The 72,089-nt window shown below is 40.7% G+C and overlaps 2 long non-coding RNA genes across 2 annotated transcripts; one reads left to right on the forward strand and one right to left on the reverse strand.

The window, feature by feature from the left end:
- Positions 1-5,988: 5,988 nt before the first annotated feature.
- Positions 5,989-23,002, reverse strand: LOC135362302 (uncharacterized). Its single transcript, XR_010406829.1, has 3 exons — positions 22,912-23,002; positions 22,523-22,653; positions 5,989-6,303 (listed from the first exon to the last, which is right to left on the reverse strand). It is a non-coding gene; the product is annotated as an uncharacterized LOC135362302 (long non-coding RNA).
- Positions 22,901-37,940, forward strand: LOC135362301 (uncharacterized). The gene is made up of 3 exons (XR_010406828.1): positions 22,901-23,038; positions 23,906-24,017; positions 36,004-37,940. It is a non-coding gene; the product is annotated as an uncharacterized LOC135362301 (long non-coding RNA).
- Positions 37,941-72,089: the final 34,149 nt, after the last annotated feature.

Below are 72,089 nucleotides of genomic sequence, written 5' to 3' on the forward strand. Positions count from 1 at the left end.
CTCATTATCTGGGTTTGCCGTTATTATTGTGTGAGTTGAAACAGATTTCATGACAACTCTGAAAAACCAGGGTGGGCTAAATTTAGCTTTAATTAGGCATCATCGTAGCCCCGTGATTATTCCCTCATTTCGTTCAGATTCTAACTGGAATGCTGAGCGAGGGTTTGGCAATGGCTTTTGTGAAATTTTCGCAGAATTATCCCCCACATTTCTTGTGATCGTGGTAATTGTTTTGTGCCACAAATGGTTTTTGCCGATAGAGCTTTAATCCCGTTTTCTAACCCGGAGTTCGTTAGGGGTAGTCAAGCTATATGCCACAGCTAGACAGCTGGTCTGGGGGGAGAACCCTGGACAAAATATCAGGGCATCTCTGCCTACTACTGACCGTCCCGTACGTAGCTCCCCCAGTGGAGACTGGGCACTGCCTACTCCAGTTCGGGTGTGCCCAGCACCTCCAAATAGAGGGATCGCCACGAATGAGGCTCAAAGTGGAATTTTTCCAGACCTTGGCTGACCCCTCCCTGGCCTGGAGACAGCCGAGTGTCGCGGTTAAGGGGTGGGTTCTGAAGCCAGAATGCCAAGTTCAAATCTCCGCTTGACTTTTTACCAGCCCTTCAACTCGGGGGAATTTACCTTCTTTGAACCTTGGCTTCCTCACGTGTCAGACGGAAGTGTGGTGTTACTGCTTCCCAGCGTCATCGTCCGTCCGCACTGAGCTAACAGGGAGCATTTAGAACAGTGCCTGGCCCAGGATAGGACTCGTAACTGCTTGTTACCACTACTACTTCTGGTACTGCAGGCCTCTTGGGGAACGGCACCCCAGGGCTGTGTTAGCCAGTTGCAGTAAGGCAGGGCCAGGCTGTGATTAGGGGCACAGTTTCATTCCCTGGCAGAGGAACTCACAGGAACTAGACAGAATGTAATCTGTCATGGACAGCTGTTGATTTTGCCTGCCAGACATACTTACCCTCTCCTGGATTTTCCTCTGTAGGGAACTGGATGAGTCAGGATCTAGCTGGCAACATAGATACCGTTCCAGGTATGTCAAATAGAGTGAACTGTATTCTGGGAACTAGTTCTGCAGTTGGTGGCAGGGATGGAAGGCCAAACGGATGGTAGGGCTGCCCAGGGGGTTAGCAACAGTAGGATCTCTGTTCCCCTGACACATAGGGTGGGAGCCCGAGGGAGGAGGCCGAGTCCAGGGCCATCTGGTGGAAGCTAGACCTATGGTGGGTCTGCCCAGCTGGAGCTGACCCTGAAGGGAGGGGCTCCGTGGGGAGACACAGCCATTGTCTGTGACACCCCCTGAAGCAGAGGGCAAGGTAGATAAATACCTTGGCTTCTGGTCTCTTCCTCTCCTCTCATCTTCTGTCAGGGCCTCCAGTCAGAATCCACCCAAGCACCAGCAAGGCCATCAAACAGAGTTCTCTGTGCTGCTGAGCAGAGATCTGACAGCCCGTAGGCAAATGTCTGGCCCAGGAATGATCTCTCCTCCCACCACCCCACTCTTATGGTTCCTGCGCAGCTTGACCTTTGGCTCTGAGGGTGCTCGTGTGACCCAGGCTTCACCAATCAGCATTTGCCCCTCCACTAGCTAGAGTGACCCAAGTTGGTCCAATGAGAGTCACCTCTGGGATTCTGGGGAGAGAGGAACCTTCTTTCTGATCGGGTTTCCAGCCATATGAAGTGTAAACACCGAGTTGCTGCTAATGGTCATGTTGTTGCCATAGAGAAAGGTATGGCTTAGGATGAAGCCAGCATAAGGGAAAGCAGAACAAGGAGAATGGAAAGATTACCAGCAACTACGAATACCTGGATGCAGCCATCGCTGTGCCTGGACCTCTCAGCTGTGTGCACCAACCATCATTTCTATGCTTCCTTTTTTTTTTTTTTCCGGTTAAGTCAGTTTCTGCCACTTTCAGCCAAATGCGTTCTAACTCACACACAGTAGACCTGAGACAGATCTGGGGTACTCAGAGATTACTACAATAAAATCTGTGAACACTCAGAGGGATGTCTGTCTGTGGGATCAGTCATGGGGTTGGACATTTTTGTATAAGTCAGAAACCCAGCAATTAGAAGAAGGGCCCTCCCAGGGTCAGACGCCCTACTTCTCATGCAGAACCTAGCTATAATAAACTTCCTACAAATCCCTCAGCTGCATTTTTTTCTCTTCCTTATCTCCAGCTGTCACACTTGCTAGTCCTTCAATATTGAGAACACTGACTTTCTTTCATCCTTAAAAATTAGTTTTCTGGTGAAGCCTTCTTATATGTCAGATACTGTGATAATGAGCTTATGTATATAGGAACGTATATAAATACAGGATCTAGATATGAATATACATTAGTGTCTTCATATGCATATATGTATATATCACCTATTTATTTTTTTTAAAGATTTTACTTGTTTATTTATTTTAGAGAGTGTGAGTGGGGGGAGGGGCAGAGGGAGAGAGAATCTCAAGCAGACTCCGCACTGAGCATGGAGCCCAACACTAAGGCTCAATGTGGGGCTCGACCTCACAACCTTGAGATCATGACTTGAGCTTAAACCAAGAGTCCGACGCTTAACTGACTGCGCCACCCAGGCGCCTTTCCTCTCCTATTTAATCTTTACCTTTGCAGACGGTAACTTAAGAGGTAAGAATTGTTATTATTCCTATTTGCATTCTCAAAATGTGGAAACTGAGGCTGAGATGGGTTGATGACTTTGCCTAGGACTTGAACCTGGGCCATCAGATCCCATATCCCACCATTCTAACCATGAAGCCTTCCTCTTCTCCCAGTACCCTTATCTATCCATCTGGTTTCAGCTCACATCTACACTTCAGTTAGGTTTAGTCCCGTTGCTGTGTAATTCCCGAGCCCCCGGTTCTTCTTCCTCATAGTTGTCAAAGGTATTGCACACCAGACCATGGGCCCTGACAAGCGTATCTTGCATCTGCCTTGGGCTCTGCCTGTCCTCAATGTCTAGCACATCACAGACTTTCAGTGGCCATTTCCATAACTAAAGGAATAATGACTGTTGAACCACAGGTGTTGATTTGAAGGAATTCTTTTCATTCAGGATTAATCTGAAAATTGAATGAGAAGTGACCACTCTAAAATAAGGATCAAGGACTTGGGCTGTGAAGGAGCCAAGGACTGCTGTAGGAAGGAATCAGATACAGTTTGATCCAGTTCCAGAGTCTGAGAAATGGGAATTCCAGGCCTGCTAGCCAGATAAGGAGAGACTGTTGGGCAAGGGGAGTCTTCCATACTCCCAAATCATACCATGTGTATCTGTCCTGCTTACCCCACAACAAAGATTCTCTCTTCACCTGCCTTCTCCAGCAGGCTGTGAGCTTTCAAGAGCAGGAATTCTGTTTTTTGGCTGTTTCCTAGCCCTCAGCCTGGGGTCTGGCACCCTGTGGACCGTTCCTGGATGCTGCTTGGTTAGTTGTTGATGCAATGTTCCCCTCCAAGTCTACCTTCATCACTGTCCCAGGCTGAGGTATGGACAAGGCCCATGCTATACCCTGAGTGGCTGTCTGCCCGCTGTTCAAGGGACCAGTGCATTGGTGTTTCACAAATTCCTCATGCTTCCTTATTATTTCTGGTAATGTTATCTGCTGGCAGATGCTGCTCTTCATTACTCAAAGTCTGTGATGATTGGCTTAAATGTATTCCTGTAGGCATTGTAGGCACATTCACTCATTTATTCAGGCATTCATCATTCAGCAAATATTTACTGAACCTGGAAATGTATCAAGTACAAGGAGACACGTGGTAGGTTCATGACCATTGATGGTTGGGTAAAGGGGTGGATAAAACAAACATGAATCTTGCTCTCAAAGAGCTGAGTTGAAAATACAGGAGCTCCTATTTCTTTTTTATTTTTTTTAAGATTTTATTTATTTATTTGACAGAAATGTAGCGAGAGAGGGAACACAAGCAGGGGGAGTGGGAGAGGGAGAAGCAGGCCTCCCGCGGAGCAGGGAGCCCGATGCGGGGCTTGATCCCAGGCCCCTCAGATCATGACCTGAGCCGAAGGCAGACGCTTAACGACTGAGCCACCCAGGTGCCCCAGGAGCTCCTATTTCTTAGGCACCTACTTTGTGCCAGACGTGTGTTAAATACTCTTTACCATCGCCATAAAATGTAGGTAATCAATGAAGCAACGAAGGATCTGTATGTTAAAGCTAGTTGCTCAAGATCGCATAGCTGGTAAGAAGCAGAATGGGGGTTCCTTTCCCAATTTCTGAGAAACCAAAGCCTTGTTCTTCCCTCTATGTTGTACTATCCCCAAAATAAGGACGAGATAGAAGGTGGGCTGTGACCTTTGGCAGTCAAAGTGCCATAGAAGGTCAGGGCAGCTACTTTTAGCCATGGGACTCCTGACCACTTCTGGAATGTGGAAGCCATCCACGTGGGCGTCTGTAATGCCCAACGCCTAATCTGGATGGGAACTGAAAATTCACTGGAACCTCAGGTACTTGTGAACCCCAACATGAAATCCCAGGTATTTGGAATCAACTTTCCATTTCTATAAGATGGTCCACGTGTGGCACAAACAGCCTTTGGGGTTTTTCCATTTTGCCTTGCTTGGCTCCAAACATCTGTGTAGCTGTGTTCCATATGGAATGGGATTCTGGGAGCAGGCAGAAGTTAATCCTTTTTGCCTGTTTGTTTCAAAGTTAGAAACTGTAACTTTTAAGATTTCCAATGAATGATGTCTAAGGTAGAGATTTTCTTGGGAACAAAGCCCCCTTTGTTCTAGGAGGTCCCCTGTGGTGGGCAGTGCTAGTCAAGACTAGTGAGCCCATCCCTAAGTCTGGGGAGTGACCCAAAGGCAAACTATCTAGCCTGTCTGTGTTCCGTTGAGTCTTGTAAAGTGAGACCACATCAGAGCTGTGTGAGAGAATTCCTTTCTTCCTAAAGCTAGATTGAAAAAACTTATCTGAGCTATTTATATGATCCTCAGAAAGATTGTGAGTGTTGGCCAAGACAAGTTTCCTTCACATCAGCTTAGGAGAAAATATGGATTGGGCTTAGTAGAGAGCTACCCACTGGATGATGGTTTCACACACAGAGTGAGCAACCTTAGCTGGAGAACCTAGACCAGTCCACTTCAGTGGTTTTGTCTTGGCCATGTGAGTAGGACCATAGAGTGTGTGGAGCAGGGTACGTGTGAGTTGTGGTGGGCTTCCTTTCATACAGATGGATGTTACCACTGTCAATCATCCTGGGAACCTAACAGGCACCCTGGGAACTATAGTAGGCTCAAGCATCCTTTTCTCCCCTTTAAGGGAGACCTTCACTCGTCAGGTGGCTTCAGTTGATTCCTGACCTGTGGGGGTCTCCTAGGAAGCCGTTAAAATCCCTGAGGATTAATTCAGGACCACAGGCTCTGGAAGTAACAAATCTTGGAGCAGATGTGAGTTATCCTCTGTGGAGTATCTCTGTGATTTCCAAGTCTTTAGTAAATTCTCGTTAGAAAAGAAAAAGTAGAAGTTCCACGTCTACTTGTTGGCATCATCCAGGTTTTACATTCTTTCATTTACTAGCTGTGTGCCTGTCAGCTTACTTCACCTCTCTAAGCCTGTGATTCTTTATTTGTAAAGTGGGTAACAATAACACCTAATCCATAGAATTACTGCATACTAACTGAAAATGTTAGAAGTAAATCAGAATCTCACTGCGTTTTTGATGTCTCCATGAGTGATTTCCCAGAGGCCAGTTGGCTGTAAACTAAAGAGAATTATCATTAGACATTCAAAGCAACATACTTATACTTTTTGTAAAAAAAAAAAAAAAAAAAAAAATACCTTTCCCCAGAGAAGTTCCAATTAGTTGTTGATAGGATAGAGTATTTTCTTTCTTTCTTTTTCTTTTTTTAGCAAGGATTTTGAAAAGCATTAATGCTTCTTAATGAGATCATCATGACAAAGGTGCTATAAAAGAAATGGCGGGGGGGTGAGGAATGAACCTACAAGGATAACATCACTTTGGTTAAACTTATTTATTATTAAGCATATTTAAAAAGAAAAATGGATAGTAATTGAATTCAATTTATAACACTTAATGGAATCATTTTCATTAAATGGGAAGGAATTCATATTTTGAAACATGCTGTTCATAGGCATCGGTGAGGAGGAAATTCCATTGCTTCGGGAGCCAGAGAAAGCTGAACAGCGGTTCCCCTCAACAAACAAGGAATTGTCCTGGAGTCTGGTCTTCCTTATCCCACCAGGTCCAATTTTTCAGCTCCTCTGCTAATTGTTTCTACTGGCAGTTTTCAAAGGAATCAACAGGAAGAGTCCTGCAAAGTGAAATTGGGCATTCGGTTATAAAATCTGGTGTGAAGTCATTCTGGTGCACTATTGGGAGAAGGTCAGAACAGCTCGTAACTTCGTGAGCCATTAACGAAGCTTAGATTCCAAACACACAGGCATATTTCTTGACTAAGCCCAATGTTACAGGTGATTTTCTGGCTGCTTTCAGTTCTGTGCCTATACTCTTTTTTGTTTTTTGAAAAAAAATGTATTATACTTTCTACATTTCTCCATCACTTCATTAGCACTCCAAGGAACATCTAAGACATGTGAATTCGTATTTTGAAGAAAGGAAAGTGTCTAAAACTGTATATAAATTTAATTTTTGTCTTTGCTTTGCTTTTTGGGTTTTTTAAAATTCAGTTTATTTAAACTAAAAAAAAAAAAATGAAAACAGTTCACTCATTTCTCCTCCCTTCCCCCCACCTCTGGAAATCACCAATCTGTTCTCCATAACTGTGAGCTTAGTTACAATATATATATGTTTTGTATATATATATTTTTAGACTCCACATATAAGAGAGGTCATGCGGTATTTGTCTTTCTCCGAGTTATTTCACTTGGCATCATGCTGTTGAAGTCCATCTGTTATCGCAAATGGCAAGATTTCATTCTTTGTATTGGCTGAATAATACTCCATTGTATAAATATATGCCATGTCTTCTTTATCCATTCATCCATTGCTGAATACTTAGGTTGTTTCCATATCTTGGCTATTGTAAATAATGCCTCAATGAATATATATCCTTTTGAATTAATGTTTTCATTTTCTTCAGATAAATACCCAGAAGTGGAATTGCTGCATCATATGATAGTTCTGTATTTAATTTTTTCAGGAACCTCCATACTGTTTTCCACAGTGGTGGCACCCATTGACATTCCCACCAACAATGCACAAGGGTTCCCTTTTCTCTACATCCTCACCAATACTTGGTTTTTCTTGTCTTTTTGAGGATAGCCATTCTCACGGTATGAGTTGATATCTCATTATGGTTTTGATTTGCATTTCTCTGACTATTAGTGGTGTTGAGCATCTTTTCATGTACCTGTCAGCTGTCTGTATGTCTTCTTTGTGAGTATGTCTATTTAGACCTGCCCAGTTTTTAATCAGATTGTTTGTTGTTTCGCTATTGAGTTGTGTGATTTTATATATATATTTTGGATATTAATTAGCACATTATCAGATACATGATTTGCAAATATTTTCTCTCATTTAGTAGGTTGCCTTTTCATTTTGTTGATGGTTTCCTTTGCTGTGCAGAAGCTTTTCAGTTTGATGTAGTCCCCCTTGTTTAGTTTTGTGGTTGTTGACTTTGCTTTTGGTGTGAGCTTCAAAAAAGTTAACACCAACACCTATGTCAAGGAGCTTATCACCTAAGAGTTTTACAGTTTCAGGTCTTATGTTCAAGTCTTTAATCCATTTTGAGTTAATTTTTGTATATGATGTAAGATATTGGTCCAGTTTCATTCTTTTGCATATAGCTATCCAATTTTCCCAGCACTATTAGTTGAAGAGACTATTCTAGCCTAAGTGTATATTCTTGCCTCTCTTGTCATACATTCATTGATCATATATGCATGGATTTATTTCTGGGCTCTATATTCATTTCATTTCTCGTATGTCTATTTTTATGCCAATACCCTACTGTTTTAATTACCATATTTTTGTAATATAGTTTGAAATCAGGGAGCATGGTGCCTCCAGGTTTGTTCTTCTCTCTCAAAATTGCTTTGGCTATTCAGGATCTTTTATGATTACATAAATATTTTAGAATTTTTTGTTCTATTTCTGTGAAAAATGCCTTAGGAATTTTGATAGAAATTTCACTGAATCTGTATATTGCTTTAGGTAACATAGACAATTTAACAATATTAATTCTTCCGATTCATGATCATGGAATATCTTTCTATTTGTGTCTTCTTCAATTTCTTTCATTAATGTCTCGTAGTTCTCAATATATGTCTTTTACCTCTTTAGTTAAATTTATTCCTAGGTAATTAAATGTGAGACCAGAAACCATAAAAACCCTAGAAGAGAACACAGGCAGTAACCTCTTTGACATCGGCCATAGCAACTTCTTTCTAGATATGTCTCCTGAGGCATGGGAAACAAAATAAAAAATAAACTATTGGGACTACATCAAAATAAAAACCTTCTGCACAGTGACGGAAACCATAAACACAACTACAAGGCAACCCTATGGAAGGGGAGAAGATATTTGCAAATGACATATCTGATAAAGGGTTAGTATTGAAAATGTAAAGAACTTATAAAACTCAACACACCCAAAAAGAATAATCCAATTAAAAAATAGGCAGAAAAAAAATAAAAAATGAAAAATAAAAAATAGGCAGAAGACATGAATACTTTTCCAAAAAAGACATCCAGATGGCCCACAGACACATGAAAAGATGCTCAACATCACTTATCATCAGGGAAATGCAAATCAAAACTACAATGCGATATCATACTCACATCTGTCAGAATGGCTAAAATCAACAACACAAGAAACACAAGGTGTTGACAAGGGTGGAGAAAGGGGAACCCTCCTGCACTGTTGTTGGGAATGCAAACTGATGCAGCCACCCTGGAAAACAGTATGGAGGTTCCTCACTAAGTTAAAAATAGAGCTACCCTACAATCTAGCAATTGCACTACTAAGTATTTACTCAAAGAATGCAAAAATACTAATTCGAAGGGATACATGTACCTTGTTGTTTATACCAGTATTATCTACAATAGCCAAATTATGGAAACAGCCCAAGTGTCCACCAATTGATGAATGGATAAAGAATATGTAATTTATATATATATAATATATATATATATTATATATATATAATATATATAACTCAACCATAAAAAAAAGATGAAATCCTGCCATTTGCAATGACATGGATAGAGCTAGAGAGTATTATGCTAAGTGAAATAAGTCAGGAAAAGATGAATACCATATTATTTCACTCATGTGGAATTTAAGAAACAAAATAAATAAATCATTTCTGATTTTATTTATAAAAGGAGAGTCCACTCTCTTTTTTTCTTGGTCAATCTACCTAAAGGTTTGTCAATTTTATCTCTCAGAGAGCCAGCTCTTAGTTTCATTGATCTCTTATATTATCTGTTTAACCCCTATTTCATTTCTTTCTGCTCCAATATTTATTTCCTTTTTTCTACTAACTTTTGGCTTCATTTGTTCTTATTTTTTTAGTTCCTTGAGGTGTAAATTTAGGTTGTTTATTTGAAACTTTTCTTGTTTTTTGTTTTTTTTTTTTTTTTTTAAGTAGGTTCCACACCCAGCACGGAGCCCCACGCGGGGCTTGAACTCATAACCGTGAGGTCAAGACCTGAACTGATATGAAGAGTCAGACACTTTACTGACTAAGCCACCCAGGGGCCCAAGTCTTTTCTTGTTTCTTGATATAGGCATTTATTGCTATGAACGTCCCTCTCAAATCTGCTTTTGCTGCATCCTGTAATTTTGGAATATTACATTTCCATTTTCATTTATCTCAAGGTATTTTTTTTATTTCTCTTTTGATTTCTTCTTTGACTTCTTGGTTCTTCAGTAGCATGTTGCTTAATTTCCTAAGTGCTCTACTTTTAATTATTTCTAAATCACAAACAATATGTAAGCCATTTGGAGCTTGGATTCTGGACTCAAATTGCTAAGGTCAAAATCCCAGATCTACCACTTACTATATGACCAGCTCCCTTAAAGTTCTTGAGCCCTCAACTCATTTTTAAGTCTTTTTTTTTTTTTTGTAGTTTTTAATTTTATTATATTATGTTAGTCACCATACAATACATCATTAGTTTTTGATGTAGTGATCCACGATCCATTGTTTTCGTATAACACCCAGTGCTCCATGCAGTACGTGCCCTCCTTAATACCCATCACTGGGCTAACCAATCCCCCCTCCCCCCTCCCCTCTAGAACCCTGTTTGTTTCTCAGGTCCATAGTCTCTTATGGTTCATTTCTCCCTCCAATTCCCCCCCCATTTTTCCCTTCCTTCTCCTAATGTCCTCCATGCTATTCCTTATGTTCCACAAATAAGTGAAACCATATGATAATTGACTTTCTCTGCTTGACTTATTTCACTTAGCATAATCTCCTCCAGTCCCATCGATGTTGATGTAAAAGTTGGGTATTCATCTTTTCTGATGGCTGAGTAATATTCCATTATATATATGGACCACATCTTCTTTATCCATTCATCTGTTGAAGGGCATCTCAGCTCTTTCCACAGTTTGGCTATTGCGGACATTGCTGCTATGAACATTGGGGTGCATATGGCCCTTCTTTTCACTACATCTGCGTATTTGGGGTAAATACCCAGTAGTGCAATTGCTGGGTCATAGGGTAGCTCTATTTTTAAATTTTTGAGGAACCTCCACACTGTTTTCCAAAGTGGCTGTACCAGCTTGCATTCCCACCAACAGTGTAAGAGGGTTCCCCTTTCTCCACAACCTCTCCAACATTTGTTGTTTCTTTCCCTGTCCATTTTGGCCATTCTAACTGGTGTAAGGTGGTATCTCAGTGTGGTTTTGATTTGGATTTCCCTGATGGCTAATGATGATGAACATTTTTTCATGTGTCTGTTAGCCATTTGTATGTCTTCTTCAGAGAAGTGTCTGTTCATCGCTTCTGCCCACTTTTTGACTTGATTATTTGTTTTTTGGGTGTTGAGTTTGAGAAGTTCTTTATAGATCTTGGATACCAGCCCTTTATCTGTAGTGTCATTTGCAAATATCTTCTCCCATTCTGTGGGTTGCCTCTTTGTTTTGTTGACTGTTTCCTTTGCTGTGCAGAAGCTTTTTATCTTGATGAAGTCCCAAAAGTTCATTTTTGCTTTTGTTTCACTAGCTTTTGGAGATGTATCTTGAAAGAAGTTGCTGTAGCCGATGTCAAAGAGGTTACTGCCTATGTTCTCCTCTAGGATTTGGATGGATTCCTGTCTCACATTGAGGTCTTTCATCCACTTTGAGTTTATCTTTGTGAGTGGTGTTAGAGAATGGTCGAGTTTCATTCTTCTGCATGTGGCTGTCCAATTTTCCCAGCACCATTTATTGAAGAGACTTTTTTCCATTGCATGTTTTTTCCTGCTTTGTCAAAGATTATTTGACCATAGAGTTGAGGGTCCATATCTAGGTTCTCTGTTCTGTTCCATTGGTCTGTATGTCTGTTTTTGTGCCAGTACCATGCTGTCTTGGTGATCACTGATTTGTAATATAGCTTGAAATTGGGCAACGTGATGCCCCCAGCTTTGTTTTTCTTTTTCAACATCTTCTTGGCGATTCGGGGTCTTTTCTGATTCCATATAAATTTTAGGATTGTTTGTTCCAGCACTTTGAAAAATGTCATTGGAATTTAGATTGGGATGGCATTGAAGGTATAGATTGCTCTGGGTAGCATAGACATTTTAACAATGTTTATTCTTCCGATCCATGAGCATGGAATATTTTTCCATCTTTTTGTGTCTTCTTCAATTTCTTTCATGAGTGTTTTGTAGTTCCTAGAGTATAGATCCTTTACCTCTTTGGTTAGGTTTATTCCGAGGTATCTTATGGTTTTTGGTGCTATTGTAAATGGAATCGTTTCTTTAATTTCTCTTTCTACAGTTGCGTTGTTAGTGTATAAGAAAGCAACTGATTTCTGTGCATTGATTTTGTATCCTGCCACATTACTGAATTGCTGGATGAATTCTAGTAATTTGGGGGTGGAGTCTTTTGGGTTTTCCACATAAAGTATCATGTCGTCTGCGAAAAGAGAGAGTTTGACTTCTTCTTTGCCAATTTGAATACCTTTTATTTCTTTTTGTTGTCTGATTGCTGTTGCTAGGACTTCTAGTACTATGTTGAACAACAGTGGTGAGAGTGGGCACCCTTGACATGTTCCTGATCTTAAGGGAAAGGCTCTCAGCTTTTCCCCATTGAGGATGATATTCGCTGTGGGTTTTTCATAGATGGATTTTATGAGCTTGAGGAATGTTCCCTCTATCCCTATACTCTGGAGAGTTTTAATCAGGAAAGGATGTTGTATTTTGTCAAATGCTTTTTCTGCATCAATTGAGAGGACCATATGGTTCTTCTTCCTCCTCTTATTAATGTGTTCTGTCACATTGATTGATTTGCGAATGTTGAACCACCCTTGCATTCCGGGGATTAATCCCACTTGGTCGTGGTGGATGATCCTTTTAATGTATTATTGGATCCTATTAGCTAGGATTTTGTTGAGGATTTTGGAATCCATATTCATCAGGGATATCAGTCTGAAATTCTCCTTTCTGATGGGGTCTTTGCCTGGTTTGGGGATTAAGGTAATGCTGGCCTCATAGAATCAGTTTGGAAGTTTTCCTTCTGTTTCTATTTTTTGAAACAGCTTCAGTAGAATAGGTATTATTTCTTCTTTGAATGTTTGGTAGAATTCCCCAGGGAATCCATCAGGCCCTGGACTCTTGTTTTTTGGGAGGTTTTTGATCACTGCTTCAATCTCGTTACTGGTTATTGGCCTATTCAGGTTGTCAATTTCTTCCTGTTTCAGTCTTGGCAGCTTATAGGTTTCCAGGAAGGCCTCCATTTCATCCAGATTGCTCAGTTTATTGGCATATAGTTGATAATAATTTCTAATAATTGCTTCTATTTCCTTGGTGTTAGTCGTGATCTCTCCCCTTTCATTCATAATTTTATTAATTTGGGTCTTTTCTCTCTTCTTTGGATAAGTCTGGCCAGTGGTTTATCAATCTTATTAATTCTTTCAAAGAACCAACTTCTAGTTTCATTGATCTGATCTACTGTGTTTCTGGTTTCTAATTCATTGATTTCTGCTCTAATTTTAATTATTTCTCTTCTAATGCATGGCTTAGGCATTGTTTGTTGCTTTTTCTCTAGTTCTTTAAGGTGTAGAGTTAGTTGGTGAATTTGGGATTTTTCTATTTTTTTGAGTGAGGCTTGGATGGCTATGTATTTCCCCCTTAGGACCGCCTTTGCAGTATCCCATAGGTTTTGGACCGATGTGTTTTCGTTCTCATTGATTTCCATGAATTGTTTAAGTTCTTCTTTGATTTCTTGGTTGACCCAAACACTCTTGAGCAGAGTGGTCTTTAGCTTCCAAGTGTTTGAATTTCTGCCAAATTTTTTCTTGTGATTGAGTTCCAGTTTTAGAGCATTGTGGTCTGAGAATATGCAGGGAATAATCTCAATCTTTTGGTATCGGTTGAGACCTGATTTGTGACCCAGTATATGGTCTATTGTGGAGAAAGTTCCATATGCGCTCGAGAAGAATGAGTATTCTGTTGTTTTAGGGTGGAATGTTCTGTAAATATCTATGAGGTCCATCTGGTCCAATGTATCATTCAAAGCTCTTGTTTCCTTGTTGGTTTTCTGCTTAGATGATCTGTCCATTGCTGAGAGTGGAGTATTGAGGTCTCCTACAATTAATGTATTGTTATCAATATGACTCTTTATTTTGGTTAACAGTTGGCTTATGTAGATGGCTGCTCCCATGTTGGGGGCATAGATATTTACAATTGTTAGATCTTCTTCTTGGATAGACCCTTTAAGAATGATATACTGTCCTTCTGTGTCTCTTATTACAGACTTTAGTTTAAAATCTAATTTGTCTGATATAAGAATTGCTACCCCAGCTTTCTTTTGAGGTCCGCTGGCATGGAAGATGGATCTCCGTCCCTTCACTTTCAGTCTGGATGTATCTTTAGGTTCAAAATGAGTCTCTTGTAGACAGCATATGGTTGGGTCCTGTCTCTTTATCCAATCTGCAACCCTGTGCTGTTTTATGGGAGCGTTTAGGCCATTCACGTTGAGAGTGATTATTGAAAGATATGAATAAATTGTCATCATGTTGCCTGTGAAGACGTTGTTTTTATAGATTGTCCCTGTAAATTTCTGTTGTAGATCACTCTTGGGGGTCTTTCTCCTTTTATAGAACCCCCCTTCATATTTCTTGCAGGGCTGGCTTAGTGGTCACATATTCTTTCAACCTCTGCCAGTCGTGGAAGCTCTGCATCTCTCCATCCATTCTAAATGAAAGCCTTGCCGGATAAAGTATTCTTGGCTGCATGTTCTTCTCATTTAGTACTCTGAATATGTCTCACCAGGCCTTTCTGGCTTGCCAGGTCTCTGTAGATAGGTCTGACGTTATTCTGATGTTCCTCCCTCTGTACGTAAGGAATCTCTTCCCCCTAACTGCCCTTAAGATGGTTTCCTTGGTTCTAAGATTTGCAAGTTTTACTATTACATGCCGGGGTGTTGGCCTGTTTTCCTTGATCTTAGGAGGGGTCCTCTCTCCCTCTAGGACTCGAATGTTTGTTTCATTCCCCAGATTAGGGAAGTTCTCAGCTACGATTTGCTAAAATACATCTTCTAGTCCTCTCTCTCTCTCCACTCCCTCCAGGATTCCAATTATTCTGACATTGGAACGCCTCTTGGTGTCACTTATTTCTCTGATTCTATTTTCATGGATTCTGAGTTGTTTTTCCCTGGCCTCCTTTTTTCCCTTTTTATCTATTATACTGTCTTCCAGATCACTTATTCTCTCTTCTGTCTCAGTTACCCTAGCTGTTAGATTATCTAGATTGAATTGGATCTCATTGATAGCATTTTTAAGTTCTGCCAATTCACCTTTTATTTCTGCCCTTAGAGACTCTATGTTGCCATTAATTGATTTCTCCATTCTAGCCATTGTCTTCACAATTGCTAGCCTGAATTCCAGCTCCGACATCTTGGTTATTTCTGCATCCATTTGTAAATCTGCAGCATAAGTCATAATCTCTGAGTCTTTTCTGTTTTGGGGGCTCCTCCTCCTAGTCATTCTGTTGATGGGTGTTTGAGGGAATGTATAGAGTAGAAATTATTGACCAGAAGCCAAGCAAGATACACCTGTTTTCTTGGGACCTTAGGGTTGCTGGCCTCTTGTTTTTCCAGCCTGTCTTCTGCAGGAGGGGCCTGCCGCGCTGTTACTCAGGCAACCCTGTTTGGGCGGAGTTGCCCTGCACCCCTGTGGCGGGGAATGTGCTCAGCGGGAATCAGTTTTGGGGGCTTTTGTTCTCTGGCGCCTTTCCCTGGCGGCTTTCCGCATCTGTTCCGAGAGTCAGAGCAGAAGAGACCGCTTCCAACCCTCTGCCTCAGAGCAGAGAGACTTCAGTCTGTTCTTCAGTGAGCTCTCCAGGCCACACTGTCTCCGTTTCTGTCCGTGCTGCTATAAACTGCAGCATCCTGGGTTGTGCGCCCCTCCACAGCGCTCCCAGTCCTGCCTCCAGGTCCGGGCACGTCTCTGCCGTTTGTGCTTCTAAAACCGCCAGCCGCTCCCAGTTCGAGGGCATGTGCAAGACTCCTCCGCTCAGGGTTTCCACCCCCGGGGGTTGCAGTTCACCGGTGGGACTCCGGAGCACCGGGTTTCCGTCTAGGAGGCTGCAGTTTGCGTGCACGGGACCGTAGCTCCAGTTTCTGTCCCGGGGCTGCAGTTCGTGTGCGCGCACCCCTCCGGTCTGGTCCTCCACCCCGGGGGCTGCCCTAAAGTCCTTTCCCCACCGCCACCAGTCTGCGAGTCTGTGCCCCGTTTGCAGCACGCGAGGCTGTCGCTCACCGGCGGTGTAGGATCCCCACGGCCCGGCACCCTCCCGCTGCCGTTTATCCTCCGATATCTGCCTGCAGGATCACGGCTCTCCGCTTTGTACCTCAAAACCAACCACCTGCGATATTCTGTTTGTAGAGATCCAGATCTTCTTACATCTCAGGCTGGTTTCGTGGGTGCTCAGAGTGGTCTGGTAGGTATCCAGCTCAATTCCGGGGACCAGTTGAAATAGGGTCCCCTACTCCTCCGCCATCTTTCCCCTCCCCCACCCTCATTTTTAAGTCTTTAAAATGGGAATAAGAAAACGTATCTATGGCTTAAAGTGAGGACTTAGTGAAATAACATGTAAAGTGCCTAGCACAATTCACAAAAATCATTGGTATTATTTTCTTTGTTTTTATTATTATACTTGGAATGACAGAAACCTAATTCAAATTAGTTTTCAAAACCAATAATGATAGCATATACTGGGGACACACCATTCAGTAGGATAAGCATTTCATCTTAATTGTTTCATTTAATTAAAAGGACTTTTCAAAATTGCATTAGTGAGAAACCTAGGTTTGGTTTGGATCCAGGTAAGGCCAGACCCAGGCGTTCGAATGAGGTCCTCAGAAATCTGTCTCTCTCTACCTCTTAATTCTCTCTTCTCTCTTAGCTTTGGTCACAGCCAGATTCTCTCCATGAGACAGCCAGATACTATGAGCAGTTCCACGTGTTCATTCATTCAGCTCCTCTAGCCCACTGCTTCCAGCAACAGTTTTTGTTTAGAAAGATTTGAGTCAGTGTCCCTCCCTGACCAATAACCTTGATGAACCTTCTGATTAACCTGAGCTGGGTCAGTGTGTAATCTTTCTACTCTCGTTTCCGAAAAGCAGGGAGACCGTCACAGAAAACAGAAGTCAAAACTCAGTGGACAACATCTTCAGATGTGGTAGGAGACAGGAAAAACCCCAAACCCAAAGGTAGCAGAACTGGAGTGAAATCAACAATGGTGTAACAGGAAGGAAGGGGGATTCTGAAATGTCCTGCATGCTGCAAACCCACCAAATGGCCAAACACAAGAGAGGGTTGCATACTGAGTGAGAACTGCTGTGAGCAGATTTGAGAGCAAAGAATAAAATGAGGGAGCTGAGAAAGGGAGAAGCACTTGTACATTGCAAATTACATCTCTATAAATGGAATGGCCTGCAAGCAACGTCATCTCTGGATCGATTTAAGCACCCAGATTGTGTACTTCAATACATCCCCAGGGTTTCTTAGAGAAATGGCTGATTCTAGGTCTGGGGCCAGGAGGAGGCAGGGTGAGCTTGAGATAGCTTGTTTGTCAGAAAGCAAGGAAACATCCGAGATTAATAGATTTGCGTCAAAATGACATAGAAGGTGGTCTGAAGGGGCTCCCGGTGGCCATGGTTGGGAAAATTTGGACATCAAAAAGAACAGTGCTTATAGACAAAATATATTTCATGTTTAAATTCATGACTTCATAAAGATACCCAAAAAAGAGAACACCAGAGAAGCATCATTTGAGATGGCCATTAAACAACTCCTTACTTTTTGATTTGTAATTAAAAGAAAAATGAAATATTTGGTAGGCCTTTCCAGTAGGAAACAACTGTATGACAGAATAACCAACTAGCCCATTTGATAAAGAGCTCTACTTTACAAAGGAATGCCAGTTAATAAATGTAGAAGGAATGACAAAAGTGGAAAACATCATTTTGCAAAACCTGAAACCTAATGGCAGTATGGATTTAAGCAAGATTTCTGTGTTAGGCGAGTGTTTGATGGAGGACAAAACATTGCATAGGGCCAGAGCAACGCTATACTGATTCCTTTCTAATTGCGTATCAGTTATTTATTGCCAAGTAACAAACCATTCAAAAAGTCTAGTGGCTAAAAGCAGTAATCATTTATGATTCTTCATTCCTCTGTGGGTTAACTTGGCTGGGCTCTGTGTTCAGCTGGTGACTCACCTGGCACTGATTAATCTCCGAGGACCTCACTCACATGTCTGGCAGTCAACAGGGATGGCTGGATAGCTGAGGCCCTTCTCTACAGACTTTCCCAGGATGACGTAGGCTGGCTTTACTCACATGTCTGGGACCTCAGCTGGAACAGTTGGGGCACTCTCCATGAGGGGTCTCATGTTCCAGTAGGCTAGTCTGAGCTTCTTTACAAGACAATCTCTAGGTTTCAGCCACAGAGCAGGGACACCCATGGGTGCATATTTTCTAGGCCTCCGCTTGCACCATGTTCACTAGTATCCAGTTCATCAGAGAAAGTCACATAGCCACACCCAGATTCAGAGGGTGGAGAAATGGAATCAATCTCTAACTAGCAATCCAGTATAACTTTCTGCAGTGAGGGAAGTGTTCCATATCTGTGCTGTCCAAATGATAGCCACCAGCCACATGTGGCTATCGAGCAGTTCCAATTTAATGAACTGGAATGAATGAATTTAAGCATAAATTTAAATAGCCATGTCTCCATACTGGAGAGTGCAGTTCTTGATACAGAATCACCTATGGTATATTTTAGCCCAAAATCCTTAGCATGAATCCATCGTTCCTTTAGATCTAACTTCATGTTCAAAAGAGATAGAGGGGTATAGGAATCAGTTACATGGTACGACAAGGAAGCAACCAGATACATCTAGAAGGTGAGACATTCCACAGGAAAACTGGCTCTGTGTCTTCAACAAGCCAACGTCATAAAAAAAGGATCATAACAGATTGAAGAGACATAAGGGATATAAAAATCAGATAATGTTTCTTGATAGGATCCCTGTATAGGACCAAACAGTTGTAAGATGTTTTTTTAGCTTAATTAGGGAAATTAGAATATGGTTTAGCTATTCAATGACATAAGAAAATGTACTGAAATGGAAAGGTAAAGATCACTCATTAAAAAAATGTTAATTTTTAGAACAGTATGTAGAGTATAATCTCATGTTGGCAAAGAAAAATACATTCAAATAGGTGTGTGTATAAATGCAAATATATATACAAACATACTATCCAGAAGCACCCGCACTAAGATGTAAGACATGGTAATTCTGGGTGATGGGAAGGTGAAGTTTTGTTTACTTGTTTGCCTGAGTTTATGAATTTTTTTTGTAAATATAAAATGTGCTGCCCTTAGAGTAATAAAGGGGTTATTTTTTTTCTTATTTATTTATTTATTTATTTATTTATTTATTTATTTATTTATTTATTTTTATTGTTACGTTAATCCCCATACATTACATCATTAGTTTTAGATGAAGTGTTCCATGATTCATTGTTTGTGCACAACACCCAGTGCTCCATGCAGAATGTGCCCTCCTCAATACCCACCACCAGGCTAACCCATCCTCCCACCCCCCTCCCCTCTAGAACCCTGTTTGTTTTTCAGAGTCCATCGTCTCTCATGGTTCGTCCACCCCTCCGATTTCCAAAGGGGTTATTTTTAAAAAAGGTAAAGACACTACTAAGTGCCTAGGAGGTACCAAGATAAGCAGCCATTGTACAACATGTGTGTGTGTGCGCGCTGAGGAAATGCTTCATCATGATAACATTGCAAATATTTCCTGCAGACACGGGAAGACTCTAGGGCTCTGCAGCTGCTGGAAATGGCTTAGCTAATCTCAAGGATCTGGTAAATGGATCACTTCCCCCTGGCACCACAGAAACTTGAGCCATCAAGTTAGATTAGACATTCAGCATATCCCATTGACTAGCATGTTCTAGAGTGTTCTAGTATGAATCATTCATGTGGGCTTCTCATTATGTTGCTTGGTTTCCCTCAGAAATAATAGCCCCAGGGACCAAATGCCGTGTAACAGAGAAAGTGAATAAATTGATGCAGGCCCTGCCAGGTGTCAAACAAATAGGAATCTACCACAGGAAAAGTGCTCCATCCATGATTAATGACAATATTTTAAAGTTTTACCAGAAATTGATAATACTGTGCTTTCTTTTCATGTGATTTTCCCTTTAGTGATAGGTACATATTTTAAAGTAGGTCTAATATTAGATATACATTAAACTTTTCTTATTGAAAATGTAATTGCTGAATAGAAAAATCTATAAGTGTCTCATTGTCACCTTTTATGCAATTATTCACCCCGGGTGTTCAACGTAGAAGTTTCAAGAGCATGATGTTTTTCACAGAAAGCATATTCAGGACTACTAAGTAAAAAGTGAATTGATGGCTGCCGATTTTTTTCTTTTACAACTTTTTACATAATTGTCAAATTGTCACTGCCATAATAAAAATCTAGATCGGCACTAGTTTGTTTTGGAATTACATGACTATCTTTTAAAATAAACATGTATTATCATTTCTGAGTTACAAGCGCATTTGGGTAGCTAAATCTTTCTAGCAGTCAACTGAATAATTAAATAGCAAGGCAACAGCTTTTATTATCCCCCAAATCTGCACTTGAACACTTGCGATGGAACAAATGGATACATTTCTCTTTGGGACCCATTAAGGAGAAAGGAGAATTTTAAAACTCTTACAGTCTAGCAAACAGCAGTTGTTCAAGTGTTGAGTTCTATCAAGTAAAACTTAGCAAAATCAAATTCTCTTCGCATTTGTATACTTTATGTCTTTGTTGAAATTACTTATTCTGAGACACAATAGGCTGTCACACCTGTCCCCTAAATTTCTAAAGCATTAAGTCATTGCTCTACCGTCTAACTTCCCTTAGTGCCATATGCATTTTCCTTTAAATTTGGGAGTAAACACAAGTTTTAACAAGTTCACAGAATCATCTCCTTTTCTTTCTTTTTTTTTTATTTATTTATTTGACAGAGATAGAGAGAGAGAACAAGTAGGCAGAGAGGCAGGCAGAGGGAGAGGGAGAAGCAGGCTCCCCGCCGAGCAGGGAGCCCGATGCGGGGCTCGATCCCAGGACCCTGAGATCATGACCTGAGCCGAAGGCAGACGCTTAACCGACTGAGCCACCCAGGCACCCCAATCATCTCCTTTTCTACAGAGCGTCCTACTGCCAGCATTGCTATCAAGTCCCTGAGAACGCTAGTGTTTCTTTATAGTTAATTTGCAAATGATACACAATATGATGCCTTGGTTACAGATAAGGAATGATGATGATTTTGTAGGATTTTGCCCTTCACCTTTCTAGTTACACAGAGCCCTCTCAAATTGCTAGTGCAGGGATCTATCCACAATGTTTATTGAGCAGGGTTGTTTCCATATTATTTCATCTAAATGAGGAGAGTGAAGGATATCACAGGAGGAGAAATGCAAAGCCTTCGGAGCTGGAAAGTATAGGTTGCATATATTCATTTTTTTATATATAAAGAGTGCTTGCAATATGCTAAGCATCATGCTAGGTGTTAGGGATACGTGGGTGAACAATATAGGCTCTCATGTACTTTACACCCTACTGGGAGTAGCAGATATTAAAAATGTAATTAATCAATTAATGAACTATAATCAGGAGAAGTGGTATGAAGGAGAAAACAGATACAACAGGGCACTGACCTTTAGGGTTTAGGGATTGGAGCCTGGGTAAAGGGAAATCAGAAAAAGCTTAACTAAATGCCATTCAAAATGAAGGAAGGAGGAGGAGTTACTAAGTGAAGAAGAGAAAAGTATTACAGACAAGAGGAACTAGCACATGCAAAGGCCCTGAGGTAGAAGGGCATGACAAATTTCACAAACACAATTCAACTGGGTAAATGTGAAGATCTCATTAGCTTTATTAAATAATTCATGAGTTGGGTGGCATCCCATCTAGCAGGCAGAGAGATGCTCAGAAGAGCTGTATGAAATGGGCAGTGTTTATAGGCAGGAGGGTGAGACAAGGAAGTTATTAGCAAAAGAAAAAAAAAGATTGCTTCAGGCAAAGTCACCTTCCTGTAAGGGGAAGGGCAGGGGTCTTATTAGGTGGATTACCTCATCTTTGTCAGGGGCGAGAGGGCCCATGTGATACCTTACTGCATTGGTTCTGACCAGAAGATTCCTGACTAAATGGTTAAGACTACATTTATGGGGGAGGTTGAAACTATGATTAGGTTAGGGATTAAGCCCCTATTTGGTGATCTGGCCTAGCATAAATGAGTCCATTTGGGGCCTGTGGTGTGTGTGGTTTGTTGTTATTGTTTTTAATAGGTTTAAGGATCAAAAGAAGACAAACAGGGCCAACATACAGAGAACAAAGGGAGAATGGCGTGGTATGGCCGGAAGGGGCAGAGGCCAGGGAGATGATACAGATCACACAAAAGGCATCAAGTAGATTTGATTACCTGGGTTAAAGTTGGGTAAAAAGGAAAGATTGTGCCAAATAGTTTGGCTTTAATATAATTAGCAACAGTGCCCCACTTGAGCAAGAGGGAAAAAAAAAAACTTTCTGTTCCTGGTGTTGGAACAGTAGTGCATGGCCAAGGGGGCATCAGTGTGGAACTAGAGACAGGGCTTCCAGCTCAGAGGATGCACAGAGCTCTGCCCAAGGGGCTCGGGAGGGAAAAAGGAAGTGTGGAGCTGAGATTGAGTAGGGAGGTAAGAACCCATACGCTGTGATGAGAGAGTAGATGAGAAGAGTGAGAGAGAGCTGGAAATAAGGCTGAGAATATGAGCCTCTTGCCAATGGCATTGACTCACCGCTCCCTGATGGCAGAGTGTGAGCACGTGTTCCAGCTCCTTGGGGCATGTTCTGCCCTGTCCCCCAGGGGTCACCCATCTTTTATCAGCTTCCTTTCCTTCTCCATCTCACTTACCAGGTCCCTTACTTCCTGAAAATATATCCCAGATAAACCATTTAGTCTTACATTCCTGGTTCAGGAAACAAAAACTTAAGGCAGTATGAGGAGAGAAGAAAATGAAACACACACATACACACACACACACACACGTTTTCAGTTTCAAAGCTTTAGCCGAGTGAAATCTTGGGATACAGCTCTGGATGTCATTTCCACACACATGATTGCCAGCACAGGAGGCTGAGTTTCTTAAAAAGAAACACGGTTGGAAGATATTGGAGATAAACTTACGGTGGCAGAGGGTGCTGTTATAACTAGGAGTGATGAAGAAGTTTGGCTTTGTGGTCTTTATCACAGAAAGCTTTAAGAATGGCTCCTCAGAAATTTGGAAGAGAATTGACACCCTTGAGAAGATTGTGTAAGTACGGCACACGTGATATATGAAAAACTTGTGGGTTTGTGTGTAGTTTTTTTGGTCATTAGTTTGTGGAGTAATATGTTACTTCAGTAAGAGGTCATGCAATTTACTTAAGACAATAGTTAAAAAAAAAAAGACTCTAATTAGTGTGTACTGTATAAGATTCTTTTGAGGATACTTCTACATGTTATTTCCAAAGTTTTTTTCCCCAAATTATTGGCTTAGAAATTAAGCCAATAAGAAAAACGCTACATGTAATACTGCCTTAGACTCATCTAGCCCATTGTTTTTCCAAATATTTCACAACTATTTGCATCACTTTAATCACTTACCAAATATTACTTAGGAAATGCATTATTATCCTCATTGTCTGGAGGAGGAAATTGACACAGAGAAATGTGACTCACCTAGTTACGAGTTACTTTCACAATTAATGATGAAGCTAAGACCACAACCCAGAGCGCTTCACTTCTGGCATTTCTGTAGTTTGAATTTAATTAGAAATTAATATAATTTAATAGGCTTTTGCTGTGGTTGGATATTTGATGATGAATTATAAAGGAAGTGTTCCTGGAGCAAACATTTTGAAATGAAAGGGCAAATTAACATGGGCATGTTAACTGAATGAAAGGGCACGAGAGCTATGTAGACAATGTAGTACAATGTCTGTATTATAGATTTGTCTTTTCTTATATTTCCCATGGTCCAGTAATAGGGAAAGGTCCCACAAAGTGAAGGACTTACCTAACCACAGGATCAAGAGTTCAGTGGGAGACACCATTCTAAACAATTTGGTCTAATGGAGTTCATGCTTATTTTTAAAGATGTTATTGTCAGTGAATTCACGTGACTTCGCTCCTTGTTAAGTTACAGGTAGAGACTGCACCAGGTGGGGTCGTCACACAAAGGAAACTTTATTTGCAGCAAAAAAGGGAGATCAAGGAGGATAATTCCAAAAGCTGGGACTCCCCGAGCAAGGGTGAGTGGGTCCCTTTTATTTTGGGGTGGGGTGAATATAAAGAAAGGGGAGGTTTATCATTGCCCGGAGATGTGGGTATAAGGTTGCGTGCATGTGCATAGGAAACATTCCTATACATGCATCATACGTTATGTTAATGAGATGAGGTTTGTGCTCCCCCTTGGGCAGAGATTTTAACATTACAATGAGGTGGAGGTAACTGTCTGACACTCCGTGGTCCATCTCTCAGGTTGGAGTCAGTGGTCAAGCTCAAACTGGTCTAGGCTGGCTGGAGCTCTTCCCATGATTTGCCTCTAGAAGATAAGGTTAGGGGCGCCTGGGTGGCTCAAGCATCCAACTCTTGGTTTCAGCTCAGGTCATGTTCTCAGGCTTGTGGGATCAAACCCTGTGTCAGGCCCCATGCTCAGTGGGGAGTCTGCTTGAGATTCTCTCTCTTTCTCCCTCTGCCCCTCCCCTTGCTTGTGTGTATGCTCTCTCTCTCTCTCTCTCTCTCTCAAATAAATCATTCAAAATAAATAAACAAATACATAAAATAAAAGGTTAACATTCCTGTGAAGGAGAAGGGGGTTGGTCAGTGGGGGTCTTGCTGGTGACATTATTAAACCTAAATTAGTCAATCTGAAAACAGTATTTTCCAGGGTTTTTTTCCTCTTTCTCATCTTTTGTTGGACAGAGGAGGTTTTTACTTGGGCTCTTGAACCATCAGACATGATCTTGGGCAAGGAATTTTCACACTGCCAGCCTCAGTTTTCCCATCTGGGAAATAAGAATCAGAAAAGGCCCTACCATAAAGGTTTCTGATAAGGATTAAAGAAGACAAGGCAAGCGAAGGACTCAGTACCTAGTTGGCACTCAATGGATGTTAGCTCTCATCATCATTAGTAAACATCCAAGTCAGTGCCTGAAACCGATAGATTAAGGGATCCAAAGCTTGATGTCTGATTCTGCCCGGTTGACATTCTTTCTAAATCCCTTCTTCATTTCCGGGCAGCTTTTAGTTTATCTGAAATCTAAGGGAGAACAAAGGCCTAGAGATGCACCTTGAAGGCCTGACATGTATCCGAGGGGCTTCTACATGTGCAATCCAGCTCACTTTGTCTAAAGGAAAGCTTATAGAAAAAGGAACCAAAAGGAAAAGTGTTCCTGTTTCTCCTTACTTCAGTGAAGATGGTAGTTCCAGTTGGCAAGTAACACCCACGGAGCCGCTCAGCAAGGGTTACAGCTCATGAAAAAATGAAAAAGAACTCAAATTCAAACATTAATGGGGTGATTTTGACTTGGTATTCTTTCAAACATGTAACCACTTTTCTCTTTTTAAATTCAAGGCCAGTCACTTTATTCCCTTAGGCCTTCATTTAGAAATGAGTGGCTCATTAATTATCTTCTTGACTGCAGAATAGATGTTTCATTTCATTTTCACATCGGATGAGTCCACTAAAAGGGGTCTCATTGCTAAAAATCATGGATCACAATTTCTTCTTTGTTTCTCCTCTGTTTGGAATAGCTCAGACCTACCCCCTGCAAAGAAGCATACGGATTCTTCCCAATTGCATTTAGTGTGTTTGTTAATTCTCATAAATTTGGAACCCCGAGATGTTGGGATATAATTTCGTCAGAAATCTCATCTACATCTCTTGCCATAACAGCATGCCAGGATAATCAGACATTGGAGACCCGTCAGATAAAATGGTTTATGAAAAGTATAGATTCCAATCTTTTTTCCACACAGATATTTACAATTGGAAACAACTTTCCAAATAAAAGAAATATGAAATCTGCCTTTGTTCTTGGGTATCAGAGGAAAGCAGATTGTAAATATTCTCTGAACGAACAAAGTTTCAGGCACATTTGTTTGATATGCATATTACACAGACCTGAGCTTTCTCTCTTTTTACTTAGTTTCCAGACTTTCAAAGCTAATTCATCGGGTTGTTTTTTTTAAAAGCTAATTAACAGGATGGCCTCCATGAATGCTGCAAAAGACAGGAAAGAAGTCTCACCTCCCCTCCGCTTCTTACAGCCAACATTAGTTTTTCTGACTTCCAGCATCCTCTTTTAAATGAGGAAATGACGCATTCTCTATGTTAGAGGCATGATTGTTTACCATTTATTTCATTTCTCCCTAAAATGCTTTTGCTCCCTTTTCTATAATCACTATGGGTTTTTAAAGGTCTTTTCTAAACAGAATTGGCGTACTTTTTCTCCTCACTTGAACAAAAACTGTGTCTTCAGCTGTCTTTTGCTTTCTTTTCTTTCCTTTCAAGAGAACCAGTTAAACATTAGCAGCCAAAGGAGAATAATTTATTTACAGGGTATACACCTTTGAATGAATTACCCCCAAATCCCACACAATTATAAAACAGAAACACTTAAATGAGTTCAGTACAATAAAACAGAGTGAACCAATCAAAAAGAATATCCAGACAATGGGTCTAGATTGACTGTTTAAAGTGTGGACCAGGAAACCCATTTCTAAATGGCTTTTGAATATTCAATTAGACAAACCAGTGGTGGTCCAGGGAAGCTTCCCATTACAGGGGTGGGTAATTTTTCAATGGATGATAGATTTGAGGATATTTTTGCATTTGTAAGGAAGCACTCCTTAAAAAAACACAAAATCCCCCCAATGATGAACAAAGAACTCTGGAGAAAATAGAATCTGATTGGGTGTGACCTTGGAAACATGGAATAAATTGAGGACTGATGGAATGAACAAAGAATGGGAATGAAAATAGCAAGACACACCCAAGTCCCAACTGTTATCCCCTAAATTTTCACTCTCCCCATTGGAGGTCTCACTTTCGTCTCTGGGCCATCTGCGAATATCGGGCCAAATCTGCTTGTGTGGTGCCAGATCCCAATGTAGGGCCTCAGAGAAGAAAGGAAGAGGTAGCATAGACTATAGGACTAGAATTCTCCTCTGGGATTTATTTATTTTTTTAAAAAACATTTTATTTATTTGTTAGAGAGAGACAGAGATAGGGACAGAGAGCATGAGTGGGGAGGAAAGGGAGAAGCAGGCTCCCTGCTGAACAGAGAGCCCAAGGCAGGGCTCTATCCCAGGACCCTGGGACCATGACCGAGCAGAAGGCAAATGCTTAACTGACTGGGCCACCCAGGTACCCCTCTCCTCTGGGATTTAAAGACCCATTCTGCCATCACTGCCACACCACTGCCCAGGGCCAAGACACTCCCCAGTCTGGGTCTTAGCTTTCCCACTTGCGAGATGGAAATATTAGTACCCTCCTCATAGAGTGATGCAGGTAAAGCACTCTATAAACTCAGTACAAACATATTACCTCTGATCAATTCATCATAGCCACTCAACCAGCAGAAAGCCTGTGGGTGACTTGGATTTACAGGGTTAGGCAAAAGGAAGTTTGCTAATGTGTGAATACAAGAAATCCTCTTTGGTAATCACTGGAAGATGGTAGCGATGTGACAGAGTGGATAAAGTCAATGAGCTCAATTAATTAGCTTTGCCATATGGTAATAGTTCACGTAAAGGTTTTACATTTTAAAAAACAATATATAGATCAGTGGGAATTTTTCTTACCCCCTGCCCCAAGCAACCAACTAGACCAAGTTTTTTTGGTCATTTTCATTATAAAGGGCCTCGGTTCAACCTTTGTTGAATGTTTGTGTTGATACTAGAGGAAATTTCTTATGACTCTGGAAGTTCTGTTTCATGTTGTTTTCAGTCATTGAGTTTGGCTCTAGGACTGGTTTTTGGTTTCCCAGCCGCTTCCAGAATGACAATACCATCACTTAAAAGCGGCCCCTCCATGGAGGGTGTGCAGGGTTTTCTAAAACACTTAAATACAAGATGCCCAGTTTAATTTAAATTTCAGATCAAACAATGAATAATTTTTTAGCATAAGTATATCCCAAATGCTTTGTGGACCACACTCACACTGAAACATTATGAGTTGTTGATCTAAAATTCAAATTTAGGGGGGCGCCTGGGTGGCTCAGTTGGTTAAGCGACTGCCTTTGGCTCGGGTCATGATCCCGGAGTCCCAGGATCGAGTCCCACGTCAGGCTCCCTGCTCAGCAGGGAGTCTGCTTCTCCCTCTGACCCTCCTCCCTCTCATGCTCTCTGTCTCTCATTCTCTCTCTCGCAAATAAATAAAATCTTAAAAAAAAAAATTAAAATTAAAATTTAGGGGCACCTGGGTGGCTCAGTCGGTTGGGCTTCTGACTCTTGATTTTTGGCTCAGGTCATGATCTCAGGGTTGTGGGATTGGGCCCCATGTTGGGCTCCACACTCAGCAGGCAGTCTGCTTCTCTCCCTTCCTCTCCCTCTCCTACCCCTCCCCCTGCTCCTCATGCTTGCGTGCTCTCTCTCTCTCTCAAATAAATCTTTTTTTTTAAAGATTTTATTTATTCATTTCAGACACATTTATACAGACAGAGAGAGAGAGAGAGAGAGAGCATGAGCAGGGAGCGAGGCAGAGGGAGAGGGAGAAGCGGGCTCCAGGCTGAGCCAGGAGCCCGATGTGGGGCTTGATCCCAGGACCCTGGGATCATGACCTGAGCCAAAGGCAGACACTTAACCATCTGAGCCACCCAGGTGCCCCTCAAATAAATAAATCTTATAAAATAAAATAAAATTCAATTTTAACTGGGTGACCTGGATTTAGTCTGGAAGTCTTACCTCAGGAGTTGGGTGTGGCCTAGAGGGCACTTCTGTATCCTCAGGAAGTTTTATTCCCACCAGAGGCCCAAGCTGCGGGAAAGGGAGAGACCCATGTATTCCTGGAATGGGGACAGAACATGGCTGCCTCGGGGCGCCTGGGTGGCTCAGTCATTAAACGTCTGCCTTTATCTCAGGTCATGATCCCAGGGTCCTGGGATTGAGCCCCACATTGGGCTCCCTACTCAGCAGGAAGCCTGCTTCTCCCTCCCCCACTCCCCCTGCTTGTGTTCCCACTCTCTCTGTGTCTCTCTCTGTCAAATAAATAAAATCTTAAAAAAAAAAAAAAAAAAAGAAATAGAACATGGCTGCCTCAAGGCATGGAATGGGGTTGGTCATGTGGGACTCTGAATCCTGCCTCCTCTGCAAGGAACCACCCAAGCAGGACTGTCTCCTCATCTGAGGACTTACTGTGATTTAGTGCCAATCACAGATCTGGTTAGAGGAAGCTAACTATCTACACGTTAATGTTTCAGACACTTAAACATTTAAAATTGATAAGCAGCAAATAGTCAAACACAATCTCTTCTTTGATGAGGTCAATGTGTGACCACATGAAAGGAAAATTTTCCTTTCAGGTACTAACTTGAGATTGGTTTATTTTATCCCAAACTCTTTGCAATCAAATAAACCTGATTTTTGAGTTGGATAAGTGTGTTCTCTTTTTCTTTCATATTTTTCCTGCTTTTTCTGTCTGTACTAGTCTAATTTTAATTCTTTATTATTTTTAGGATTAGAAGTAGTAAGTACCACATCGCTCACGAATGTGTTGTTCTAATCATTTTTCCGGTAATTCCTATCAAAATCCTTGACAAAATAATAGTTGTTATTTTTGTTATGATTTGTATCTGATACATTTTTATTTGGCTGCCATATAATTTGAACATTTGGTTGCAAATTGAGGCTGTAATGTTATAAACAATGTCATTTCAAAGATGAATTATTAAATGTTATATAGAAAAATGTTTTCAGTGAATTATCAGTTTATTCCATTTGCTAAATATCAATTTAGGATCATAAACATGATTATGCAGAGGAAAGAATTTCAAGAACTCCTCTCAGTGATTCTTTTTTTTTTTTTTAAGATTTTATTTATTTTTTTGACAGAGAGACACAGAGAGCAGGAACACAAGCAGGGGGAGTGGGAGAAGGAGAAGCAGGCTTCCCGCCGAGCAGGGAGCCCGATGCGGGGCTCCATCCCAGGACTCTGGGATCATGACCTGAACCAAAGGCAGATGCTTAACCAACTGAGCCACCCAGGTGCCCCATCCTCTCAGTGATTCTGATTATCTTACAACAAAGCCAGCACAATAGCACTTTGAAAAGAAAATTACAAAAATTACTGGTTATTAAATAGGAATAATTTCATTTTTTATAAAATTTCATATAATGATGATGTCATTTTATTGTCAAAGATGCCATGTAAAAGTACTCCTCGAACATTATGCTGAAGTATTGAGTGGGTATGTGATCCCATTTCAGAGCTATTTTAAGTTCTAGATGTTTTAGTAAAAATGAATAGATATTTAATATTATAAACATCCTACATAGGAACGTATGGTATAGTATAATCCCAACGGCACTTTACCTAGTATTCTAATTCTCCTGGCAAGTTTGCAAGATAGTTACTATTTTTCATTTTATTCATGAAGAAACTGAAGCTCAGACGGGTTGAATATTGTCCAAGAGCCTGGTGTTAGTAAGGGGCAGAGCTAAGATTTGAATCCTGGTCTGGCTGACACCAAACTCATGTACTTTCCCTATACCTGTTGGTGGAAGGAGCATTGGACCAAGATGATTAGTGGTATAAGATTTATAAACTTCCTCCTTTCAAAAAAGAAATAGAGGCAATATAATATAATATAAAAATAAGACAATTAAAAATGAAAACAGAATAGGGACACCTGCGTGGCTCGGTCAGTTGGGCATTGGACTCTTGGTTTTGGCTCAGGTCATGATCTCAGGGTCGTGAGATGGAGCCCCCTGTCAGTGTGGTGTCTGCTTGTCCCCCTCCCTCTGCTCCCTGCCCCACCCCCCACCCTGCTCTTGTGTATGTGCTCTCTTGTGCTCTCTGTCAAACAAACAAACAAACAATAAATAAATAAACAAATGATAAATAAATAAATAAATAAATAAATAAATAAATAAATAAATAAAATATTTTATTTTTTTAAAGGCTTTATTTATTTGACAGTGAGAGAGTGAGCACAAGCAGGGGGAGCAGCAAACAGAGGGAGAGGGAGAAGCAGGCTCCCCACTGAGCAGGGAGCCCAATGAGGGACTCAATCCCAGGACCCTGAGATCATGACCTGAGCCGAAGGCAGACACTGAATGACTGAGCCACCCAAGTGCCCCATATAAAATCTTTTAAAAAAATGAAAACAGAACAAATGATAGTTTACTTTAGGTGAGTCCTAAATTTAGCTATGAGTGTATTAGAAGCCAGTTAAAGAGAAAGTCAAAGCACTTAGTTCTTTTTGTCTTAAAAAGTCAATGAATGAGTTCATTTGCAAGGACAACCTTTTTCCTTTCATGATCTGGTGGAGGAATTTGTGAACTGAGTTCTTTATTAAGAAATGCTAGGTAATTGAACAGATATTGCCTTAATCTTAGGGTTTTATAGAAATCCAGTTAGTTTCATGGAATCCTTGAAGCTGAACTGCCTTTGAGGTTGTAAATTATCATCATTTTTTAATTTATTTTTTATCTATTTTTAAAAAGACCCATTTGTTTAGCATCATGATCAGACTATTACATTTAGCAATCAACAGAATGGGTGCAAAAAAAAAAAAAAAAAAAAAACTCCATTAAAGAACTTTGTTAGAATGCTTTACTCTTTCCACAAAACAGAAACTAAAATAAACTGTTATACAATTAGTCACAAATCCAATCCTCGAGCTTTTTGCCCAAACACACGAGTATTGTCTAGAACCTCACTTCTTTGTAGCAATGAAACCCTGCCCCCGCTGTGCTTGGCTGAGTTCACAAATCTCTTGTAACCTGTAGCTTACCAGTCACTTCTCTGGCTCTCCTCTCCTGCTAAGCCTTGTTTCCTGGCAATAATGAAAACCTTCTGCCACTGCCAGAGCCACGTTGGTTTCGTGGTTTAGCAAAATATTATCCACCACCACCATAGGGGCCAGAGCTTCTGCCTCCAAAATTTCCTCCTTTCATGGGTCCAAAATTTGAAGAGGGGCCAGAGCTTCTGCCTCCAAAATTTCCTCCTTTCATGGGTCAAAAATTTGAAGATGCTCCCATCATTACCAAATCCATGATATCCATCCACACTGCCACCATATCCACCACCACCTTGGTTGTCACCAAAGCCACCTCACCCACTGAAGTGTCCTCCACGACCAAAGTCATCATTCCCACCAAAACCACCTCCACAGCCACCACTACATTTCCCAGAACCACTTCGACCTCTTTGGCTGGATGAAGCACTAGCCATCGCTTGCTGAGATAGGTCTGTCCTTACTTAACAGTTGTGGCCATTCACAGTATGGTATGTTATAAAAGCAAAGCCTCTCTTCTTGCCACTGCCTCAGTCAGTCATGATTTCAGTCACTTCAATTTTCCCATACTGTTCAAAGTAATCTCTTAGATGATGTTCCTCAGTGTCTTCTTTAATGTCACCAGCAAAAATCTTATTCACAGTCAAGTGGGCGCCAAACCAGGTCTTTGAGAATCTTCTTCTGAGACAGCCCTCTTTGGTTCTACAACTCTCCCATCCACCTTGTGTGGCCTTGCATCAATGGCTCCATCCACGCCCTCCACAGTGGCATGTGTGACAAACACAAAGCCTTTGGGGCACTTGTTTTGTGTCCCTCATGACCACACAGTCCGTGAGCATTCCCCATTGCTCAAAATGGCTCCTCAGACTCTCATCCATTGTTTCAAAGCTCACACCTCCGATGAAGAGCTTCCGCAGCTGTTCAGGCTCTTTGGGAGATTCTAATTTAGACATGCTGGCAGTGGAAGGGTGGACTTTAACGAGGCTTCTCAGTGGCATCCACGGGCAGAAAGGCTCAATTGTCATCATTTTAAAAGATAGTTTTTCATATATAGAAATATGATTGATGTGGGTGTTTATTACATAAGCCATTTTTTTATGCTAAGGGATTAACATAAAACATTAAAAAAAAAAAAAAGAACATGGCTGCCTCAAGGCATGGAATGGGGTTGGTCATGTGGGACTCTGAATCCTGCCTCCTCTGCAAGGAACCACCCAAGCAGGACTGTCTCCTCATCTGAGGACTTACTGTGATTTAGTGCCAATCACAGATCTGGTTAGAGGAAGCTAACTATCTACACGTTAATGTTTCAGACACTTAAACATTTAAAATTGATAAGCAGCAAATAGTCAAACACAATCTCTTCTTTGATGAGGTCAATGTGTGACCACATGAAAGGAAAATTTTCCTTTCAGGTAATAATTTGAGATTGGTTTATTTATTTTTATTTTTTATTTTTTTTTAAGATTTTATTTATTTATTTATTTGAGACAGAGAGAATGAGAGAGAGAGAGCACATGAGAGGGGGGAGGGTCAGAGGCAGAAGCAGGCTCCCTGCCAAGCAGGGAGTCCGATGCAGGACTCGATCCAGGGACTCCAGGATCATGACCTGAGCCGAAGGCAGTCGCTTAACCAACTGAGCCACCCAGGCGCCCATGAGATTGGTTTATTTTATCCCAACTCTTTGCAATCAAATAAACCTAATTTTTGAGTTAAATAAGTGAGTTCTTTTTTTCTTTTGTATTTTTCCTGCTTCTTCTGTCTGCACTAGTCTAGTATTATAAATTGTAATTCCTTAAAGACATTCAGACAAAGGTAGACAGTATGATGGAGATAGTGCCATTTGGTGATCTAATACTGGGGTTGGCAAACTTTTCCTCTAAAGGTCCACATAATAAATATTTTAAGCTTTGTGAGCTATGCAGTCTCTCTTAGAACCACACAAGTATGCTGTTGTAGAGAGAAAGCAGTCATAGACGGTACCTGAATGAGTGGGGGTATGTTCCAGTAAAACTTCATTTACAAAAACCGGTGGCAGACCACATTTGGTTTATGGGCCCTTGTTTGCTGATCCTCACTCTCACATAATACAAGATGGAGCTTTAAGACTATGTCTCTTTAGCCTTCTGTCTCACACTACATGTCCAAGTGAGCCTTGTGTCGCAAGTAAGTCAAGGAGGAATTATACAACATGTATGCATATTCTCTATTATGGCTTCATTAAAGTTTGATTCTGTGACCAGACAGCAAGAACCAGAGTTTATGTTATGAAGATGTGGGGCTATAGCACACAGCTGGCCAGACTGTACCCCTCCCAAAAGGCTTTCAGCCATGGGAGCTAAGAGACATGGAAAACCAGCTAATGCTCTGCTGCAGCCACCCAGTGGAAGGGGTGTCTTTTCTGAATTCTTCCATCTAGAGGAGGAGGAGTCTTCTAATGTGTCTGCTGGGAGGGATGTCTTTTTCTAATTCCTATAATGGTGTATGGAGTATGTACTAACAGAGGCCCTGTGGAAACCTAGGAACCTGACTCATATCCTTCCCATTCTTGTGGGCTGCCACTTAAAAAACAATCTTTGCATGGTTCTTTAATAAGAATTAATTTGAAGCCATAGGGTTTGGCACCATAATCCAGGAATAAGACAAATCAGGCCTGAAAAATATTAAGGGTAGCTGTTAACAATTGACTGTTGCAACCAGAACATTGTGAGATTGTGTTTATTCTCTCTGATTTTGGTTTTAGTAAACTGTCATGGACTTTTTAAAATCCTAGCCCTCTGGAACATCTAGGGAAATTATGTAGTTTGCATAATGGGCCATTATTCTCAAGGGGATCAAATGCTGACTTTGGATAACAGTGTAAAGAGTTTCAGATTGTGTATACTTGGTTTCCAATGAGATCCACCATTAAACTGTGATCAGTTGTGTAATCATTTGCTTAAAATTTGCTCCTTCTTCATATGACATCAATGAAAGCTGTGTTGCAATTTGTTAAGAAAAATGCTGGCATCGACTTGTTTTGTTTACTTAATGGGGTTAGTTTTATTATTTTTATTATTAAAAAATCCTCATAGAAATTAAAACAATAGTGAAATATATAAAGGAAAAACTGAAGTCCTCCATGTTTTCTGGCCTTTGTGTAATGCTGAGAAAGAAGGGCCCCAAGTCAGGGTTATAAAAAAATACATTCTTCTACATTTTCTTCTAGTATCATTTTGTTTTGTTTTTGTATTTAAATCTTCAGTGGGATTGGATTCTGTTTTGGGGTATGTTGTGAGGTAGGGATTTGACTTTTCCATCTAAATGAGTAACTAGTTTTCAACCATTGATTGACTACTCCATCATACATTAGTGTGCAGGAGAAGTGCTTTATGTGTACTTCCATTGTGTCATACAGATTATGAAAAAGGTGTTCATCTCAAGGGTGGAGCTTTAATTGAATCAATAAGTTTTACTGCTTCATCAAGAACATTCATAAATGAAACTGGTTTGTTTGTTGTTGTTGTTTTTAACTGAAAATGCCTAATGGGGGTGAATACAATGACCATGCCCACAGCTTGATTTATGTCAAGGTACCAGCAGTTGTACCCACTATTGTCTTTATATCATCAGTGCAAATGTCAGCACGGTGTCAAAGGAGAAAAAGCAGATAGTATTTTAGTATTATTATGACAATAATTTTTGACCTTGCAGACCTTCCCAAAACCCAGCAGGAGAAGAGAAATAGGACTACTGCCATGGTCTACAAGTTCTATGAGAATAAGAATTCTGTCCATCTTTTAGGAACAGTTTCAGAAGAATAGGTATTAATTATTCTTTAAATATTTGGTAGAATTCCCCTGGGAAGCCATCTGGCCCTGGGCTCTTGTTTGTTGGGAGATTTTTGATTACTGCTTCAATTTCCTTGCTGGTTATGGGTCTGTTCAGGTTTTCTATTTCTTCCAGGTTCAGTTTTGTTAGTTTATACGCCTCTAGGAATGCATCCATTTCTTCCAGATTGTCTAATTTATTGGCAATAGCTGCTCATAATATGTTCTTACAATTGTTTGTATTTCTTTGGTGTTGGTTGTTATCTCTTCTCTTTCATTCATGATTTTATTTATTTGGGTCCTTTCTCTTTTCTTTTTGATAAGTCTGGCCAGGGGTTTATCAATCTTATTAATTCTTTCAAAGAACCAACTCCTAGTTTCACTGATCTGTTCTACTGTTCTTTTGGTTTCTATTTCACTGATTTCTGCTCTTATCTTTATTATTTCTCTTCTCCTGCTGGGTTTAGGCATAGTACTAGAAGTCCTAGCCTCAGCACTCAGACAACAAAAAGAAATAAAAGGCATCTGAATCAGCAAAGAAGTCAAACTCTCACTCTTTGCAGATGGTATGATACTTTATGTGGAAAACCCAAAAGACTCCACCCCAAAACTGTTAGAACTCATACAGGAATTCAGTAAAGTGGCAGGATATAAAATCAATGCACAGAAATCAGTTTCATTTCTGTACACCAATGACAAGACAGAAGAAAGAGAAATTAAGGAGTTGATCCCACTCACAATAGCACCCCAAACCATAAGATACCTAGGAATAAATCTAACCAAAGAGGCAAAGAATCTGTATGCAGAAAACTATAGAATACTCATGAAAGAAACTGAGGAAGACACAAAGAAATGGAAAAACATTCCATGTTCATGGATTGGAAGAACAAATATTGTGAAAATGTCTATGCTACCTAGAGCAATCTACACATTTAATGCAATCCCTATCAAAATACCATCAACTTTTTCACAGAAATGGAACAAATAATCCTAAAATTTGTATGAAACCAGAAGAGACCCCGAATAGCCAGAGGAATGTTGAAAAAGAAAAGCAAAGCTGGTGGCATCACAATTCTGGACTTCAAGCTCTATTACAAAGCTGTCATCATCAAGACAGTATGGTACTGCACAAAAACAGGCACACAGATCAATGGAACAGAATAGAGAGCCCAGAAATGGACCCTCAACTCTATGGTCAACTCATCTTCGACAAAGCAGGAAAGAATGTCCAATGGCAAAAAGACAGTCTCTTCAACAAATGGTGTTGGGAAAATTGGACAGCCACATGCAGAAGAATGAAACTGGACCATTTTCTTATACCACACACAAAAATAGACTCAAAATAGATGAAAAACCTAAATGTGAGACAGGAGGCCATCAAAATCCTAAAGGAGAACACAGGCAGCAACCTCTTCGACCTCAGCCGCCGCAACTTCTTCCTAGACACATCACCAAAGGCAAGGGAAGCAAGGGCAAAAATGAACTATTGGGACTTCATCAAGATAAAAAGCTTTTGCACAGCCAAAGAAACGGTCAACAAAACCAAAAGACAACTGACAGAATGGGAGAAGATATTTGCAAATGACATATCAGAAAAAGGGCTAGTATCCAAAATCTATAAAGAACTTATCAAACTCAACACCCAAAGAACAAATGATCCAATCAAGAAATGGGCAGAAGACATGACATTTCTGCAAAGAAGACATCCAAATGGCCAACAGACACATGAAAAAGTGCTCAACATCACTCAACATCAGGGACATACAAATCAAAACCTCAATGAGATACCACCTCACACCAGTCAGAATGGCTAAAATTAACAAGTCAAGAAACGACAGATGTTGGCGAGGATGAGGAAAAAGGGGAACCCTCCTACACTGTTGGTGGGAATGCAAGCTGGTGCAGCCACTCTGGAAAATAGTATGGAGGTTCCTCAAAAAGTTGAAAATAGAGCTACTTTATGACCCAGCAATTGCACACTGGGTGTTCACCCCAAAGATACAAATATAGTGATCCGAAGGGGCACGTGCACCCTAATGCTTATAGCAGCAATGTCCACAATTGTCAAACTATGGAAAGAGCCAAGATGTCCATCAACAGATGAATGGATAAAGAAGACGTGATACACACACACACACACACACACACACTGGAATATTATGTAGCCATCAAAAAATGAAATCTTGCCATTTGCAACAACATGGATGGAACTAGAGGGTATTATACTAAGCGAAATAAGTCCATCAGAGAAAGACAATTATTATATGATCTCACTGATATGTTGAATTTGAGAAACAAGGCAGAGGATCATAGGGGAAGAGAGGATAAAATGAAACAAGACAAAACTGGAGAGGGAGACAAACCATAAGAGACTCTTAATCTCAGGAAACAAACTGAGGGTTGCTGGAGTGGAGGGGGATGGGAGGGATGGGGTGGCTGGGTGATGGACATTGGGGAGGGTATGTGCTATGGTGAGTGCTGTGAATTGTGTAAGACTGATGAATCACAGACCTGTACCCCTGAAACAAATAATATGTTATATGTTAATTTAAAAAATTTAAATAAATAAATAAATAAATAAATAAAAGAATTCTGTCCATCTTTTTTTTTTAAAGGTTTTATTTATTTATTTGAGAGAGAGAGAATGAGAGAGAGCACATGAGAGGGGGGAGGGTCAGAGGGAGAATCACACTCCCTGCCGAGCAGGGAGCCCGATGTGGGACTTGATCCAGGGACTCCAGGATCATGACCTGAGCCGAAGGCAGTCGCTTAACCAACTGAGCCACCCAGGCGCCCGAATTCTGTCCATCTTGCTTGTCATTGCATCCCCAGTGCCTAGCATCTAGTAGGACAGTACTAATAAGTACTATAATAAGTACTTATTACCACCTGTATCAATTAGCTTTTATTGTAATAGTTATGTATAACAAATAACCACAAAATCTCAGTGGCATTAGAACAGTAAGCATTTTCTACTCTGCATGTGCTGGTTGCCTGGGGTTCTGCTGATCTTGGCTGGGCTCATCTGGGCGGCTCTGCTTCTCACCTCTGGTCTGTGTATCTGCTGGACTGGCTTATGCTTTATGCCTCTCATCCTCCTTGGGCCAGCAAGCTAGTTAGGGCCTATTGCCCAGACACAGAGAAAAACCTGAAATGCACTGGGCCTCTGAAACCTTGGAAGAGGCACACCATCACTGCTTCCCATATATTTTTGCCTAGACAAGTCACATGGCCAAGCCCAGAGCCAAGGGACAAGGAGGTATGCTTTGCCCACAGTAAAGTCCTGGCAAAAATGTGGATGCAGAGAGATAGGGAGGAAGAACTGAGACCAAACTACCAATAGGGAGACCAACTCATCCCAGTTTGCCTGGGATTTTTCTGGATTTACCACTGAAAGTCCCACATCCCAAGAACCCCCTCAGTCCTTGAAAAACTGGGACAATTGGTTACCCTAACCATTTCAAGCTGTAAACAGGTTGAAATTCATATGATATGGGAGCTGGTCCCATTTAAATTATTTCCCCTTTCTCAAGCATTGTAACTTTGGTTGAGAATATTTAATAGAAAACACCTGGTTATAATGGGGGGGATAAATCTTTCATAATCATTTTAACTCTCCACTAAAGAAGACATATTCTGTGTGTGCAGAACCATCGGGTCACACATTAATATAGTGCATTTTACTCAAACACATTTTTAAACCATATACTAAGAAAATTCTATTTTAAATGTATACATACTATATCATTTATATGTGATAAACCATGGTAGCAATCTCTTATATTTTGCAAATACCTTTTAACATTTTCTTCAATTCAGTTCATTTTTATATCCTTAATCATAAAACTATAAAAACAAGATGATATTGTTACTGGCACCATGTAATTATGTAACAGCTCATTGGGCAAGAAAGAGCACATTTAAAGGAGTGATGTAAGCAAAGGATATTTTGGGGGGTATTAATGACCTTGGGTATCGAAGCTGAGAGACTGAAACAAATTTATGGGGTTACACTGCATCATTAGCAGTTAACACGCAAGAGGGAAATAATAAATCAGCTGAATCATTGTAAGAAAATTGAATATTGTGTAGAGAGATTAACAGAACTACAGAGGAATTGAGAGACATATATGCCTGTTGCTGGGAATGGTAATGAGAATATCGGAAATGAATGGTTCTGCATGGTCCTTGAAATATCATTACCTGGTATTCATAAAGGCCCGTTCCCATTTGTATTTTCCCTTAATGTAATACATGTGTTTGCATCCTTGTTTGGTGAAATTGTTTGAAATATGTAAGAAATGTTCTCTAATTCCAGTTGAAAATAACAATGTTCCAGGAGCTCAAAAGAGACTTTAAAAAAAATCACTGGTGCTTAAAAATATGCCCTTTTAAAAAGGTAATATTGGAAACCAATGAATCCACTCTTGCTCTCAAATGAAGATGAATATTTGTTAAAAGGATTGACTACCACTACAAAAAAGACATCAATGGAAATGTATCAAAAATGAAATAACAATTAAATATACATTATATGTTGGGAGTATTTTCATTCACTATCATTCTTAGCACAAGCGAATAAATATTTAATACAGAAGAATAAAGCCTTATACTTTAGTGCAGCAAAGATCTCAGTATAATGAAGTCAGCTGCCAATGTCCCATTTATTTGGAGCAACTTGAATTCAGCAAAATCTGAGGTCAGCAAAAATATGTGGATGGTTATAACATTTATCATTGCCACAGCCCTAGAAAGTTGATAGAACCATCCTGATTTGACAGATGAAGAAACAGGCTCAGAATGGTTAGTGGTTAGGCAATCACACAGCTTGTAGGTAGCAGCGTGGGAATTGACACCATGATCTCCTAGATCCTAATCCATTGTTCCTGCATCTGTATCTCACCGGGCTCCAGATGGTGCCAAAAATGTACCTCTCTTAGAGGCTTTCCCTAATGTCTCTCTGTCATGTACATCCCTTGCTTTTGTCTGTTCAGTATTCGCCAGATGAGAAACTCCTCCCCATTCCACGTAGTTCTGCCGGGGCTGGGAACGACAGTGCCTGCCTCCCCAAGCATACAGGCACCCATACTTCTGTTCTCCCTAATGCAAGGTTGTGCTATCACTGGATTGGGCCACTCTTAGTACCTGTTATTTTTCCACGAATTCATCCTTTCCATGAATTTTCCGAACTGAGGTAAGACAGCTTAATCAACCAGTCTCTCTGACACTCTGTCTCTATCTCTCTTCTCTTTGTCTCTGTCTTTTCCCCCTCAATCAACCATAAGCAATTAGTCCTTGTAATTTTTCCACTCCACCCCCCAAACTCCCAACAAGGCCCTAGAGAGAGCATGTTTGCATCAAAAGAATCAGCCCAACACACAAAGAGAAGCAAAGATGAGAGGTGAATGGAGAGAGGGGGAGAGAATCCAGAGGGCTCTGTGTGAGCCATGGATCCAGCCGTGCTGTACCTTCAGTTGACAGGAGCCAATAAATCTTCTCCTTAGTTAAGCTAGTTTGAGTTGGGGTTCTATAATTTTCAACTAAAAGGCCCTTGACACTTGCACCTCTCTCTTCTGTGGTCCTATAGCACCCAGAGCTTGTCTTTATTATGTATATATTCATATGTGCACTCTCCTCCCCAGTAAATTGAGAAATCATCTAAGGATAGACACTGTGCCTCATTGATTTTGTATTCCCCGCCCCTTGCACAGTGTCTAAACAAAGTGCTCATTCGTTATTAAAATCTAGTCAAACAAATGAACAAGAAACAGATAAGCACTCAAATAAAATATGGTCAATGACATGTTCAGGTACATCATAGAAGAAGAGTCCTGAAAAAATGCTCAACCTCACTGGTATCCAAGAAATACAACTTAAAACCATAAAAATATCATTTCACAGCCATTGAGATAGGTAAAATGTTTAATTCTAACAATAATAAGCATTGGTGAAGATGTGGGGAAACATACCCACAGGTTCTTTGTGTTGAGTGTAATTTGGTAAAACCAAATTGGAAAGCAATTGGGCAAAACCTAGTAAAATTCAAAGCGTGCATATCAGTTAATTCTGTGATTCCACTTCTTAAAATAACCCTTGTGCATGTGCATAAGGAAATGTGAACAAGGATCCTCGCTGTAGCCTTGTTGGAAAAATGGGAAAGCGCCTAAGATTCCACCTTCAGAAAAATAATTGGTAGCCATGCCTATAATGGAAGACTCCAGAGCAGTTAGAATGAATGGAATGGATCTACATGTATCAACCTGGATCTGCTTAGGAAATATAATGATGGACGTAAATTAAATTGCAAGAGGATATGTGGAAGATGATCCCATTCACCTGGATGTGTAAAAAAAAAAACCCAAGTGGGGCTCATATACTAATCCCTCTAATTTTGTTTATGTTTAAAATATCCCTTAATTTCAAAAGTACTTTGTATTGCTTACTGTTACACAGGATGTAGTAAAAGATAAAAACAGATGCATCTCTAAGAAAAGAGTAGGAAAGAAGCTTCCATTGACTCTATAATGTTTTATTTCTTTGGGAAAAAATTCATCTGAAGCAAATATAACAAAATATTAAGAGTTATCAGGTCTAGGAGGCAGGTAGATACTTGCCTATGTGTTAGGAAAAAATCTTTTTGAAGAATGATGATTAGAAAAATCAAATATTGAAAATGCAAAAAATGTTTTAAAAACCATTGATCAGTGTTCAATTAATTAGTTGGTTATTGAGAGATAGCTCACCCCAGAGCCCTTCTGCTACCAGGAGGAAATGGCTTTCTGTCTGCCATGGAGCACAATGACTCCAGCAGAGAGAGAAGAAGATATGAAAGTCCTTGAATCTTTTACAACGCATAGCAACCTCAAGTTGTGTTGTAGCAATTTAATATAACAGAAAAGGGCACCTGAATTTCTGCACTGCAGATTTTGTGAAAGCCTCGAGAGCTTAATATTTATTTATTTATTTATTTATTTATTTATTTATTTATTTATTTATTTATTTATTTATAGCCTTCACCATTACATCTACAAAATCCCATTCATTGGGAACTAGGATTCCATCCCAGCCGCCTCCTGGGGAACTCTGATAATCTGTTGACCTGAAAGGTCCAGGTATCTGAAAGGAAAAAGTTAACGAGGTTTTATAAAGGCCTCTCTGAGGGCAGTATACAACTTACCCTTTTCCAAGGTAGGAAAGTTAATTCGCTATAGGTACCAACATTTATGGTCAAAACACTTCCCATTTTGTGAGCAGTTTATTTAATTGTAATAACTTCTTTTTTTTTTTTTAAAGATTTTATTTATTTATTTGTGAGAGAGAATGAGAGACAGAGAGCACGAGAGGGAGGAGGGTCAGAGGGAGAAGCAGACTCCCCGCCGAGCAGGGAGCCCGACGCAGGACTCGATCCAGGGACTCCAGGATCATGACCTGAGCCGAAGGCAGTCGCTTAACCGACTGAGCCACCCAGGCACCCTAATTGTAATAACTTCTATAACCCAGTGGTCTGCACCTGGGCCAGCCACCAGCGTTCCCTGACAATGTGCTTATGCTCTGGGAGGCTGAGACCCTACGCTGCATGGTTGGGATGGAAGAGAGGACAGTCCCCGTGCTGCTAGAAGGTCAGAATGTCAGGAGAACAGGAGCAGAAGCACATATTTCAGAGTCAAAGGAAAGCCAACAGAGTGGCTGCCCTTGGAATAATTTGGGGCTGATGGAGGAGGGGTGCTGCATTTGGGGTGTCTGGGCACTCTGCCCCACCAATCCATATAACCAGGCACAGTACAGAGGAGCCTATGATAGAGCAATAGGAAGACGGTGACCCCCCCCTCAGCCTACAGAGGTTGTGCAGGGGAGTACTACCAAGTGCTTGGGGGTAGTTTTTCTTAGCCTTTCCAGCAAGGGGAGAGGCAGATAAAGGGAACCTTTCCTCCCCCAGGAGGAGCAGCTGCAGAAACTGTGGTATGGCAGAGGCACAACGGGCAGGTGAGTTCACAGCACAACAACATGGTGTTGGCTCTCGGGTTGACCATTGACAGTAGTCCAGCAAGAGGGATCTTGTATTCCTTGGTCACAGGACCTGAGGCCTACCTTCAGAAAATGAACAAAGACAGGAACACACTGCAGAGAGCATGAGTGTGAAGGAAGGAGGGGCTATCGATGCCAAACACAGTCCGTGGAAGGAGATACTCCAAATCCAGCTTCCCCATGGTGGAGTGTGAATGGGGGACGTGGCCTGATCCTTCATCTACACTAATTAGCTGACCTCCAAGAACCCCAACTTCCTGTGTCTGGTTCAGTTCATCACTAAGTTAACAGAAGGACAGGAACAGTGGACCTTGATTTGTAATCCACCTGGGCATTTCCTCCTGCTTCAGTGGTTTCACATACATCTGTATTGCTCTGTATTACCCCTGAGCTATACGTACACAGCTGGAACAGCACATAGGTACTGTCCAGGACACACTAGCCAGGGTGACCCTTTTAAATTATTAAGTGTCATCATGTCACCTTCTGCTCAACACCCTGCTATGGCATCTCATCTCATCTGCAGCAAAACTCAAAGTCCCCACCATGGCCCTTGGGCTCCATGCAATACAGCCTCCTACCACCACCCACCATGTACCTCTTACCTCACCTCCTACCCTCCACTCAGTCACCCAGGCTAGCTGCATCCCTCCAGCACATACCAGGCACATGCCTGCCAGGAATGTTCTTCCCCTGATACTTGGATGGCTTGCTTCCACATTTTCTTCAAGTCTTAGGTCTCCTGTCACTTTTTCTTCCCTGCCCACTGTCTATAAAAGTGCAACCCTCAACCCTCGCCCCCACACCACACACAGATCCCCCTTCCTACTACATTTTCTCCACGGTCTATACCACCATCTGACATTCTACATGCTATAGTCATTTGTTTAATATCTGTCTCTCCTCCTAGATAGTTCATTTCACAAGTTCAGGGACTTTGGCTTGTCTTGATCACTGCTGTATTCTCAGAGAGAAGAATCTGGCACATAGAAAGTGCTCAAATATTTACTGAATCCAGGAAGTACCAGAAAGAAAGATTTTCAGTGAACCCAAAAGATGGAGCAAAATTTTATCATATCCATTAAATCACTTTCTATTTTTTTTATTATTATGTTATGTTAATCACCATACATTACATCATTAGTTTTTGATGTAGTTTTCCATGATTCATTGTTTGCGTATAACACCCAGTGCTCCATGCAGAACGTGCCCTCTTTAATACCCATCACCAGGCTAACCCATCCCCCCACTCCCTCCCCTCTAGAACCCTCAGTTTGTTTCTCAGAGTCCATAGTCTCTCATGGTTCGTCTCCCCCTCCAATTTCCCCCCCCTCCATTCTTCCCCTCCTGCTATCTTCTTCTTCTTCTTCTTCTTCTTCTTTTTTTTTTTTTTTTAACATATAATGTATTATTTGTTTCAGAGGTACAGGTCTGTGATTCAACAGTCTTACACAATTCACAGCACTCACCATAGCACATACCCTCCCCAATGTCTATCACTCAGCCACCCCAACCCTCCCACCCCCCACCACTCCAGCAACCCTCAGTTTGTTTCCTGAGATTAAGAATTCCTCATATCAGTGAGGTCATATGATACATGTCTTTCTCTGACTTATTTCACTCAGCATAACACCCTCCAGTTCCATCCACATCATTGCAAATGGCAAGATCTCATTCTTTTTGATGGCTGCATAATATTCTATTGCATATATATACCACATCTTCCTTATCCATTCATCTGTCGATGGACATCTTAGCTCTTTCCAGTTTGGCTATTGTGGACATTGCTGCTATAAACATCGGGGTGCATGTACCCCTTCGGATCCCTACATTTGTATCTTTGGGGTAAATACCCAGTAGTGCAATTGCTGGGTCGTAGGGTAGCTCTATTTTCAACTTTTTGAGGAACCTCCATACTGTTTTCCAGAGTGGCTGCACCAGCTTGCATTCCCACCAACAGTGTAGGAGGGTTCCCCTTTCTCTGCATCCCCGCCAACATCTGTCATTTCCTGACTTGTTAATTTTAGCCATTCTGACTGGTGTGAGGTGGTATCTCATTGAGGTTTGATTTGGATTTCCCTGATGCCGAGAGATATTGAGCACTTTTTCATGTGTCTGTTGGCCATTTGGATGTCTTCTTTGGAAAAATGTCACAGAAATCAGTGGCATTCCTATACACCAACAACAAGACAGAAGAAAGAGAAATTAAGGAGTCGATCCCATTTACAATTGCACCCCAAACCATAAGATACCTAGGAATAAATCTAACCAAAGAGGCAAAGAATCTGTACTCAGAAAACTATAAAATACTCATGAAAGAAATTGAGGAAGACACAAAGAAATGGAAAAACATTCCATGCTCATGGATTGGAAGAACAAATATTGTGAAGATGTTAATGCTACCTAGAGCAATCTATACATTCAACGCAGTCCCTATCAAAATACCATCAACTTTTTTCAAAGAAATGGAATAATCCTAAAATTTGTATGAAACCAGAAGAGACCCCGAATAGCCAGAGGAATGTTGAAAAAAGAAAAGCAAAGCTGGCGGCATCACAATTCTGGACTTCAAGCTCTATTACAAAGCTGTCATCATCAAGACAGTATGGTACTGGCACAAAAACAGACACATAGATCAATGAACTGAATAAAGAACCCAGAAATGGACCCTCAACTCTATGGTCAACTCATCTTCAACAAAGCAGGAAAGAATGTCCAATGGCAAAAAGACAGTCTCTTCAACAAATGGTGTTGGGAAAATTGGACAGCCACATGCAGAAGAACGAAACTGGACCATTTCCTTATACTACACACAAAAATACACTCAAAATGGATGAAAGACCTAAATGTAAGACAGGAGTCCATCAAAATCCTTGAGGAGAACACAGGCAGCAACCTCTTCGACCTCAGCCGCCGCAACTTCTTCCTAGACACATCACCAAAGGCAAGGAAAGCAAGGGCAAAAATGAACTATTGGGACTTCATCAAGATAAAAAGCTTTTGCACAGCCAAAGAAACAGTCAACAAAACCAAAAGACAACCAACAGAATGGGAGAAGATATTTGCAAATGACATATCAGAAAAAGGGCTAGTATCCAAAATCTACAAAGAATTTATTAAACTCAACACCCAAAGAACAAATGATCCAATCAAGAAATGGGCAGAATACATTAAATCACTTTCTAATGGACATCTGTCACCCACCTGTTTTCCTCGACACCCTGCCCTTTACCCAGGGTTACTACCTAACTTGGATGAACAAGATGAGGTCTTTCAGTCCCTATTCAATTCTTAAGAACAAAGCCTTCTCAAAGCAAACAAATTTTTCTCTTGCCAATGTTGACTACCTCTTGAGGTTTATATCAACATGTGGTTATGCTCTTAACTTTACTCTGTCCAATTAAAGACCATGTTCCAAGAAGAGAAGAAGAAGGGAAAAGAAAGTCCCATCGGGTCACATCTTTATCGCTCACAGAGGCAGCTATACCAGACGGCAAATACCAGTTACTGTCCATGGATCTCATGAACAAAGTATCACCAGACTAGGGACTTTGAAATGTCTTTGATAGCTATGCACCGTAGGAAAAACATTTACCATGTACAATGCCCATTAATATTTCTGAAACAAAAGATTTATGAAACAGTATTATTTTTTGGAGTGTTGCACTCTGACATTCTGCATTCTATTCTATTTCATTTTAAAAAATGCCGATCTTGATCTCTGACTTCATTTCATAATCTAGTGGATCACAGACCATAGTTTAAGACTTCCAGTCTAGCCCCTGAGCCCTTGCACTAGAACGTCATTCACACTTTTGCAGCCTCTCAGTGGAACATACAGACATTGCACATCAACACTTTCCTGCTTCATGAACACAAGTGTGGTGTAAGGGAAAAATACAATATCAATGTGGATGTATTTTTTAAGACCTTTTGTGTCCAGAAGAGAGATGTTGTACTGCACATTATGAGATATTTTAGTAGAATAATTAAAAATGATTATAGTACCAGGTAAAATGTTAAATGCATAGACTATTCCTTCACCATATGAGCAGTTTCCAAAGCCTGCACTCTTGTGAAGGTTACCAGATGACTGTCACTTGACATTAAGTGAATTTCCTGAGTGCTCTCCCTCCTTCTCTCTCTCTCTCTCTCTCTCTCTCACACACACACACACACACACACACTTCATCTAGCTCTCAGAACTCAGGGACTACCCCGGAGTAGCACTTGCTACAGCACTTTGTAAACTAAATACCAAACACTGAAAGGGTGAATTATCTATTGAAAAAGTGGTTATACCTACTGAAAAAAAATGTTCAAGAGGTGGGGAGCGTATGACAAGTGTACAAATTTTATATTAGATCATGCAAATGGATAAAAGCGGGTGGCTTTGAGAAGCTGCAGTGGCTCGAGTGGGATTTTTGTATGGAGGGCCCTCCTGATTCTGGTACCACCACATCATCTTCCTATGCTGACTCAGACCATCCTTATGTCAGTGTGAAAGGAAGTAGGCAGGTGTTGTGATTCTCAATATGCAGTTGTGGAAACTGGGCCTCCAAGGAGTTAGTCACACTGGGAGAAAAGCCTCTGTTTCCCAGTTCCAGTTGCGGGCAGGAAACCAGCCTCAGTGACAATGACTGCATCATGGTTAGTAGTGCCAAAGAATGGGAGCGAGGGGGGATCAGTCTGGAGGGAAATGGTTGGACAAACATGAGTATCTATTCTACAAAATATTATGCAGCTCTTTTAGATTTAAGCAATAGTTAGATCTGAGGTCACTCAGAAAAGCAAGTTAGAGAAAAAGAAAAATATGGAGTTTGATCCCATTTTTTTTTATTTAAAAAGAAAGGAACAGGGGCACCTGGGTGACTCAGTCGATTGGGTGTCTGACTCGTGATTTCTGGCTCAAGTCGTGATCTCAGGGTCGTGAGATCGAGCCGCAAGTCGGGCTCCGCGCTCAGCGGGAAGTCTGTTGAGATTATCTCTCTCCCTCTGCCCCTCCCCCTGCTCGCGCATGCTAAATAAATAAATAAATAAATAAAATCTTTTTAAAAAAGAAAAAGAAAGGAACACACTACACTGTATATGGGTAGAATTACTTGTAGTTGTTCCTAGGAGGTTGCTGAAAAATATGGACAGATATATACTAAATGATTACTATTAGTTATTTGAAGAGAGCTAGACCATGGGCCTGGACAAAGGAAATGAAGGGGTGTATAATTGGCTTTTTTGTTGTGTAATTGCATTTCTTTCAAAAAGCAATGTTTTGGGAATTTAAAAATTCTGACAAAGGATGTTTAAAACAACCAAAGAAAATTATCCGTCTTGTGTGTGGCTCAAGGTAAGGTGTCCTTCTCAGGGTCTCCCGGGTTGAAACGGGCAGCGTTAGGACTGTCATTAGAACTGTTTCTGACCCCAAAGCCACACCATTTCCTCAAAGCTATAGCTGCCTCTCGTGTACCAACTGCATGGAAAACTTTGTACCCTTAAAACTAGTGTGGGGTTGAACAGACAGAGTGAAGAACCGAATAATGCCATGTAAGAAAATGGCCCAAATGATTGTTGTATTGAACAGTGTTTAATGCAAATTTAAGCATGCGAGTCAGGTATCACAAAAGCTGTTGAAGAAATGTGATGCCGACAGTATTTGGCAATAAAATAATAATCACTGTGTGTATCTCTGACGAAATGAGATTTAATCCATTTGAGCTCCTAATTGTCTGCCACACTACATTAAAGATGGATACTACTATTGTCTTCACTGCTCAGAAATATGAAATTCAAAGCAATATGCACAATGTCTTGAAATAAGCTAGCTTAATGAACCAGCAAATTAGACCTTTCTATCTCTTTATTTAACATCCAGTTCCATGAATTTATCAGAGTTCATTACAAAGGTGCAAAATTTAAAAAAAAATACTGCTAAATTCATTTATGATTAGAACTAATGACTTTGAAAAAGACCTCATATTTTTAGAGAGCCATTATTTATTATTGAAGTTATATGGCTTCAGGTAATAAATGTTCAATCTTTTCTCCCTTCCTTCTGTTATTTATAGTTTGAATTTTGTAATACAAGCTACCAAAAATCTCTCATGTAAAGAAGTAAACTTTTACCCCCAAACATAGCAATGACATTCAGAGAAGCAATGGCAGAGCTTTCTTCTTGACCTGTGGCAGGTTTTCAATGGATGGATGAAGGGGGACTCTGCCCTTAGGATACATCTGGCAATGTCTGGAGACTTTTTTGGTTGTCACAACTGGGGGAGGGTGTTACTTGCATCTAGTGGATGGAGACCACTGATGCTCCTGAACGTCTTCTGATGCCCAAGATAGCTCCTTCAACAAAGAATTATCCACCCCATAATGTCAACAGTCCCAGGCCTAGCAATCCCTGACCTCTATGAACATGTCTTATTCAAAGAATGCTCTATTTCATTCCATGTTTTCATAAATGAGATCACTTTTCATCTTGTCACATAGATTTAGAGCAACTAAAATTAGGCCAACTAAAAAGTATGGATCTGGATCAAATGATTTTTTTCCCCTAATGGTTATAGTAATAATGACTTTAGCATCTGTAGTAAAGACAACAGTGCTGAGTGCTAGAATGGAACCCTTAAATATAGATTAGAGAAATGACTTTCATTTGTCCAAACATTTATACATTTTCAAGGGGACAGCTTTCCCATTTTAAACCAAAAGCATCTGACAGTCTAATAGATTTTAAGGTGTTAGCATTAGAGTTCAGAATGCTTAAAAGAAACCTGCTTGGGATTCTAATTTAGATGGAATTAGATTTAGATGAATTTAGATGAATTAGGTCTATTTCCAGAGTCAAGAATGATGGCAAACAGTGGGAAGATCACAAGGTCTGATTCACTGTAACTTGTATTTACCTAGGCTATTGTTTATGGTCTATTCAAGGTCGCAGTTCCACACTTTTGATAGAGGTAGGTCTGATTTCAATACTACTGAATTTCTCTTTTAAAGTTCTGGTCTTAGCTCTTAACTTTAATCTGCCTCTATGGCATGCATCAGGAATCCAGTTAATTTGATAGAATTTAACTGGGTACTTTTAGAATCCCTGTGATAACATTGATCAGTGTTTTTATAGGCCTTAGGTATTTAAAGGAAAATATAATCATAATGAAGTGGCCCAACGAAGAAGAATGAAGAAATTAAAATTCTTCTCATCCAAAAGAAAATAATAATTGAGAATCCAAAAATAAAAAGTTTAGAATCCCAATTTGTTAAACTTCTTGAGAACTGGGGTGTTTTGAAGGAAAGTTGGTTCAATATCTAACATATGTTGGTATTCTTTGATCTCATGAAGTGAATATAATTGAGGCAGCCATAATTTAAGGATTGTGTAACACAGCATTTCTTATAGCGAGGGAAGTGGTTTCCTGGTTATGTGCTTATTGTCACGTATTTTCAGAAAAATAAATGGTATTCACACATCAAATCCATGATTTTACTATTACTGTTCCCAAAGCTAATGAAGTAGGTCTTGACGTTAGACCCAACTTTATTTAGAGACAAATATTAAGTAAATAATGATACAGGTGGTACGCAGGGAGGGCAAAAATTGTGACTGGTACGCAAATGAATGAAATCCTGGGGCAGGGTTTCAAAGACTCATTATGAACATTTTCATTGTATAGCATTTTGGGTGAACAAAGTAATAGGGATAGAGATAATAATGGCCTCAACATACGTCATTACATTGGTTTTACAACTAATTAATGTTTACTGGGCCCTTGTGATGATGCTCAGTAACATAGAGTGCTTACTACATGCCAGGGTGTCGTAAAAATGTTACTTATTTGTTTTTTGGGGGTTTTTTGTGTGTTTTTTAAACTCATTTAATCCACGAAACAACCCCACCTAATCAGTCACAGTTAGTGCATGGTAAAACTGGGATTGGCACCAAGCATCTGCCTCTGAAGTCTGTAGTCTTAACAACTATGCAATACTAGGTGTCTTGTGATAAAAACACATGCCACGCGCTGTGTCAAAGGCTTTCACATATCGTCTCATTTAACTCTCATGGTACTCTTCTGCTGAGTCTCATTATCTCCTTGAATACATGAAATTGATTGGGTGAATCAATTCATTTCTCACTAAGTTGTATAGAGGGATAAACTTCCAATTACTCAAGACTGTAAGTCAATGGAAATCAAAATGGGGAGAACACAAGAAGAGCCATAGAGATGTGAAAAGAAAAAAGAAGTAGAATTTTGATTAGCATTTATTCCCTATCTCACCCTTATTTTTTTAAAGATTTTATTTATTTATTTGAGGGAGAGAGAGAGAGAACGTGCACACGAGTAGGGCATGGGCAGAGGAAGAGAGAGAAGCAGACTCCCTGCTGAGCAGGGAGCCCGATGCGGGGCTCAGTCCTAGGACCCTGATATCATGACCTGAGCCAAAGGCAGACATTTAATCAACTAAGCCACCCATGCGCCCCGATCTCACCCTTTTTAAAGTTCATTTTCTCTGTATGGTTATAATGTACTTAGATATCCAAACAATAACATGTGATGTAACTTACAAATGAATATTTATATCTTAGTATTTATATATTATATTAGGAGTGTTTGAGCAGAAATTTTATACCAATGGATACATATTTTATAGCAACTCCAGATTTTCTCCCTGCCTGGGCCATTCCCTTGACATACACAAGTCAACTTGGAGACTTAACATGGTCTTCTTACAGCCTGTATATATGGACAACTTCCTTTGCTATGTACATTTAAATCCATTTACACAGGACATTGTCACTAATTGCTGGAGAGTATTTTAGACATAAAAAGAATATGTCATTTTAAGGATTCATCCACAAGATGAAACCAAAAACAAAACAGCTAGTCAATTGGGAGAAAAGATACCATTGCTTAGAGGAATCCAAGAGGTTAGCTGAGTGAGCCATTTGGGTGTCCACTTAACAGATATTCATATGGCCTTGTGCCAGCCACAGCAGGAGCCACCCTTTGTGGCTCCATCCTCAGGGTGCTGACAGTCTAGCCCAGTGGTTAGGAGCACAAATCCCAGCTGTGTGACCTTGGGCAGGTTATTTAGCCCCTCTATGCTTAAGTTTTCTCATTTGTACAGTGGAAAACAGTCCCTACCTCAAAGGGTTGTGGTGAAGGAGTAGATAAATTCATAAATGTAAAGTGCTTAGCACAGTGGTACCCACAAAGCACTGAATTCTCATTACTGTGTGTAATGGTACACTTTATGTGTCAATTTGCCTAGGCCATGGTGCCCAGATATTCGGTTAAGCATTATTTTATATGTTTCTGAGAAGTTATTTTTCTAGATGCGATTAACACTGACAAATCAGTAGACCTTGAGTAAAGCAGATTATTGGTAATGTGGATGGGTCTCATCCAATCAGTTGAAGGCCTTGACAGAAAAAGACTGACCTCCCCCAAGGAGGCATGAATTGTGCCATAGACTGCCTTTGGACTGGAAATGCAATTCCTTCCTGGATCTCAGCCTGCCCGCCTACCTGGCAGATATTGGATTATATATATATATATATATATATATATAGAATATATATACACATACATATATATGACTATAACTATACATAGATAGATGATAGATAGGTAGGTAGGTAGGTAAATAGATAGATAGATAGATAGATAGATAGATAGATAGATAGATAGATAGATATACATTCTGTTGGCTCTGTTTCTCTGGGGACCCTGGCTAATACACTATGGGATAATGGTAACTAGTATTTTTCAAGCCCTTCATACATACTATTTAACATTTCAAATATGATCTCACTTATTCTTCATAAAAACCCAATTACCCCCATTTTACAAAGAAGCAAACTGAGTCTAAGAAAGACAACTGACTTGCCCAAGGTCCATCCAGCTAATATCTGACAGAGGCAGGTCTCTCTCACAAACTCCGCCTCCTCCAGTAAATGATGTCATTGTTTAATTTAGGGTTAAAAAGTTACGACTTCCAGTTCTGGGTGGAATGATTTGTCTTCAGCTTCCCCACAATGCTGGGTGATGGAAATATTTATGTAGCTATTATAAAACCCGTTTCAAGCTATTGAGAGATACTAAATGCCAAATAATAAATGCCTAATGAATTTTGCTCACCTTAGATTGTAATTCTTGCCAGAGTTGAATTGCTTAAGTGCTACAGTGAAGCTATTCACAGTATTGCAGACAAAAGCCAACTAGACAGGAAAGAGTGTGGAGCCCATGAAGTCCCCTTATTATATGGGCTGTTTGGTAGAGGGGAGCAAGTGTGAAAACCTTAAGTGAAATTAGCCAAGGTTCTGAGAAAACCAACTGCGGTTTTGAGGGGAACAAATATCTTTTGAGTTAGATGGGAAGTACAACTGTTTGAGAACAGATTTTCAATCCCTCTCCTCCCCTATTGGGGGAGCACATTAGGGAATTGGCAAATCCAATCAGACCCCTTCCAGTAAATAACTCTGATTCTTGAATGAAGCTTATCTGAGGGTTCACCAACGGCATTTAAACCAGTCCTAGAACCATCAGGCAAAACCAAATTAGCTAGCATTCAGAAACAATTTCCTTTTATGTGCAAAGCTGTTCTAAAAAAAAAAAACTCTACAGAGTTCAAAAGAACTGTAAGGAAATATTTTTACAATCTGTTCCACTGGGTAACAGATTGAATTTAGCCTCAGCTGGTGATTTTTGTCCATAATTATATGGGCAATAACAACACTTTAAGTTGATATGGTGCTTTTAACTTTGCAGAAGATGGTCAAGTTCATTTATCAACTGATCCACTTTGTTGTACTGTGCTATAATTTTCAACTGATAGTCCAAGACAGCAGGCCAACACATTATACAGAAAGGCATGCTAAGAAGGGTTGTCAATATATCTTTTTTTTTTTCCTAAACAGAATTCAGGTAATGATGACATGATTTAAGAAAAGTATTTGAAACAATTTAGTCCCCAGAGACAAAATATCTACATGTAGGTAAATGAATAGAGAACACTTGATAATATAAAAAAAATTTTTTTTTTAATTTCACTTGCATGTTGTAAGTATAAAAATGCAAACCAAAGGCAACTAGGAATGACTGGGGAATGAACTTGCTCTGCGTTTCTCTCTGTGAGTGTAGGCATTGAAAGTTTATTGTGCTCTAAGTGTTCCAAAAAATACTGGAACAGGATTAAGAGCAAGGGGCTTAGAACTGACTGTTGAAAGATACATGCTGTGCTTGGCTATAGAAGCATCTTTATCTGGTTTATTAAAAAAAAAAATTCAGATACTCACCATAATAAAGAAGTGATAGTTAACGTTGGCAAACCTTTCAACTGTAAACTTGCTAAATGGTGTTTAAAACAGCAGGAGAGCCTTTGTCTATACACTTTGTATTTCTGAATTGAATTGTATGAGATAAGATTATATGGCATATTTTTAAATTATGAGACAAAGGAAGGCAAAACTCTTAAAATATATGAGGTTTTAAACTTATATTTAAATATTTCACTATATAAAGAGACGAGTTTGTAAAATCAAATTAATGGAGACATGCTTACACAATTTTGGAAGGTAAATCAAAGAACTAAGGCTATAGGATGTGGAATTTCCATCCAGAAATAATATATGAAGATAAATTTGTCAATGAGAGGTATGTGTATACATACAGAATATGTACTGAATTATATTTCTTCATGTTTGAAAAGAGGAAAGCATTATCAAATAACTATAAATGGCTCTCTAGCAAGGATTTTTACACCAAACATGGACCAGGGTGTGGATACCTGGCCCATGATGCAAACAGCTGCAACCACAGAAGTGGTTTCATGTGGTTCACTTAGCAAGAGAGAATCTCTGAGAAAAATTTATGGATCAGGCAGGCCAGTTGGTGACTGAGCTTTCTGTGGTTACATAGATAATGCTGGATTTTGTCAGGAGAGTCTATAATCTCTAAGAATATTCCCATTATGCAGAAATCATTCACCCTAAGATACTCTTCCATGACAGTAAATTACTTTTCTTCATGAGTATATTTTATTATTTATTTTAAAATATTTGTTTCCCCTCCCTGTGAATGAATTATAGCTTCCTGCCCCGTTGAAGTCAGACTTGGACATGTGACTTGCCTTAGCCTGTGAAATGCTTGTGAAAATGGTGGCTGTCAGTTATAAGAAGGCTGTTAAGAATCATCATGCACTTCCCTCACTCCTCCTTTCCTTCTGCTATGATAGATACAACATGTTAGAAAGTCCTCCCTGTAGCTTAGATCAGAATGATGAGCCAGAACCAGATGCAATGATCTCTGCCTTTTGATGGAAATGTTTATCCACTAATATTTAATGCAGTTATCAATATGATTTCATTTAAATATTTCACTCTATTGTTTTTTCTGTTTTCCTCTCTGCCCTTTGTTCCTCTCTTTCCCCTTGCCTGCCTTCTTTCTGGATATAATATAGAAACTCTTGCTTCTGTTATATTCCTATATTCCTCAAACGAGTGTTGATGATTTTGTTTTAGCAGGGAATTAACTTGGACAGACTCAAACGGTGAACTCTGTGTTGCCTGTGGAAGGTAGCAGCTCACATTTCAATATACTTCTCTTAGCCTTCCTCCAAGCTGCTTTAAGTCTGCCACACACATTGTTCAGGGGTCAGAGACTTGGGATAAAGTTTATGCACAGAATTAGTGGCCCTTCTGCTCTGGCTCGCTCATTTCTGGAATTCCCTTCTCACTTTCCAGCAGCAATGACTGGCTCAGAACCTATGATTCCTCAGGCCAAAAAGACAGCAGAATTTCTAGTAGAATTTTAGCCCACCCATGCTATGACTTCAGCCTGATTTCACACTGAAATGGGAAACTCATGTCATCATCACCTCTGATGATGATTCTTCTAAGTTTTGACTCCCTTCCAAAATCTGCCTGCTTTTGCTAACTCTCCAGAGCCTTTGGGTAGTTTTTGTTGTTGTTGTTTTGTTTTGTTTTGTTTTGTTTTGTTTTTAATGTATTTTGTTCAGAGTTCAGAGTCCTTATTTGCAGGAAGAGCAGTCTATTTGGAACCTACTCTGCCATACTGGAAGTAGAACTCTCTAAAGCCAGCTCTGAGATAGGTATATAATGAGAATCAGAAATAAGCTTTTATGATTGAAAGTCTTTGAGATTTGAGGGTATGTATGTCCCTACAGACTAATTTACCCTAAACTGACTAATTAGCCAGCTAGGACAACCTGGGGTATTACTATTCAACTATTTCACACCTGTACTTGTAAAATCCACTTAAAGGCAAATGAATTTCCCTAAATGATTCTGATTTTATGAATTTTGCTTTTCTACTGGCACTGTTAACATCCTCTAAGTGGTATTCTTTCCTTCTTAATTTCCACTATGATCATGAAGAGTAATTCTCCTTAAATTGAAAAGACATTTTCTTTCTATGTCTCTGCGTTTCATCCTTATCACTGAAATCACAAGGTTTGGAGACCAGGATTCATAACCTAAATTGAATGCATGTCTACCATACTGAGTCACTATCAGAATTGGGCCTGGTAAAATTATGAAATATTTCATTTAAAAGCATATAATTAATTGATTTTGGCTAAAACATGGTAACATGCAAAAGCTGTAGAAAATAAAGATAAACAGAAATTAGGCAAAAGAAAGCATTTTTCTTGGGATTGTCATTTCAATGTTTAATTCCCCTAAAATTGATTCAGTAGAAAGAAGGTCTTTTTACTACAATACAGCAAAGCAGGTATTTGACATAGTTGTTGCATGTAATATATGATATTGCCTTTAATAGGAATGCAAGATTATAGATATGTAAGCTTCAAAATTCAAGTACATAGTTATCTCTCTTAGTTGATTAAAATCATGAATATATATATATGTGTGTATATATATACACACACACAAGCATAAATACAAACACACATTTATTTATTTATTTCCTAAGATAGTTAATTTGCAGTTTAGTCTAACTGGTAATAAAATTTCTTCATAAAAGTCTGTAGGAGAGCTATAGATTAGAAAAGTCTTTTGGGGTGCCTGGGGTGGCTCAGTCAGTTAAGCAGCTGACTCTTGATTTTTTTTTTCAAGATTCTCTTTATTTATTTGACAGAGAGAGAGAGAGCACAAGTAGGCAGAGAGGCAGGCAGAGGGAGAGGGAGAAGCAGACTCTCCACTGAGCAGGGAGCCCGACACAGGGCTCGATCCCAGGACCCTGGGATCATGACCCGAGCCGAAGGCAGCCGCTTAACCAACTGAGCCATCCAGGCGCCCCCTGACTCTTGATTTTGGCTCAGGTCAATGATAGGGTCCTGGGATCGAGCCCTGCATCGGGCTCCCTGCTCAGTGGAGAGTCTGCTTAAGGATTCTCTCCCTCTGCCCCTCCCCCAACTTGCTCACACTCTCTCTCTCTCTAAAATAAATAAATAAAATCTTTAAAAAAAACAAAAGTCTTTTGGAAGGGCATCACAATCTTTGAATATTGTTGATTTGCACTTAAATTAGGAGTAAAGTCTGGGAGGCTGACCCCAGGGGATGTCCTATAGGCATCCTCACAACTTACTTTTTCTTATTTGAACACGTATCTATAACTCCTTGTAAAGAGTCTGAACATATGTCCATAAAACTAAACTCATTATGTTTATTTTTGTCCTTTACCTATTTTCATCAGATTCAGCCAACTCTTTATTCGACAAATTTTTTTTCAAAAAATATTTATTTAATGGCTACTTTGTGCTAAGCACTGAGGATACAGGAGTGAATGAGACAAAATTTCAACCTTTCATGGTGCTTCCATTCTAGAGGAGAGACAGACGACAAACAAACATTTAAGTAATATCATTTCACGTTGTAAAAGATGCTGTGAAGAAACATAAAGCAGGATAAGGAGCTAAAATCCACTGGAACTCTCTTTTGCTCTGTGATTTCTTTACCTTTGCATCATCATTAATCACAGTGACTGTTCTGAATTGTAAGTAAGCCCTGCACGAGAGATCGATGGTTTATCCACATTTTGCTTCTGTACACCCCAAATCCAACCCACTTCATTGACAATGCTCTCAACAAGGACACCAATAACCCCCTCATTTCTAAATCCATTGAATACTTCTCACTCTTTTTCTGAGTTGAGTCCTCTGCAGCAGCTGACATCATTCCCCATTTCCTTGAAGAGCTCTCCTGAGCTGGGGACATCTCGGGTCACGTTTTCTCCTCTTTCTCTGGAGTCTCCTCTTGGTCTGGCTGTCTGGTCATTATATTCTGGCAATGTGGAGCCTGAGAGGGCTGGGCCCTCAAACCTCTTTTCTTCTTCTCAGACAAGTTCTCCTTCACATATCTCATGCACCTCCACACCTGCTTTATTACCCACCTCCAGTGGCTCAAAATCTGTCTCCTGGGGAGCTGTTACTCCCGAACTCCAGACTTGTGTCATCAATAGCCTTAAAACACATTTACTTGGATGTGTCCCAGGTTTCTCAACTTCAATATGTTCAAAAACTGATTTCACCTTCCCACCCCCTCCCCACCATGCCCCACCTCCAACCTTCTCCTTCCTATCCATTCCCCGTCTCAGGAAATGGCACCACACTCTAATCCTCAGCTGCCCAAGCCAGACATCTGGGTGCCATCTCTCTCCCTCACTCTCCACATCCACTTTGTTATGAAGTACACAATCAACTTGTCTGCTTTGGTATTGTTCAAGTCTATCCCCCTGGCTTCATGCCCACTCCCTCTCCCTTAGACCAGGCTGCAGAGTGGTCTACACATTCTCAGATCTGCCCTTTCAAATACCCTGCCTTCACACTGCAGCCTGGATGAGCTTTCTAAGCTCTAACCTGATTGTGGTTGCCCTAGGCTGGAAGCCCTTCAGAGCTTCTTTCAGGAAAAAGACTATTGCACACAAACCTCTCCACCTTCATAGATTCTTTCAACTTCCTCCTTTCTGAAGGAGCTGAGCTCTGCTGGCTTGGGCCCAAGTTGAAGTGATGGGCCTGCATGGCCTTCCAGTCTCACACACCAACCTCCACTTCTAGAATTACATGAAAGGGCACACAATGGGGCATAAGATCTGGCTTCCCAGGCAGTGCCAGGTGATGCAACCAGAAAGATGGAGAAGTTAACTCCCAAAGGATATTCCTTGAATAAAGGAAAATAGAAGATGGAAGGGAGCTGGGCAGAGAAGTTTCCCCTTCTTGCTACTTTTGTGGACTATGATAAGGGGTTTCTCCTTGCAACATTTCAAGCAAAGTCCCTTGTCCCAAGCAGATTCACTTGCTTGGGTTAGTTACCTGCTGTGTTTGATTTTGGCTCATTGTAACATGGTGGCTGCCAAGACCATGTATTACAGTTCCCTCACACACTCTGCTTCTGCATTTGCCTTACTTCCCTTTCTAACTTACCCCCACTTCCCTAGGCTTGCATCTCCCACATTAAGTCTCAGTGCTTTCATTCTTGCCTCAGGGTCCGCTTTCTAGAGGCCCTGTGCTTAGACCAAGACCAAACTTCCTGGCCACTGCTTAGCTCCCTGACTCTAGAGTCTGCCTTCCCCTCTCTCTGAACACGTGCCCAGTGTTCACACCCTCAGCAGCATGATGGCCATGCCACGTTCTCTCTTTCCTCCCGCAGGCCTCTCTAGGGTGTTCTTGTGTCTCCCCTAGGGAAGTCTTATGTCTCATCTGGGAAGCATTCCTTGACACCACCGTTGCACCAACTGGTTTAGGCGCTATGTTTCGATGCTCCCATGGTGCAGGCACTGTTTTTTCACCTGTGGAAGTGCTCCTCACCTGGCCTGGTGATTGCTATTTGGCTGGTCTGTCTTTCCTCCTAGACAGGAGGTTTTTCACTCGTGTACTTCCAGCATTTGGTACAACAGTTGACACATAAGAGCCTGATAAATACTTAATGAATGACTGAATGGATAAATACATGTTTTCAAAAAGGATAAATTTTATGTAAAAGAGTACACCAACAATAAAATTGAGCTAGTGTTCGATTATTTCCTGAAAAATATTCAGTATACTTTTTTTTTTCTTACAAAGTGAAGCATATTCCATTCTTGTTTTGTTGTGGTGGTGGTAGTGATGGTGGTGTGTATACGTGTCATTGTGAACCTTCATACTATTAAATACTGTATAGTTCAATGGTTAGGTTTAGTGGTAAGTATAAGTTTGGCTCCAGAGCCAGCCAGCCAGTGTTGAAATCCCAGCTGTCTCACTGATTCTGTTCTGTATTCCTTGACATACACCTGGACAAAGATTTCCTCATCTGAAAATGAGGCTAATAACAATCTCTACCTCATAGGACTGTTTAGAAGCATAAATGAATAAAATAGCCAAAGAGTTAGGTACAAGGTTTGACACAGTGATGAATAAGCGTTGGCTATCATTACTATTATAATTTGAAGAAGGCACTTTTACCATCACCACCCAAATAATTTTAAAGTCCATTAGGTAGAATGTTTCTGGTTGCAAAGTACTAAAAAGCCCATCCTAAATGACTTACACAAAAGTTAATACATTGTCTGATGTAACTAGAAAGAGTGGAACCATCGAAGATAACTATCAAATACCTGGCTCACTCCATCTCTCTGCTCCATTTTCTCATGATGATTTAAACCTCATTCTAGAGTACTATGTGATTGCGACATGACTTCAGTGGCAATTGGACCTACATGTAGGCTTCTTTGTTCTCAACCACCTGATGGGAAAGGGAAAAACCACTCCCAACGCAAGAAATGTAAATCTTTCCTTCATTCTGACTGGGCCAGCCTTAGTTATGTGGCCAATCAGAAACACAGAGCTAAGGGGAAGGGATGGTGTGTGATTGGTTCCGACTGCTTAAGATCCACTCCTAGAACCTAGGCTTGGGTTACAGTCTCCTGAGGGGTGAGACGTGTGGAATGGTGAATACTTGGCCAGAATCTGGGTTCTGTTAAGGAGAAAGAAAGGGGTGAATGGAGGCCGAAGGGACAATCAGCAATGTTGACTACATGTGCTATTGCTCTCAGAAAATAGGGAGACGCCTCTATTAATCTGAAGCATGAATTCTAACACATTGCATTATGCTTAGAAACTATGTTACCAGGTGTAAAAAAATAAAAGTCTATACTTCTATATGTATTTAAATATGTAGAGCTAATATTTACTGAGAGGTTGCTTTGTGCCAGACACTGTAAGTCCTTTATGTTCACTGTTCCCTTCAATCTTCACAAACATCCCCTTCACTAATAAGGCAATACTTACTGAGCACATACCATATTTCAGGCATGGCCTAGTCACTAGGGAGATAGTAAGGGTCAGTAAAGACCAAAACCTTTTTCTCTCATGGGCCCTCCATTCTATAAATAGGGAACTGCAGCCCAGAGGGATTGAATGAGTTGTGCAGTATCATAGAGATTGTGTGTGACAGAGTTGGGATTTGAACTCGAGGAGTCTAACTCCAACGCCAGGAGTGAGTTGTAACAGGAAAATGTTTGGCTCCAAGTGAAGTAATATAAATGTGAAGTAAGATTTTAACTGAAATTCAGTCACAGGACCTAGCCAACCTCAGTCTCCCTTCTTTCAAGCCTCTGCTCTCTGCGGCTGGGAGGAGGCATTGCTTCAGGGCTCAGGCGCCATGACCTGCAACGGAGTCATCGCTGGAGAACACCCAGGACCGACCGTGAAGGGTAGACAGCAGGCTAAAAGGAGTAACTCCTGAGGCTCCAGGAGAGCTCTGTGTAGATTTAAACTCCCCATAGGAATTCACCCTTCTTCCCCAACCGCACTGTCATCTGTAGTAACTTCATTTTATGTCACTGCTAGTGTTGCCCCTGGGATGCCATTGTAACCAGCCTGCTCACCAAAAGGAAGGTTTTATGGCATCTAGTAGGGTGAGACCACGGGGCTTGTCAGTGGGCACCTGAAGCTAATTGAGGAATGACACACATTTTAAAATCTTAGTCCCTCTCATATTATGTGGATCCATCACCTCGAATGTAAGTGAAAATTTAATATCCAGCTTTTACTAGGTTACTTTGAATTTGAGTTCCACTAAGCAGAATCAAACCTATATAGAGAATTAGTAACTAATTGACACTGAATCATACGAACTTGACTGAATTCAAATATAACTTTTTACTAGAGCTGGTTGTTTGGTCAAGTTTAATATTGTTTTGTTTGTTTTTTAAAGCAATCTTGCATAGGTTTTCAAGCACCCACTATGTGTCAGGCACTGTACTAGGCGCTGGTGAATAAAAATAACATGGTTTGTTTCCCGGAAGCAGACTATGAGACAAAGATTCTGGGGAAAATGATTTCTTAAGGCAGTGCTCCCAGGAGACTCTCGTAAAGCAGAGGGAGGGTGGGAGGACAGAACAAGCAAAGAAAGAAGGCAAGCCGGGTGGAGCTCTCACGCAAAACCCCAGCCTCCGCCCGTTACTGCAGGGAGCTCTGGAGAGTAACTACACCTCTGAGTTGTCTCCAACAACTAACACATAACTAGCACTCACTGGCTACAGGCCACCCCTGTGAATGGCAACATGCAGGTGTATCTGGCTCCCTGCACAGGCAGAGTGAAGCCTGTGAGCAGTCCTACCCTCGCGTCTACTGTTAGCAGCAAAGGTATAAGGCAGCTAGGGGAGGGAGCACAGAAACCAGAAGAAGGATGGGAGGGCAGCTGGGCAGAGCACAGACCAGGCTGCTACCCGCTCCTTTCAAGGTTTATCATCTACTGGGTTGGCGAGAGGGACCAGTAGCAAGAAAACAGATAACTAGGGCATTATCTAATATGATAACTGCACATGAGCAACAAACAAGAGTGTGATTTTTATTTTTTTTTATTTTTGTTTTATTTTGTTTTATTTTTTTTTAAAGATTTTATTTATTTGACAGAGAGAGACACAGCGAGAGAGGGAACACAAGCAGGGGGAGTGGGAGAGGGAGAAGCAGGCTTCCCGCTGAGCAGGGAGCCCGATGCGGGGTTCGATCCCAGGACCCTGGGATCATGACCTGAGCCGAAGGCAGACGCTTAATGACTGAGCCACCCAGGTGCCCCCAGAGTGTGATTTTTAAAGACTAACAGGTGAGGATCTAGTTGGAATGGTCACCAGAGGTGGACATTCTCAGCCCACAGGCACCCTTTGCCCTTTGCTCTTCTCCCCTCTGCCCCACACCTGTCAATGGGGCAGCCATCTTACCACCCTGAGGGGACATGCATGGGGACCAAAGTTCTAAGAATGGCTGGGTGGAAGGGTGGAACAATCCCTTGTCTCTGATGGCATCATGGAGCCCGTGTACCATCCTAGTCACCTCCAGACTTCATTTTTGTGAGGAAAACAAAACTCCTGTTTGTTGAAGCCAGAGGAAATTGGATTTTTCTGTTACATGCAGCCAAGTATATTTATTTTTTTGAAGACTTCATTTATTTATTTTAGAGTGAGAGAGAGAGCATGAGCAGGGGGAGGAGCAGGGGAGGGGGGGATGGACAAGAAGACTCCCTACTGAGCACAAAGCCTGATGCAGTGCTCGATCCCAGGACCCTGAGATCATCACCTGAGCTGAAACTAAGAGTTGGACATTTAACTGACTGAGTCACCCAGGTGCTCCTGCCGAATTTAATCTTAAGCAGCTCCCAAGCTTTGGAGGAGGAGTTGACCTTCTAGAAGAGAAGATCAATTTCACAGGAAGGAAGAAGCAGAGGGTAAATACAGAAGTAGGTTGGAAAGTTTCTCACATTAGCTTCTCTAAAGAGATTCAGGGTTATTATGACACTTTAATAGAGTAGTGCTCAACAGACTAAATACAAGAACGTGGATAATTATCTTTGTGGGAATCTTCACCTGCAGTAATGGGTTCATTCAACCCAGGCTTTCGCAACATCAGGACTAGTAACATTTGGGGCCAGATCATTCCTTTCTGTAGAGGCTGCCCTGTGCCTTGTGGGATGTTTCCCAGCATCCCTGGCCTCCACCCGCTGGTGGCTGAATAGTACCCCCTCCCCCTAGTTGTGACAAATAAAAATGTCTCCAGAGGTTACTGAATGTCCCCTGGGGGCCAAAATCACACCCAGTTAAAGGCCGCTGGTTTAACCTGTGATCTTTTTCTTTCAAAATGCTGTTTAAAACCTCTAAGTTTCATCTACAAACTTTACAATTAATGATAAAGTATAGGGGCGCCTGGGGCGTCTGCCCTCAGCTCAGGTTCTGATCTCAGGATCCTGGGGATCGAGCCCTGCATTGGGCTCCCCGCTCAGCAGGGAGCCTACTTCTCCCTCTCCCTCTGCCTGCCTCTCTCCCCCTGCTTGTGCGCTCTCTCTCTGTCAAATAAATAAAATCTTTTAAAAAATGATAAACTATATTTAAACTACAAGAGGGCTATGAAGAAAACAATCTTCTTCTGTTCCTATAGGCCTACCTTCTTTTAAGTAAACATTGAAAACAAAATCTGCATTTATTAAAAAAAAAAAAAAGAATAGTAATACAAATCAAGAAGAAACTCAGTTTAGTGTACCTTAGGTAAGTCATTCTTCACCATGTATATCAGTTTCCAAAACTACAAATGGAGGAACTTACATAGAGGATAGCTCAGAAGTATTTTTTTTTCCCTTTAAAATTAAAATTATTCTAGGGGTGCCTGGGTGACTCAGTCGTTGAGCGTCTGCCTTTGGCTCAGGTCATGATCCCAGGGTCCTGGGATCGAGCCCCTCATCGGGCTCCCTGCTGTGTGGGAAGCCTGCTTCTCCCTCTCCCACTCCCCCTGCTTGTGTTCCCTCTCTCGCTGTGTCTCTCTCTGTCAAATAAATAAATAAAATCTTTAAAATTATTCCATGATTCACTAAAAAGTTTTTGGTGTTACCCTGGACCTGAAATGATGATTCAGTTTATAAAAATGTGATTTACATGCAAATTTGGGGAAAAGAGGTATAGAGAATGAGGCATACTGTTTTTCCTTCCAAAAGTCTTGTTGAGAAATATAGGAGTATAATTATTTTAAAGAAGGAAAATAGTCACTAATATATATATATATATTTTTTTTTTTAATTCTACAAAGCAATAGTCTATCATTGATTCAAGGTCAGGTTTTGACATTGTTATCTTCTGAAAGCACTCATTATCAGGTTCTCTGCATTCTTTTACAACTGACATGGCCACAGTCAAAAAGAGAATAGGCCAAGGAAAGGTCAGTAAACGCTGAGGTGAGTCAGTTTGCATAGAGGAGAAAAGGAGGGGGCTGTTTCCATGGCTTCTAATAGAAGCAGAGAGAGAAATGTGAAAAATGAAAACTAGTTTGCAGTGGCAAACAAAATGAACTGGTCTATAAATATTTCATCATTTTAGCCCCATAAAGTCTCATTGTTTGGTGGTAATCTTTATTATGACTAATCATGGGTTGCTTTTGTGTTTGTTTCTGGCTTGTTCTGCTGATCTCTGTGCCATACATCTCTGAAATAGCACCCACTAATTTCTTTTTAATTTACCTCACTGTGGTATAGAGAGAATATATGTAGTCATCAAGTAGGAAGTTAGAGACATAACTCTCCAATTTAAATGAACAAAGTACATTTTTAGAGTCAAAGAGTATTGCATGGAAAAATGAAAACCCAAAGATAAAGTCCTCAGTCATGTTTTCCTTTTGGAAGAGAATAATGTTTTAAATATCCTAAGAGGTTAAGAAGGTCAATGCTACAGAGGAGCAGTTATCTTGTTTCTTGTGTCTTGGGAGGCTGTCCATGGCTCATCAGCAGCTGAGATGTGTACAGAGTACCGTGTCCCCCCCTCTTCCTTTGTTAACAGCACCTTCATTCTCCTAAGGAAAACCAGCTCCTCTCACCCTAAGTACAAGTGGTCTGGTGGGGCTACCCTCATATGTGTATCAGCATCACACCCCTAAATCACAAGCATGTCCAACAGCACGTTCCACCCCTGTGAGTACAGGGATTGGTTCAGAGATGAGCGCCTACCCCAGAATGGCCCACTGGCACTCAGTCCTGGGACTTCTGCTGGAATTGTTGGGGCAGGAGGCACGCGTAGAGCCCCACCTTTGGTAAATAAGAAACAGTGAGAGTGTCCTCCTGGAAATGCTGGGGTGGTTCATTCAGGAGAGCCTGCCAGAGGAGGAGACTGACCCAACCCAAAACACAATTGAACACCAGCCTGGACTCACGTTTAGTCCTCTGTTTCAAGAGTGGGTGAATTCTTTCTTTGCCTAAACCAGTTTGCATTGGATTTCATTACTTGCAATTGGAAGATTCCTGAGGAATTCAGAAGGTCAAGTTCTGCAGAACCTAGAGAGGACTAAGGGCTCAGAGATGCCTGTGGAATGGAGTTAGAAGAAGAAAGAATCCACCTTTATTTAGGGATCTGCACGTAGCCGGCAAAACAATAAAACACAACTGAGGAAATGGTTAACAGGCCAAAATTGAGGATATACATTTGGGGAAGCACCCAGAGAGGGCTTCGGGAGCACCGATCATGTTCAAACACTGCAGCTGGCTGTCGGCCACCCAGACACTTCATTTATTCTTATTTTTTATGTACTTATATATTTTATACTTTTATGTATGGGTTATATAGTTCTATTTTTCTGAGGTTAGGAAACTTGCACAAAATCACAGGGCTTATAAATGGGGCAATATTAGTACCTCTCTCATAGGTCTGTAAGGGTTAAATGAAGTAGAGCAGGTAAGGTTTTAACATCAAGTGCTCAGTAGATGTTACATGCTACTCTAATAATAACTGTTTGGGGATGTGAGGAGGATTATAGAAGATAATGCATATTAAACACTTAGCACTGTCTCTGACATCTAGTAAGTGCTTATTTTCATGGTTGCTATTATCATTTTTATCAGAACTGGTTATATGTTTTTCTGGCCCAACCTGTCTTCCACAGAAGCAGGTCATCCATGGTGTTTGTGGGCCGAGCATTTTTCTCCTACCATTCAGGCTATAGAAGACATTTTGTACAAAAATGATAGAGACGAGTAGAGATATTGGTACATCTTTTGTATTCGTTTCCAGCCTTACATGTGAAGAGTCTTTGCAGCAGTGTAGAAGAATTTTAATTAGTATCTGTAATGTACCATATAGTAGTCACTAGCTACATGTGGCTATTTAAATTTAAATTTAATTGAAAAATGTATTCCTCAGTTACACTAGCCACATTTCAAGTGCAGATATATGAGGCTAATTGTATTGTCATGGACTGCAAGGATATGGAATATTTCCATCATTGTGGAAAATTCTTTTGGATCACACTGTGCTGTTCTGGGAGTGACTGAAACCAGAACTGGAAAAGTGTGAAACCCTCCATGTGCAGAGCTGGGAGAAAATGCACTTTTAGGGGAAGGTTTTCTGGCTGTGTCCCGAAAGGGGTCACAGATGACCTCTCACCTTGACCCAGTGACAGTAGTCCGGTGTCTCCCTGACCTGTCTGCACCTCCAGAGAAGGAGCGGGGCACTTAGGATAACCAGGCTTCCTCAGTTTGGGTCATGAAATCAGAATGCCAATCTGTTGCTTTAGGATGAAAACCCTCACTGCCCAAGGACTGGCACTCAGGCCCTCTGGTTCCCAGAGCCTCTCCCTGCAGGTATAAGAGAGCTGTAGTGAGCCAGAGTCAGAGCAAGGACAGTGGTGTGTGTGGTCTGAATGTGCCGTTCCCCAAGTTCAAGGGAGACCCGCCTGTCACTGGAGCTAGACAGGCAGGTTCTCAGGCCAGAAGCCCCTAGGCCCAAAGATAGTCAGCTTTGCTGAATTTGTATTCAGAGACTCCCTTTTCCCCCTTCCTTCCTTCTTTCTTTCTTTTTTCTTTCTTTTTTCTTTCTTTCTTTCTTTCTTTCTTTCTTTCTTTCTTTCTTTCTTTCTTTCTTTCTTTCTCTCTCTCTCTTTCCTTTTCTTTCTCTTTCATTTTCTTCCTTCCTTCTTTCCTTCTTTCTTCCCTCCCTCCCTCTCTTCTTTCCTCCTTTCTTTCTTCCTCTCTTTCTTCCTTCCTTCTTCTCTTTCTTTCTTCTTTTAACTCTTTATTTTGAACTGATACAGGCATAGCAGAAATGATACAGAGAGTTCCTGAGTACCCTCCCCCCGCCCCCAGAAGTAGCGTGGTACATGACCAGAGCATGTTGTCAGGACCAGGACATTGACGTTGGCATGATACCCTTTTCCTTTGATAAGAGCGAATGTCTCATTGGGTCGTTTTACTGCATCAGGCACATTGTCTTCTATTTCTCCTAACAGCCCTGTACTGCAGGTTTGACTATATTTAGCTCCGTGTTCTTGATAAGAGAACTGACGCTCTAAGAGCCTGTCTTCCCCAAGAGTGGTCAGGCAGTCAGCGGCGGAGCTAGAAATGGTCTCCATCAGATCTAACCCCAGAGCGGCACTTTCCAAATATGACGGGTAAAAAGACTAACAAGCAGGCCTCGGAGGCCAGAATGGAAGGCCTTTCTGCCTGTTCACTTTCACACCCTCCATCTCTGAGTGGATTCTGTGTCGGTGAAATCGGCACATGCCCAAGGAGGGGGAAGGGAGAGCAGTTGACCATTGGCCCCAAATTGTGATGACATGGTTAAACCCCAAATTTGCTAGAACTTCCAGTAAATTTATTGTGATATTTAAGAAAGGTAAGTAATAGCATTCCAAATATAGAGTATATTGTAGATGACTTGTATACTCTTTGAGTTCGGGAGCTCATCATTTGCTATCATGGCTCCTTATAATTGGGACAAATATTCAATAATGAAAACATACCCACCAGAGGCCTAATATTGGGGAAAACCAGAAAAACTGTAGATAGGCTTACTCTGAACAAATATAATAATACAAAAGAATATGCAGTGATAATAGGTCACATTTTTCAAATGCTTATATGTCAGGCACAGTGCTAAGCACTTTAAATATTTAGATAGGTCACTTCCTTTATTCCTTACTCCACTGCTCCAGGATCTGGAAAATGTGTTTATAGCTGGATTACAGATGGGTACTCATCCCTCAGAGAGGTGCACGCAGAGTCAAAAACACACGATCTCGTCATCGTCACTGTAATATAATAGGTACCAAGCAGAGTATGCCAAGCAGTCTGCTTTCTCATTTAATCTCATTTTAATACTCTCAGTCCTTTTGTTCTCGGCTACCTATTAGGTAGGTGTGAGGATACTGCTAGCTTAGTTATTGCGCTCTTATGATGCAGTTGATGGATCACAGTTAGTCATTATTTCATTTAGTTCCCGTAACAGCCCCCTGAGGGCGGAGCCATCATTATCCCCATTTTACAGATGAAGCTCAAAGACATGAAGTAACATAGCAGGTGAAGGAGCCCTGACTCAGATCAAGATGTATCTTACGAGTGGCTGAAGGGTGCACTCCAAATGCTCTTAGGTTTTAGAAAAGAAAGTTAAATGTGGACTGCAGTCACGTGCACAAGAGGGGGTGCAGCTCTTTGGCTTTCAGGAGCAAGTAACTAGTAAGACAGGAGAGGGACGGTCCTGCAGGACTGATAGCAGGAGCGGGGATGCTCACAGCTTGTGTGATGTCAGAAAACAAATCTGCCTGCTTGGAATTCAAAGGGGAGATTGTGAGACCGGGAGCTGGATTCCAAGCACAGAGAACCTTGAGTGCTTTTCAGAGGGGTGTAGATTTAATGGGATGAGCTATTAGCTTAGAAAATCAGCACCGCGTGATGTATGGAATTGTGGAATCATTATATTGTACATCTGAAACTAATATAACACAGTATGTTCACTATACTGGAATTTAAAATAAAAGAAAATCAGTTTAGGATTTTGAACATGATAATGGTGAGACCATTGCCCTAAAAAGAATTGTCTGGTACCAGCATGTGGTGTAGACTGGTTCTCAGGGCACTTTTCTCATGGCGCCCTCAGACCCAATGTGTCTCTAGTGGATGAAGTTGCCCGTGCTCTCTCTTCACAGCTCCCCCTGCCCCATCTGCATATAAAAGTACCAGAAAAGAAAGGCAATCAGGAAGAATTTTATCTGACAGCGTTGTCACCAAAACTTGGGTGTTCAGCTAAGGGGAAAAAAAAAGTTTGAAATCCACTATTTTACACAAACTGAATATATATGAGATCAATTTGCAAATCAGGCTAGCTATTAATTAATTTAAGACTAACTGAATAACTGCAAGCAGCTTGTGCTGGGATAAGATTTGGGGGTTTTCATCAGTTTTAAGGAAGACTATGAGCACCTCAGTCAAGGTGGAGTTCTGAAGCCCCACCTGCCCTACGAGGAAAACACTTTGAAGCGCCCCAGTAAACTCGTCTCCTGACCTCACTCCCTCTCCTCCACCTCCAGCTATTATGATGGGGGTCTATTAAACAGACAAACAGAGGAAGTGGAGGGCAGAATGTGTAATAAGATCATAAAAGCACAATTACTATGGATCATTGGCTAGGACTTGGAAATACTTTCATTATGGAAAATTGCATCTATCAGTTCAAAGACATTTTAGAAGTAAACAAATGAGTTAGCAGTTTACCACTTAGGATTCTCCAAGTGAGGGTTTAGCCCACCAAAAGTCATTTCCCAAAACGCTCTATCCCCAAGCCTCTGCTATCCTGTTTGCTAATTCACAGACCAAATGTTGATAATACTTATATATACATTAAACAAACCCAAACTCTGCCGAACCATGTGAAGGGCAAATGACAGCAGTGGATAGAGACCAAGGGTGTTTTCACCTCAAATGCACAATTTGATGGTCATCTCTCACTGTAGGGACAATGGAACCAGCAGCTATAATGGCTCAACATATAGGGCAGGAATCTGCCTTTTTTTTTTTTTTGGAAAATGTGTTTATAACTGTTTTGTAAATGGGTACCCATATCTCGAAGAGGTGCATGTATAGTCAGGAAAAATTTGAATTAGGGAAGCAGGAGAACCATGATCGGTTCCCAGCTCTGTCTCCTAGTTCCGATGAGATGCAATATTCCGGATTCTCAGTTTCCTTGTCTGTAAAGCAATTAGATGGATCAGAATATCTCAGCATTCCTTGTACTTGATTGATGAGTTCATCTAAGACTCACTACATTTTCAAAGCACTTATTCTAAATTTAGTGGGTTTTTTGTTAAGGCTAGCATGTGGTCAAGATAGGGGATTTAGATTTGCCTAAAATTTTATCCCTGACCCATGCAGAAAGTACTCTATTGACAAATAGTTTGGAAATGCTGGGTTGCAGCAAGTTGGGCTGGTTTCTTTTTGCAGGACTTCTCAGGGCCTATAATGTATTGATAGAAATGGTGACTTCTTAAGAGGTCTCTTCCTGCCTCATAAAGCAAGCAGGATGCCTTTGAGCAGAGGTACCAGTCTTCTCTTCGAACTCTGACAAATGAAGCTGAAGATCACCTGTTTACTTACAAAATAAAAAATAAAAATAAAAAATAATAGCTCTTCTGAATCTTCCCTGTTTTTGAGGGAATCCCTCTGGACAAAACCTCAAACAAAAAATCTGGAATTGTACCTGCTCTCTGACATTTTGTTCTTGAGTTTGATCGCTGAGTTGAAACAGAGAGAGAGAGAAGGAAGACTTTAAGAAGAGTG

The sequence above is a fragment of the Mirounga angustirostris genome, unplaced genomic scaffold (assembly GCF_029215605.1).
Source record: "Mirounga angustirostris isolate CCGP_5_RB_7025 unplaced genomic scaffold, mMirAng1.0.hap1 SCAF_1, whole genome shotgun sequence".
NCBI classification, from domain to species: domain Eukaryota; kingdom Metazoa; phylum Chordata; class Mammalia; order Carnivora; family Phocidae; genus Mirounga; species Mirounga angustirostris.